Below are 60,863 nucleotides of genomic sequence, written 5' to 3' on the forward strand. Positions count from 1 at the left end.
AAGTATAAACTCATAAAAAAAAGGACTGTGTCAAGTGAAAACATTTCCACTTATAGTGAAGTGAAAATGATTTCAAAGGGGGGAATGATAGTAAAAGGTTTGAAAATCATAGAAACTTTGGGGACTTAGAAAGAAAGTTAAGCTTGGCAAACCCTGGGAAAAGTAGGCCCTGAGACATGTTAGGCCTTGTGCTTGCTAAAGGTCATGGGAAACTGCACTTGTGCAATCAATAGATGATAAATGATACAATTGTTGATGTGATTATTGTTTAAAGAAGATGAGAAACAATGTTAGGGGCTTGAGAGGGGATCACAAGAAATCCATGCTTGGGTAAAAACAATGCATACAATAGAACAATGGAAGTTGAATAATTAATATGTAAGTTACAGAACGATAGAGTATAAAACCATGTTCAACTCCAAACCATGTCAGGTCAAATTTGGGTATGTGTACCACTGACAGCCAGAGCTCTTCAATAAAGCACCTTCATAGAATCATTCTGTGATTATGTGTGTTCCTGAACACCAACATCATGATTTCAGTGCTCAGAAGATGGAGAGAGGAGCAGGTTGTGCACACACCCAAAGAAAGCAAGTTTCTTGGAGAATAAGTGGGATGTTAACAAACTGCTGCATTTAGAGTTGCAAGGTTTCATTCGAGTTCAAATCTGGAGGCTTTTGAAGGAATGTGTGTTTGAATGGATGAAGTTGGTTCCTGACTTGGAGCTGTTAGCAGCATAATGTGTTGTACCAACATTTCCTTCAATTACAGCAGTTTAATCCAAAGTTATATTGAAGAGAAATGCAATTGTCCAGAGATCTAATAATTGGACATAAGAGAGGAGAGAAAATGACTTCTGTTATATAAAAGTAAAAAAGAGGCAAAGGCAGATCTCAGGTCAACAATGCAACAGGAAATTCGTTGTGCCATGAAACAGAAAACACAGATGACCAAACTGAGCTAAGTCCTCTAGGTGTTAAAATTTGGTTATCTGTGTGGACATGCGTCCTTAATTTGGGTTTTTCATTTTTGTCTTGATTGTGTGATTTACCTGCATCCTCCGTCATACTTCAAGATGTCTTAGTATTGCCATATTTAGGCAGAGGTAGTAATAAACAAGGTTCATTGTAGCCGCTAATTATGATTTGGTTTGATCTTCATAAAAAAACCTAAAACATTAGTATTAGCCTGATAAAGTGATCTTTTGATTTTTCCTATTCATGAAAACTACTTGAGTTGTCAAAAGTACTCCAAGATAACACTTCCACAGACACACATCAAATGATGTACTTATAGGGTGGCCATAAAGTTTAGACCAATGTTTTCTATTTCTCATTATTGCCAGACTTTGAACTTCTTGGTGGATGCAATGACAGTAAGCAGAAATGTCTTTTTAAATAGCTATATTCGTAGGTGACATGCTATGCTAGGAATTTACACTGAAAAGAGCATTTAAAGAAAGCATTTATGGTCAAGTAAATTTGATCTTAATTAACCTGCAATGAAATGGCACTCAGTTGATTTTGTAAGAAGTTGAAACCAATGTTGGTTTGGCTCAACAGCATCAGCTGAGGCAATGTTCTTTTAAAATTTTGTTGTTTTCAAATTTGTTTTTGATCTTGGTGCATAGTTGTCAGCAGAAGGAAAAGCACATTTTCAGCTCATTCCATCATTGATCTGGAGGCATAGAAAAATTGAGGTTTTTTGAGTTTCAGAAGCCCAGAACAGAGAGACAGCATATTTGCACTGCCCATTTCTCATATTCAGTGCTTTGGGACCCATCCAAGTAGCTTAATTATTCATATATTAAATGTATAGTTGGAATTGCTTTAGCATCTTAGTATTTTTATCTAAAACATTGAATCTCCTTTAGGGTTTTTTCAGAAAATGGAAGAGTCATCCCAACCCATTCTCCAACACTTGATACCTAATTACCCACAAAGGATGAATTGTAGTAAGTGAGAAAGTTTTGTAAGAAATGAGGCTCCTCGTGTAGAGCACGAGCTGAACATATCCTTGTGCTCATCTCCACAGCACTGGATCAATTTCCACCGTTCTCCCCACACCAGAGGGCACCCAACCTAAAGGACCAGGGGCTGAGGAGCATTCCTGCATCTGGCAGGGCTCAGAGGGCTTCCCTGGTGCTCTCAGGAGCCCCAGCCCATCCCTCTGAACACAGGTCGCATGGCAGAGTGGCTAGAAGGTAAACTGATTATTAATTCTGCTTTTTTTGTCTGTGGTACCGTGCAGAGCAGAGCAGGGCCTCAGGAGGGAAGGTGCTGAACCCAGGAGCAGAGCAAAGCTCCTCAGCCCTGTTGGGAAATTCTAGTAGAGGAGTAGTTCAACACCTGACAAAGTCAAGATTTCAGAGACTTGAATTCAGGATCTAAATGGTTAGATAGTTGGAACAGGTTGAAAACAAAAAACTCCAGCAAATTTTGATTCTGTTTTAATTGCTATTTATTTGGGTTCAAGTTAAAGCAGTCCCATAAGAGTTAAACCAGCCAGAGACCAATAAAAATGGAGGAGGAGGGTTAAGAAAGGGTTTAAATTTCTTTTTGCTTTGGGCAGGTGTGGTTTGCTGGGAGTTCTTTGGGCACAGGAAGGCTCCAGTGATGCTCAGGTGCTTGAGGCTGAAGGCGGCGGGAGGCGCAGCTGTGCCCGTGAGGCCGCATGTGCGGAGCTGTGTCCAGCTGGGGCCGGCAGGAGCGGGATGTGCCTGTGGAGCAGGGCTGGAGGCGGCCCTGGGGATGTGTGGAGGCCTGGGGCAGCTGTCCCGTGCAGCCAGGCTGGGAGAGCCGGGGCTGTGCAGCCGGGAGAGGAGCAGGGGCCGGGGAGGCCTGACTGTGGCCTTCCAGTGGCCAGAGGGGGCAGAGAGCCATGGGGGAAGGGGAAGGTTGGGATCAGATGTTTGCAAGAGCTAGGAGGGTGCTGAGCCAGTGCAACAGGCTGCCCAGAGAAGCTGTGGATGCCCTGTCCCTGCAAGGTTCCAGGCCAGGCAGGACAGGGCCCTGAGCACCGCGATGGAGCCAGCGGCAGCAGAACCAGGCCATGGCTGCGGTGCCTCCATGGCCTTCTGGAACTCCATGGGTGAGCAAAGCGCAGCCCCGTTACCTGGGCATGGAATGTTGGCACCGGTTGCCAGGGGCACTCCTGCTCCCAAGGTTCTGTTGACACGGAGTCTCTTGAGCCAGTTGACGGATTCTCTGCTGCGCAGCAGACGTGGAGCGTCCGTCTTCTCCATCTCAGCTGCGTACAGAGAGCCGTGTGCTGAATTTGCGAGCCAAACTCTGCAGTGACTGTACAGGTGAGTGCAGACAACTCCTGAAAAGCTGAGTGTCATGCTGAGGGGCTGTTCTGGGCTGCAGCATGGGCTGCAGGTGGGCTCCAGTGCCAGAGTCATGGACTTCCCACCTAGCTTTGAACAGGAACAAAAGACTTGGCAATGGGAGTCTTGGGGCATGTGGGTATTCAAGAAAATTGGCATTCCAAATAGATAATCTCTCCTGTACTTTTCTGACAGGTTTGGAAGAGCAGTTTTCAGTCACGCCAAATAATCGGCAGTGGGCTACCCAAAGGAGCCAAAGGGATTGATCCCATCCCTGAGGTTCCTTTTTTGGTGTTGGTCACACTTTCTTTGCCGGTACTTTTAGATCAAAAAACATCATGAGCTCCGTAAGTACATTGCTACTCAATGCTGATCTGAATCTTGAAACATTTTATGGGGTACTTCTAGGAAGTATTTCAAGAGTTTGTAGCAAAAGGACAAGAATGGAAACCTTTGAAAACTTTATATAACATGGTGTTCTGGAATACTGAAAGTTTTGGATGTCTGTGGGTGTTAGCAGCAATAGTTCACAACTGCTTACAGTGTGAGCAGCAGCCTGCTAGAATTGGGAACTGCTCTCCTCATTTACAAGGGATTGGGACAGGCTCTTTCTTGGTGAGGCACCCTGTCGGAGTTCAGGGGTAATATCTTTGCTCTGAAGAGGTGCACTTAGGTGGGAATGGCCCATAGCACCATTGGATGCATATTGCAGCCTTTGCAGGAGTGTTTTGTGTATCCTTGTGTGCTGTCATTGGGATGGCAAAAACCAAGTGCCATGTTCATATTAGTGCCACAGAAAATGCTAAGGCTTTGTTCTCTCTCAGGGTCAGCGAAAGCGCCCTGGAGAGGCGCTGGATTCTACCCCAGCTCAGAAACGGAGCAGGCTGCTGCCCTCCAGAGCTGGTGGAACCTTGGAGACAGAGCCAAGAGAGGCTGGTAAGAACAGAAACTGCTTCTGGAGGCTTGGAGTTCATTTGAATGGGTGCTTTTGCCAGTTCCTAGGCCCTTTCCTGGGGAGGAAGGGAACCTTGGACTCGAGGAACCACCTGGTATGACATCCCTAAACAACCAGCCCACTGACAGCTGTTTTGGTTTGTTACTGAACTCTGTCCATTGGCCTCTAGTGGGAGAGGAGCTGTGTAACAAAAGCCCCAAGTGCTGCTCAAACACCTGAATGGGTGCCCTGATGAGCTGGCAGTGACTGCAGCTGCCACAGTGGAGGTGGCAGGCTGAGTTTGGCATCTCCCAAGCTGCACAAAGATGAAGAAAAGTTAGTCATTAGCTGGGGCCCATTCTTCAGGGGAGCATGGACAGCATGGTACTGTAAAATTAGCATCCCCCATAGATTTGGTGTTTTTTTTCTCCTGTGTGCTAAACATTCCCCTATGCGAGAGGAATGATCTGTTGGTGTGCACCTCCCGTAAGCTGTTGTCATCCAACAGAACTTGTGAGGAGCTCAGGTGCTCTTCCTCTTGTTTTGCCCCTTCAGGGCACAGGGCAATGCTCAGCAGGACACATGAGGCAATGCACAGAGGACAATGCTCCCTCTGGACTGCTGAGGGCAAAGCTTGAGTGAAATGTTGGACCCATTCCTGAAAAAAAGACACCTTGGGCACAGGGAATCCAAGCACAGTCTGTTCCACAGTGGCAGCCCATTGCATTCCTCTGCAATCTCTGACCTCACTTCTAACCTTCTCTTTTTCAACTGCTGAAGAAGTCATAGATCTCACAGGAGATTCTCCAGAGCCTGAAGTCATCACCATCAGCGACGATGAATCTCCTGTGGTAAGTAGTGAGTGGCACACTCCTCTCCATGTTGCATCCATAGGAATTTTCTTGCCCTCTGCAATCTTACTAAGTCCCCTGGCCTCAAAGGTTGAAAGATGGCTCTGATTTAGCACTTTAGACACAGTTCCCAGTCAACCCCAAACACACTCCCAAACACATCAGCATGCCTGAGAATCAGTTGCAGAGAGTGGATGAACAACCTAAAAGAGGATGTTGCTTCAGTGATTCAAAAGAGAGCAGAGGAAGTCTTTGATTTGAAGAAGTGTTTTAGCTGCAGCATCAGTTTAAGGTCCCCCTGTCACTGAGGTGTCAAAAGCAACTGCAGCTGACTGGGGTACACACTAATTCTCTTTCTTATTCCTCTAAGTCTTTAAAAGGGGCACATTTGGGATTTTTTCTTTTTCCCCTACTATTTTGAAAGACTATGCTTTGATGCAGCCCTCAGAGCACTGTGTCTGCTCAAATTTGGGATGCCTCTACTGCTGTGCAAAGCAGACACATGCAGCAAACATTGCATGGCAGTTATATCCTGACAGGGTTGTTCCTGAACCTGTGCAAAGAAAAGGCCTCAAGTTTCACAACACATTTTGCATGACCCAGCTCCTCTTACACCAAGCACCAGAGCAGGTTTGGGTCTAGGGGTTTTTTTCTCTTCAGTAGCTGTTCCTCTAAAAAGTAGTGCTCAGGCTATCACAGGTGAACTTGCCAGTTGGAGGGAGAAAGAGGCAAAGGAACAGCTCTGGCCCAAATCCAATTAGGGAACTGAAATGGGGGAGCAGGAAGGGTCAAGTTCCACTGCTTCCTAAGTGTGTCCATTTCTACCCCGTTCTACCCCTGCAGCAGAGCCCCCAGCAGCCACGTCTTTCCAGGGCCTCGGAGAATTCACCTGAGCCACTGGAAAGGAACGATGGAGAGGAACCAAGAGAAGATGATGGGTATGTGAGAGAGAAAGTGTCTATTAAAACTCTGATTTCATATATGTGGTAGAAAGAGGTTTTTGCCAAGCCGTAGGGTTCTGCAAAACTCTGTGCAAATACTTCAGACCTGGAATATAGTGGTCTGCCTGGAGGAGAATTAAAAGAAACCCAGCAAAATCCAGCAGAAACCTTCCTTCCCTGTTTGTGAAGCCACAATTGAATTTAAGAGAACTGCTTGACATGCTGAAATGCTTGCAGTACATAAAAATTCTTGCAATGATGGTGTTTCTGGGTGAGAATGCATCTTATTCAGAACAGGGGATGTTTTGAGTACCAACATTTTCTTTGTTGGTAACCCTTGGTGGCCAGTGAAAGAAATGGCTGTGCATTTAAATGACTGTATATTCTTTTGGTTCTCCTCTCTCTAGTGATTGGCTGCTGTTTGAATTTGATCCTCCCTATTGGTCGGATGAGGACTCCCAGGTGAGGATGCACATGTTCTTGTCCTGCTCTGTGGGAGGGAAAGGGGCAGAGGGGGAGCTGCACAACTCACTTGTCTTAGGTGGGTGCCACGGACAGCTGGCTGGAAGCACAGCCCTTGCTGGGAAGCTCCAAGTTGTCCATTCCTGCAAGTCCCTCCTTGCTGGTGTCCATAGAGGGAGGAGCCCTTGCCAGGATGGCACTGGCAGAGCTGTGTGTTCCTTGTAGTTCTTACATTGACTGACTGACTGCACATACTCCAAGTCCTGTTTGCCTGGGGCCAATAGAGCAGCAAACTGGAATTCCTTCCTCCCAATGCCGGGTATGCTTTCCATTCTTCAGCATCTGGTCATGCAGCAGGAAGCATTTAGGACTGTGACTGCAGAAGTTGCCCATTTTGGGGCTAGGGCAAAGAAAAGGTTCTAGCCCAAATCCAATCAGGGAACTGTAAAGGGGAAGTAGGACAGAGTTGATTTGAGTGACTTCTAATTTGCCTCCATTTTTACCCCACTGCAGTACAGAGAGCAGAACCAGCAGCACTCTCAGCTTTCCAGATTAGCTGAGAATTCAGCTGGGCCCCTGACAACTCCTGATGAAGAGGAACCAAGAGTTAATGATGGGTATGTGAGAGTAAAATGTCTCTCTAGATTCTAATTTCTGGTAGATGGTAAGAACAGGTTTTGCCACACTTCCAGCTTCTACTCAAGTCTGTGCAGAAACTTCTGACTTGGAATATAGTGACCTATCTGTGAAAGAAGCAAGTAAAAGAATCAAAAAAACCACATAGCAAAATCCAGATGAAACCTTTCTTTTCCTTCCATTAAGTCATGGTTGAATAGCTATTCCAGTATGGCTCGCTATAAGTTTCAAATGCTTACAGTACATAGCAGCTGGGGGAACAACTGTGGTGCTGGGCTGGGATGTTGCTAGAACAGAATAGGTGTTACCTGTTGGTAAGCCTTGGTGCCCAGGGAAATTCTTGGCTTTGTGTTGAAATGGGTGCATGTTCTTTCTGGTTCTGTTCCCTCTAGGGCACAGCCAGCAGATCCTGCTAGTCCTCTGACTACGGAGGATGACAACTCAGAGGAGCAGGACAGGGAGCTGAGTCAGCTGCACTCACAGGATTCCAGGGAGGCAGAGAATTCAGCTGAGCTCTGGCCAAGAGATGATGAGGAGGAATCAAGAGACAACGATGAGTATGTAACAGATGATGTGTCTCCCCAAAGTGTCATTGCTGACATAGGGCAGACACAGGGTTTTGCCAAGCTTTTGCATTCTGCTTGATTCTGTGGGAAGGAATCTGATTTGAACCATAGTGTCCTGTCTGGAAGGCAACTCATGGAAAAAAATCCCTAAAGCCCAGCAAAATCCAGGAGAAACATTTCTTCTCCATTCAGGAAGTCATTATTGAATGTTTCTTTACATTATGTGTTGTGATACACTGATATGCTTGCAGTCCATTAAAGCTCTTGCACTGACTGTGTTTCTGGCATGGGATGTTGCTAAATCAGAATAAGGGATTGTTTCAATTTCTGCCATTTTCTATCTCTGTGCACTGTGAAATTGATGGCTGCATGTTCTTCTGGTTCTTCTCCCTCTAGTGCATGGACAGCAAGTCTCATCAGTCCTCCAAGTCCTGAGGATGACAACGCAGAGGTGAGGATCCACAGCCCTTGCTGGGAAGCTCCAAGTTGCCCATATCCTGCCAGTCCCTCCTTGCTGGTGTCCATAGAGGGAGGAGCCCCTGCCAGGATGGCACTGGCAGACCCATGTGTTTTTTATAGTTCTAGCACTGACTGACAGACTGCACATACTCCAAGTCCTGTTTGCCTGGGGCCAATAGAGCAGCAAACATTTTGCCCCAAATTCCTGTGCCTGTGCTTTCCGTTTCTCAGCAGCTGCTCATCCAACGACAAGTGTTTAGGGCTAACGAGGGAAAGGAAGGTTCTAGCCCAAATCCTGTTAGGGAACTGAAATGGGGAAGCAGGATGGGGTGGCTTCAAGCGCTTCATAATCTCTCTCCTTTTTTACCCCATTGCAGGACTGGGAGGAGAGCCAGCAGTATCCATCTGATTCCAGATCAGATGAGAATTCAAACCCAGTGCTGGCAGGCAGACTTCAACAGGAGCCAAGAGATCTAGAATTGTATGTGACAGATAAAGGGTCTCTCCAAAGTGTAATTTCTGATGCCATTTCCGTGTAGACACAGGTTTTTGCCAATCTTTTGGCTTCTACTTGATTCTGTTTGGAGAATTCTGACTTGGATCATAGTGGCCTGTCAGGAAGAGAAGGAATGGAAAAAACCCCTAAAACTGGCAAAATGCAGGAGAAATATTTCCTCTCTGTCAGGAAGTCATTATTGTAATGTTTCTTACCTTATGGACTGTGATACACTGAAATGCTTGCAGAACATAAAAACTCTTGCACTTGATTGTGTTTCTCAGCTGGGATGTTGCTAAATTAGAATAAGGGGTTACTTCAAGTTCTGCAATTCTATGTCTTGGTAACCCTCTGTGCTGAGTGAAATTGATGGCTGCATGTTCTTCTGATTCTGCTCCCTCTAGTGCACCGCCAGGAGGTCCCGTTAGTCCCCCAAATTGGGAGGATGACAACGCAGAGGTGAGGACCCACATGTTGTTGTCATTTCTGATTTGTGGGAGGGGAAGGGATAAAGGAGCACTGCACAACTCACTTGTCTTAGGTGGGTGCCACGGGCAGCTGGCTGGAAGCACAGCCCTTGCTGGGAAGCTCCAAGTTGTCCATTCCTGCAAGTCCCTCCTTGCTGGTGTCCATAGAGGGAGAAGCCCTTGCCAGGATGGCACTGGCAGACCCATGTGTTTCTTGGAATTCTAGCACTGACTGATAGAGTTCTTTATTCACAATGCCTGTTGTGGTTTCCTTTCTTCAGCAGCTCTTTCATCTAACATGAAGTGTTTAGAGTTAAAATAGCAGAATTTGCCAGTTTAAAAGAGAACAAGGGAAAGAAACAGCTCCAGCCCAAATAGAATTAGGGCACAGGAAGAGGGGAGGAGGGAGGAGGGTTTTCAGGTGGTTCCTAAGCTATCTCTGTTTGTACCCTGTTGAGAGCAGAATCAGCAGCAGCCACTTGGTTGTTTTCAGGGCAGCAGCTGTTTGTGCTCCTGCTTTGAATGCTCTTAAGCCAACTTGGAGGGTGATAGCCTAGCCTTCCTCACTCCTCTGCTAGAACTGCTTTCTGAGCTGAGGTTTGCATGCAGCACAGGGGGCTCACCCAATCTAATTGTATTTTCTTTTCTTTCCCTTCTCATGTGCATCAATGGAAGTTTCCTGAAGGTGAGTTGATGTTTGACACTTGGTAATGGACTTTGATCTAGAATGTAATCATGACTTTTATTCTTTTCCAAGAACCTGGAGCAACAGGGCTTGAAAGTGCTTTTAGGAAAAGGCAGAGGACAGGCTCAAGCTGCTAGCCAGTGTCTTAGAGAATGGATGCAATGTGTGTGGGCATACATGAGGATGAAATATATCAATACAAAAACATCCTTCCTTAAGAATGAAATATATCGAGAACAAGAACATCCTTTCTTAAGAAATCTTTTACATGTTCTACATTTTGCATCTCATAGAACTCCATCTTCAAATTACCTTAACTCAGGAGGGACCTGATGACAATGTTTAAGGGGACACTACTCCAAGTAATTGTGTAGTTTTCAGGGACTGTCCTTGAGAATCACCTTCTTAGCTGGGTGTAGAGTGAACAAAGCAAAGGTTTTGCGTTGCTCTGTAGCAGAGCAGTTGTCGTAATGTGTTAGGAACAACCAGAAGTGCAATATGACTCTCTTAGTTGCTTTGTCCAAGAGAGCAAAGTTTATTATTCCACATCTTCTTTTATAGATGTGTTCCAGAAGGTCTGAGAGGTAAAACTCTCATTGGTCCTTAAATTTACACATCACTATCATTGCTTAATTGGAACAGCACACCTTGACTGTTTCTTGCAAGGAAACAACAAGGATTCTAAACAGCACCTGCAAAGATTGCTGTCCTTTACCAAGGACTGCTTGGATTTTTCATTATGCTTTCTCAGGCCAGAGTGAGAAGCTTTGTGTGACTTAGTTTCACACAGACTGTGTGTTCCTGCTTGCTTTTTGCACTTAGCATCCACAAGTAGTCCCAATGTCTGGAAAGGTTCAGCCTTACTCTTTGGGAAAGTTGTTTATTTCAGGTTGTTTTTAACCCAGATGAACAGAGTCCATTTAAAACAGGAACCATTACTGACTATTTCTAGAACTCATTTGAAGGGTAGCTCCAGGGAGAGAGAGAAGAATAGATGTAACTTCTGAAAATTCAATTACAGTGCATGGAGAAGAACAGAGAACTGCTGCACTGAACAGCCAGGAACAGGTGGATGGCTCTGCTGATGGCACAGGAGCTAATGACGCACCTGTGGCTGATGCAGCCCCTGCAGAACACGGAGCAGAGGAGCATGCTGGAAGTTCAGCGTACGTATGGCTCATGCCCTACCAAACATGGAACTTTGTGCTTTTCTTTCTTTTCTCTGTAGGAATAAGTTCTACAGCTATGCCTGCTTTATCTCTGAAGCCTTCCCTACTCTACTCATTTCCATACTTGTCCTGTGTTGCATGATGATCAAATGATACCATTTGCATTTTGGGAGAAAAAGGCAGTCCAAGGCAGACACCACAGAACCTTAGAGATGAGAGTGGGGCTATGGCAAGGAAGGGCATTGGTCACAGCCCATAGCTCAGGATTGCATTTGCTTTTTCTGACAAGTTCTAGTAGCCACGTTAGCTATGGAAATACTTCCATTGCTAGCAATGAGGCTTGGCATCATGGGGCCAGCAGGCAGCAGCTGGGCAAATTCCAGCAGAAATTCCCTGCTGGAATGCTGCCAGCTGGCTCCCTTTCTCCTGCAGCTGGAGCCATTCTTCCCAAGGTACACTTGCACACAAGCAGCTGTGCAGGTCCTGCTTTTATGGTCAGTGCTGGATGTCACAAGCCCTGATTTCTTTGCTTCTGGCATGGAGATCTTGCAGTTCAAGTTGGCTGCCTGCACAGTAAAATCCCCGTTCTGCAGAGCAACAGCAAAGTCCTGCTCTAGGAGCGCTCCAGCAGAATAAGAAAGAGGCAATGCATTAGGCTGATTAGATTAAACCAGGTGTCTGTGTCACTAGGGAGGACAAAGCACATGAGAATTATGATGGAAGGTTTTCTAAAGTGGCTTTTTGGGGGTGAAAGGGAAAGGCATAGGTTTTAAAAAAGCTGGTGTGCTTTGAGCCTTTGGGAAAGGCAATGTAGGAGAGAAATGGAGTATGGAACTTTTAGGTGTCAGGTCTTACACATGCCACCTCAAGGGCTTTCACTATTCCTAAGCATAATGCCTTTTGCCAATGACTTTGGACATGTTTAAGTTTTGGTTGTTGGGTCTGCAGGTGAACAAATCCCACCACTTGGTTCATATAGAAAAGGAATACTCTGTCCCTTCAGTTCTCTGTTCCAGAATGGAACTGCTCTGAAAGAACTCAGTGCTGCAGCATTCAACATTGACCAAAGGCTCCTTCCTGGGGCTGGATCTTGCCAGAGCCATGTTACTCTATAGTGTTAGAACTGGCTCCTGCAATGAATATTCCGGGCTGAATAGTTCCCAGAGGACAGCTGGATGCTGTAGTTCCAAAGCTGTTCATGACGAGCCGCTGCAAGTCCAAGTTTCCAAACACCAAGTGGCCAGCACTAAAGACTGCTCTTCAAATGCCAGAGCAGGGTGACTGACTGCACCTTTCTCCTAGTGAAAACCAGGATGCTCTTTCCCTCGAGGCAGGGAGAGCCCAAATCCTCATTAAATGCAGCAAAGAGAGAGTTAAAGACAGCAGGCTTCTTCAAAGGAAATGGGCCAGGGCTAGTCAGTGCACTTGCATGATGAGCTGAGATTTTAGGTATCAATAATCATTGAAGTGAGGTGATATTAACAGCTGCACGTTCTTTCTGCTTCTGTTCCCTCTAGTGCAGAGCCAGGAGTTGTCATTAGCTGTCCAATTTGCATGGACTATTACTCAGAGGTAAGGATGCACCTCTTGTCATCCTTTGTGCTTTGTGGGAGGAGGAAGAAGCCAAAAGGGGAGTTGCCCAAGTCAGCTGGCTGATGTGGGCAGCTGGCTGGAAGCACAGCCCTTGCTGGGAAGCTCCACAAGTCCCTTCTTGCTGGTGAATGGAGAGGGAGAAGCCCTTGCCAGGATGGCACTGGCAGATCTGTGGGTCCCCCCTGGCTTCTAACTGATTCCAGATGCTCTCAGGTCTCATTTGCCTGCTGCCAATAGAGCAGAAAACTCCAATTCTTTCCTCCCAATACATGTGGTTGTTGTTTCCTTTCTTCCAGATCATGCAAAATGGACGACAGCTTGTGACAACCGTGTGTGGCCACGTGTTCTGCAGCGCGTGCCTCCCTGCTGCCCTGGAGAACACCGGCATGTGCCCAATGTGCGGCGTGCAACTCGATCCAGGGTTGTACTTTCCAATTTATTTATGAGCTCTTCTGCTGCTCAGGACAGACTCAGGTGGACCTTGAAGAACAGGCGGTGCAGAGGCTTGCTTCTTTCTGTATATAGTTTTTTCTGTACATAGTTTCATGTTTTCTGCGTTCAGTTATACATAAAGTTTTCATTGATTTAAATCTAGTCTGTCTGCTCTTCTGTGTTGGACTGTGCTGATAAACAGAGATGTTGTTTACCAGGTGGAAATCAGGCTCTTGGTTTGAGCAGTCAGAAGCTCGTTCTTGTCATCACACCATAGTCACTGATTTGGGGGAAATGTGCTCATGCCATGGGCTTTGTAGTTCTTGTGGCCAACAAATAATAATTGAATAGTAATTGTGGCAAATAAAGAGTGTGTTGTACATGGAAAAGAAACAGGTGCTCCTTGGGATGCAAGGCCTTGTACTTGTCAGGCCACAATCTGGTGGATGTTTAGGTGCAAATGTCAGTGATAGTAAAAGGTTTTAAAATCATAGAAACTTTGGGGACTTAGAAAGAAAGTTAAGCTTGGCAAGCCCTGAGAAAAGTAGGCCCTGAGACATGTTAGGCCTTGTGCTTGCTAAAGATCATGGGAAACTGCACTTGTGTTATCAACAGATGATAAATGATACAATTGTTGATGTGATTATTGTTTAAAGAAGATGAGAAACAATGTTAGGGGCTTGAGAGGGGATCATGAGAAATCCATGTTTGGGTAAAAACAATGCTTCAAATAGAACAATGTAAGTTTAATAATTAATATGTAAGATATAGAACGATAGAGTATAAAAACAGATAAAAACTCCAAACCAAGTCAGGTCAGATTTGGGTATGTGTACCCCTGACAGCCAGAGCTCTTCAATAAAGCACCTCCATATAATCATTCTGTGACTATGTCTGTTCCTGAACACTAACATTTTGGCGACCCCAGATGGGATCTCGTGAGTGCTGCTGAGCGAGATCGCGACCCGATCACGCTCCAGCCGGCACCGAGGGATTCTCGGCGATCCCATTGGCCGTGACCGTCTCTGCTGCTCACAACGTCCCCAGGAGAGAAAGCTGAGGTGCTTTACCTGGTTTGGGTGCCTGCCAGTAAGATGCAGCGAAAGCTGTGCTTGGTTGGGCTAAAGGAATTCCTGTCGGCATTGCCCAGGCGCCGTCCGTCGGACGACTGCGAAAGCATGGCAAGTTTGGCATTTGTGGTGTATTGTAGTTGTAATATGGAGAAGCTTAAAGGGGTTTTGGGCAGCAATGCTCCTATTCTGGGTACTTCTCCTTTGGGGTGCTTAATAGCACATTGGAAACAAGGTAACTTTGGGGAAGAATTACATAAGACTAAGTTAATTTCTGTGAGATCTCCCGACAGAAAAAGACCCCAGCGAACCCATCTCGTCTGTTGGTAGCTATAACCCCCTCTTCTCTCTTCCTTTACTTTGTTTTCTTTATCTCTCCCTCTCTCTCCCTCTCCTCTATCGCATAACCCTTGTTGTTGGCATTAAAATAAAGGTGCATTATTGTTGTTGTGATTCAAACTGAAATCCCTTTGTGTCCTTTTTGCACTCTGAGATCAAATGAACCTCTCCCGACTCCTGCTTGCGTTAGCCAATTGTGACATTTAAACTGGAGTCACAGACAGGATTTCTGACAGACAGAAGGGGCTGCAGGTTTTGTTGTGCAGTCTGTATTAGGGGAAGGAGGGCTCCAGCCGCACCCAGCCCGACACTCCCAAAAGAGTGAGCGGGGCCTAGAAAGCAAGGTGGGGGTGACTCGAATTTCCCACAAACTGCACACACCGAGGTGAAAAGCACCCCACACTCACTTGAGGGCTCTCTCTGCAGAATTTCACAGAACATCTCTTAGTGCAAAAAGCGGGGGGACTGTTGTATTTTATTGTTGTGTGTTTGAATTTTGACTGTTTGGTGTAGCGAAGAGACAACCAGAATTGGAAACTGAAGGAGTGCCTCCAAAGCAGATTTGGTCTATTCAGCCATACAGGGAAGCAAAAAGCTGTGTGTGTGTGTGTGTGTGTCATTTAAGTTTATACCTCCCTGTAGTGATTTTCCCTTTGTAAAAATGACTGAAAAATAGCAATGCAGAACTTCTTGCTGCATTTATGCTCTGTTAGCAAAACATAATGCCAGACCTTCTGTGGGAGGGGAAGAATGGGCTCTTAATTGGTTTAATTTGGAAAATGTGATTGATAGAGTATGTTCATTACAACATGAAACAAAATTAAAGAGGGCAAAAATAAAACTATACTCTGCTCAGTTTTTGGAGCTTGTTTTACAGCAGCTATAGAAACTTGCTGTGATAGATTAGCATTTAAGAAAACAAAGAGAAACACCTAAAGAAGTTAAAACTGCTGGAGGCTGGTGGGAGTTTTTGTCCCGGCCAACAACTGGCCATTTCTAAGAATTGACAGCAGTTTTGACCACTGAAACGTGAGATCAACCTGTGAACACCACCTTAAGACCTAAGCCTGGGAATTTCTTTGTCTCTTTGTTTCCTGGCTGTGAAAGGTAACAGAGCTCCAGCTGGCCTCCTGTTCCCCTACCCAGGCCATGTGGCCCGGGCAGGGGCTGGGCTGGGCCTGCCGCGGCTCCTGGCCGGGAGATGGGGCCTGTGGGGCTTCTCCCGGGCTCTGGCCAGGCCAGGCCGGTCCCTTGTTCGGCTGCAGTTTTGTTTTTGCTGTGACTGAATTCATCAGAGACTGACGAGTAAGGAAAGCAAAAAGCTCTTGACCTGCAGGGTGCTGAGACAGTGACCACACTCTCCAGAGCAGCCATGAAGAATCTTCCATTGCAGACAGCTCCAGCTGCTGCTCCAGCAGAGATCACAGAACCATCTACAAAGCCTGGGCAAGATTTTAAGCCTTTCATTACCCAGATGAGACTTGCAGATTAATCCTTTTGTTCCAGAGAACGAAAAAGAGACTCATCAACATGTAAAGAGACTTTATAAACTATCAGAGATAGTGAGGAAAAGAATTAAGCTTCAGAAGAGGTAGAGAATAAGGAGATGCTTTATTAAGCTGAAATATTTTTCTGTTAAAGCTATGGAGATGGACAATAGTGTTCTGAAAAAACTCCTTCAATTCATGACAGAGTATATTGGGAGGAGTAGAGTGTTCAAAGTGTGAATTTTGAACAAAAGGTGGAGTAATTGTGATACAGTGAGGTGCTGGAACAGAGGGGGGAGAAGTAATAGTTGAAGATTTGAGGCCTTGAGAGGCAACGAGAAAACTTCTGTTTCCAGAAAAGCTCACAGAGACAGATGAAGAGAACTTTTGCCTTTGAATAACTCATCCTTAAAAATGACAGCCCTAGACTCATTCGACCCATAACACAACTCAGAGTGATGGGAAATGGGAGGAGAAAATCTGAAGGCAGATTTTTCCGAGCAGCTGGCATCAGAGAAATAGAAACTTATAACAGAAATAGTTTTCTTCTAAGAAACTCCATAGATTAGCAGAAGAAGACTCCTGTTTCTCTACTAAGACCGATAAAAAGGCTCTAGCAAGGATTAGGACTGTTTTAAGCACCAGAGTTCCATAGTTTTTTGTCTCTGTGTTGTCATGTGAACAAGAGAATGGTTGGGTAGTAGGGGAAAAAAGGGGTTTTCTGGAAGTTTTATTCTGGTTTTGTTATTCTTGTAGTTTTGTTAATAAACTTTCTTTATTCCTTTTAAGTTTTAAGCCTGTTTTGCTCTTGTTCTAATCCACATCTCACAGCAAGAAATAAGGAAGTTTTCTAGTGATTTTTTTAGTTGCTGCTTTAAAACCACGACACTCGCTTTAAGCAAAGAAGTGAGGAAAGAACTATAATAGACTCCCTCCAAAACCTAGTTAGAATTTTGCAAAAACAATTAGATGAAGAAAGAAATAAGATCAGTCTGTTGCGAGCAGCCCTCCATGATAAAAATTTAAAAAATGCTGACTTGCTAAAAGAAACAGAAGAGAGGAAAACCCCTCTCATTAATCAAATTTACCCTCAAAAGGAGCTAACGTAGATTAAATTGTGGGGAACACTGGTGTCCTAGTTTGAAACCTCTAATTAAAACAGAATGTAATTATATCAATGATGAAGATCTTGATCCACATATAACCACTAAAAAAAAACAACTCCTGTACTCTGCTGCTGAATTGGCTAAGTTTGAAAAAAAAAAAAAAAGAGTACGGGCGTCTCCCTCACAAGTCAGAGACAGAATCCGTATTCCCAGTGTCTCTCACTGGAGGTGATCAAATTCAACTGGGAGAATGGGAAGCCAGTGGGTACTGGGGACATGAAGTCTTCTTAACAGCAGGAGACAGACATAACCCATGGTCCCTAACTCAGCACACAGCTTATTGGGCAGAGGGGCTGAACCCCTTGGAAAGGGGGGACTCCATTGCTATAGTGAGTACCCCTGACCAACTACTGGAAAACATTCACAATGCTGCCTGCTTGCAAATGATACACAAAAGAAAATTCATTGCTGGTTATGAATCACCAATGTTGTTACCTGTGAAAACTGAAATTATCACCCCTTGAATTCAAGGCCTTCCAGAATCACTTCAACCTACAGCAATTTTCCTCCAAAAAAACAATAGCAGCTATAACCTCTGTGGATAGACTAGAGAGATTTCTTGAGAACTCGACCCATCGACCTGGTTCCACTGTTCCTGGGTTTACTCCCTTCACCACCCCCTCTCAGCCGACACCTTCACAATTGCATTCTCCTGCTAGGAACCATAAAATCTGGACATGGAGCAAAGTTGCAAAAGAGTTAATTAATGACAGTAGAAATTATGGACCTGTAAAAATGCCAGAAGAAAAATCAGAGAAAGCAGAGGGTGTTAGATACATTGGTTCTCTTAAGGAAAAGCCAGCAAAGGGAAAGCAAACCTCTAACCACCGGTATGGGTGGTCTCTAGAGATAAAGAAGGGGGTCCCCAGAAACGTAATGGATGGCTTATCACTTGAAAGTTGAGTCAAGTTGTTTCTAAGTGCCACTGTCCCAAGTTCATTGTATCAAATGCCCCCACTCTACAACCCAGCCCACCTTCACAGGCTCTGGGCTGTGAGCCAAAGCAATCTCCTTCTCAACTTCTGCGAGTGGAGCCCAAACAGCCTCAGAATCAGGGAAACTGGCAACTCTGCCTCTCATGGGTGAGCAGGGAGGCAGAGGTTGATTGTATTTAAAATGATCACTAGAAATAACAGAACTGGAGAAATACTGATTATAGCAACAGTGGGTCCTAAACCTGCACCTGTTACTTCTGTAGTTAACACTAGAGCCCAAATTTCTGTGTTGACCAATACAGACTAGTACAGGATTTGAGAGCAATTAATGGAACAACTAAAGATATTTACCCAGTGGTAGCTAATCCTTGCACATTGTTAACATCCGTAAAAGAGAAATAGAAATGGTTTACTGTCACTGATTTAAAAGATGCCTTTTTCTGCATACTCCCTGACAAAGAAAGTAGGAAACAGTTTGCCTCTGAGTGGGAAAATCCAGAAAACACAAGGAAAACTCAGCTCACCTGAACACAAATCCCACAAGGATACAAGAACAGTCCAACCCTATCTGGAAGCCAGCTGGGGAAGGAGCTGGAGATTTGGATCGAGAACGGGCAAGTACCGAGAAAACAAAACCTGCTGTTACACTATGTTGATAATATACTGATAGCTACAGAAGAGAAGACAACCTGCATAAATGTAACAATTGAAATTTTAAATCAGCTGGGAATGGGAGGATATAAGGTGTCTAGAGAAAAGGCACAAATTGCCTGGCAGACTGTGATTTACCTGGGATATGAAATCTCACAAAGGCAACGTAAGCTGGGTACTAATCGTATTCAAGCTATTTGTGCTATTCCAGAATCCCAGAACCTGCATGAGCTGCAAGTTTTCCTTGGGATGACAGAGTGGTGCTGCCTGTGGATCATGCCCTATGGACTAATTGCAAAACCCCTGTATGAAGCCCAGAAGATGCAGCCATTTACTTGGGGCAAACCACCAAAGGAAGCCTTCCTCAAACTAAAGGAGGCATTGACAACTGCTCCGGTGTTAAGATTGCCTGATTCATCCAAAGATTTTCAGCTTTTCGTGCATGAAAGACTACACCCAGCACTGGGAGTGCTGACCCAACGTTTGAGAAGCTGGAAAAGGCTGCTAGGCTGCTTTTCCAAACAACTTGACAAGGTGAGTGCCGGGTGGCCTTCATGCCTGCGGGCAGTTGCAGCCACCGTGGTGCTGATCCAAGAAGCTATAGGAAACTCACGACGGGTAGACACATGGATGTCTACGTGCCACATATGGTAACCGCTGTTTTAGAACAAAAGGGGGGCCATTGGCTATCTCCAAGCAGGATGGTGAAATTCCAGGTAGTCATGACTGAGCAGGACAATGTCACACTAAAGACAACTAAGCTTTTGAATGCAGCTTTGTTCCTAGGTACCACAACTGAAGAAGGCCCATTAGAGCACGACTGTGTAGAAGTAACAGAGTACACCTATTCGGCAAGAGAAGACCTGAAAGACATCCCACTGGAGCAACCAGAGTGAGAGCTATTCCCAGATGGAAGCAGCTTGGTGCAGAACGGGGCCAGATATGCTGGATATGCGGTAACAACAGTCAGTACGAGAGTGGAGGCAAAAGCATTATCACCAAATCCATCTGCCCAGAGGGCAGAACAGGTTGCCTTAAGCAGAGCACTAGAATTAAGTGAAGGGAAAAGGGTAAACATACGGACTGGCTCAAAGGATGCTTTTGGAGCAGTGCATGTACACGGAGCACTGTGGAAAGGAAGAAGACTACTGTCTTCTCAAGGTACGCACATTAAACATGAAGATGCAGTCCTGCAGTTAATAAAAGCAGTACAAAAACCTGAACCAGTGGCAATCATGCACTGTAGAGCACACCAAGCAGGAAGCTCCAAAACTGACAAGGGGAATCGAAAAGCAGACTGGACAAGCTGACAAGCTGCTTGAAAAGTGCAAACTGCAATGGCACTGATACCTTTAAAGACTAATATATCTCAATTCAATTTGCCTCCAAAGCCAAAATATTCAGTAAAAGACAAGACACTGAGACATTTGCTAAAAGCACAAAAATTCATAAAGGTGGCATGTCACTGCACAAAGACAAATAGTGTTACTCCCTTGATCACGAGAGAAGTTCTACAAATTAAACATAACAAATGTCATTGGGGTGCAGAGGCAGTGGTACAATTGCTAAAGCAAAACTTAATCTTGGTATGGATGCTAACAATGGCAAAATCAGTAATGTCAAAATGTGAGATCTGCTTGAAAAACTACTCAGTGGCTAGACACAGGCATAGCTAGAAAAGATTAGGATAGGAATAGAATCAGGATGACACTTGGAAAGAACCCTCTAGTGAAGTGAAATTTGAGTGAGACCTAGAGTCTTTGCTCGGTCCTGCTGCAAACAATCAGAATAGAGAAACAGGTCAGGGAGATAGAATAGCAAGAGTCACCTGGGAAAGATTTAGAAACTAAACAAGCTATTACAATTTCCTATCCTGAAAGAGCATGGAGTGTGTGAGTTTTTTAAAGGGATGAATTGATCATTGCTGTGTCCACATCCCAAATGTAACTGCATGTGATAGAGTTAAAACTGCTGGAGGCTGGTGGGAGTTTTTCTCCTAGCCAACAACTGGCCATTTCTAAGAATTGACAGCAGTTTTGACCACTGAAAAGTGAGATCAATCTGTGAACATCACCTTAAGACCTAAGCCTGAGAATTTCTTTGTCTCTTTGTTTCCTGGCTGTGAAAGGTAACAGAGCTCCAGCTGGCCTCCTGTTCCCCCACCCAGGCCATGTGGCCCGGGCAGGGGCTTGGCTGGGCCTGCCACGGCTCCTGGCCGGGAGATGGGGCCTGTGGGGCTTGCCCCGGGCTCTGGCCGGGCCAGGCCGGTCTCTGGCTCGGCTGCAGTTTTGTTTTTGCTGGGACTGAATTCATCAGAGACTGACGAGTAAGGCAAAAAAAAAAGGTCTCGACCTGCGGTGGGCTGAGACAGTGACCACACTCGCCCGAGCAGCCATGAAGAATCTTCCATTGCAGACAGCTCCGGCTGCTGCTCCAGCAGAGATCACAGAACCATCTACAAAGCCTGGGTAAGATTTTAAGCCTTTCTTTAACCAAATGAGACTTGCAGATTAATCCTTTTGTTCCAGAGAGAGAAAGAGTAATCAACATGTAAAGAGACTTTATAAGCTATCAGAGACGGTAAAGAAAGGAATTAAGTGTCAGAAGAGGTAGAGAATAAGGAGATGCTTTAATAAGCTGAAATATTTTTCTGTTAAAGCTATGGAGATGGACAATAGTGTTCTGAAAAAACTCCTTTAATTCATGACAGAGTATATTAGGAGGAATAGAGTAGTTCAAAGTGTGAATATTGAGCAAAAAGTAAAGTGATTGTGATACAGTGAGGTGCTGGAACAGAGGGAGAGAAGTAATAGTTCAAGACTGGTCGCTTTGTAGAGGCAACGAGAAAACTTTTGTTTCCAGAGAAGCTCACAGAGACAAATAAAGAGAACTTTTACTTTTGAATAACTCATCCTTCAAAATGACATCCCTAGACTCATTTGACCCATAACACACCTCAGAGTGATGGGAAATGGGAGGAGACAATTGATGGCAGATTTTCCCAGGCATCTGGCATCAGAGAAATAGAAAGCTATAACAGAAATAGTTTTCTTGTGAAAAACTTCATAGATTAGCAGAAGACTCCTGTTTCTCTACGAAGACTGATGGGAAGACTATAGCAAGAAATGGGACTGTTGTAAACACCAAAACTTTTTTTGACTTTATGCTGTCATGTTAACAAGAGAAGTGTTGGGTAGTGGGGGGAAAAAGGGTTTTCTGGAAGATTTATCCTGGTTTTGTTATTCTTGTAGTTTTGTTAATAAACTTTCTTTATTCCTTTTAAGTTTTAAGCCTGTTTTGCTCTTGTTCTAATCCATACCTCACAGCAAGACATAAGTAAGTTTTCTAGTGATTTTTTTAGTTGCTGCTTTTAAACCACAACATTTATTCGGTGAGTTGGGCGGGAAACGAAATTAACAAAACTAAACCACTACACTGCAGATGGAGAATATGACATTAATCAGTTGCAACAAATAGAGCATGGAGCACAGGAAGAGCAAAAGGATTTGACTACAAGTTGGTTGGGCAAAATCTTCAAAGGGTTAGGCTGGAATGTGAGTTCATGGATTAAATCTATCATTGAGAGTGTGATAATCTTACTAATTGCATTCTTAGCAACTTGGTTCATTTACAGCATCTTAAAAGGAGAAATACAGAAGAAAACGCCCTGGAACCAGAAAATAATGAAGGAACTGACACGAGATCCAGAGCCACCATCTTCTGGTTCTCCAGTTTGTGACAACGTTTCCAGGACAACGTTTACATCCATCTAGGATTTGAAGAACATCAAGTATAAACTCAGAAACAAAGGACTGTGTCAAGTGAAAACATTTCCACTTATAGTGAAGTGAAAATGCTTTCAAAGGGGGGAATGATAGTAAAAAGTTGGAAAATCATAGAAACTTTGGGGACTTAGAAAGAAAGGCAAGCTTGGCAAACCCTGGGAAAAGTAGGCCCTGAGACATGTTAGTCCTTGTGCTTGCTAAAGATCATGGGAAACTGCACTTGTGCAATCAATAGATGATAAATGATACAATTGTTGATGTGATTATTGTTTAAAGAAGATGAGAAACAATGTTAGGGGGTTGAGCTGGGATCACAAGAAATCCATGCTTGGGTAAAAACAATGCATACAATAGAACAATGGAAGTTGAATAATAAATATGTAAGTTACAGAACGATAGAGTATAAAACCATGTTCAACTCCAAATGAAGTAGGGTCAGGGTATATGTACCCCTGACAGCCAGAGCTCTTCAATAAAGCACCTTCATAGAATCATTCTGTGATTATGTGTGTTCCTGAACACTAACATCATGATTTCAGTGCTGAGAAGATGGAGAGAGGAGCAGGTTGTGCACACACCAAAGAAAGCAAGTTTTTTGAAGAATAAGTGGGATGTTAACAAACTGCTGCATTTAGCGTTGCAAGGTTTCATTCAGGTTAGAATCTGGAGGCTTTTGAAGGAATGTGCATTTGAATGGATGAAGTTGGTTCCTGACTTGGAGCTGTTAGCAGCACACTGTGTTGTACCAACATTTCCTTCAATTACAGCAGTTTAATCCAAAGTTACATTGAAGAGAAATGCAATTGTCCAGAGATCTAATAATTGGACATAAGAGAGGAGAGAAAATGACTTCTGTTATATAAAAGTAAAAAAGAGGCAAAGGCAGATCTCAGGTCAACAATGCAACAGGAAATTCGTTGTGCCATGAAACAGAAAACTCAGATGACCAAACTGAACTAAGTCCTCTAGGTGTTAAAATCTGGTTATCTGTGTGGACATGCGTCCTTAATTTGGGTTTTTCATTTTTGTCTCGATTGTGTGATTTACCTGCATCCTCAGTCATACTTCAAGATGTCTTACTATTGCCATATTTAGGCAGAGGTAGTAATAAACAAGGTTCATTGTAGCCGCTAATTCTGATTTGGTTTGATCTTCATAAAAGAAACTAAAACATTAGTATTAGCCTGATAAAGTGATCTTTTGATTTTTCCTATTCATGAAAACTACTTGAGTTGTCAAAAGTACTCCAAGATAACACTTCCACAGACACACATCAAATGATGTACTTATAGGGTTGCCATGAAGTTTAGACCAATGTTTTCTGTTTCTCATTATTGCCAGACTTTGAACTTCTTGGTGGATGCAATGACAGTAAGCAGAAATGTCTTTTTAAATAGCTATATTCGTAGGTGACATGCTATGCTAGGAATTTACACTGAAAAGAGCATTTAAAGAAAGCATTTATGGTCAAGTAAATTTGATCTTAATTAACCTGCAATGAAATGGCACTCAGTTGATTTTGTAAGAAGTTGAAACCAATGTTGGTTTGGCTCAACAGCATCAGCTGAGGCAATGTTCTTTTAAAATTTTGTTGTTTTCAAATTTGTTTTTGATCTTGGTGCATAGTTGTCAGCAGAAGGAAAAGCACATTTTCAGCTCATTCCATCATTGATCTGGAGGCATAGAAAAATTGAGGTTTTTTGAGTTTCAGAAGCCCAGAACAGAGAGACAGCATATTTGCACTGCCCATTTCTCATATTCAGTGCTTTGGGACCCATCCAAGGAGCTTAATTATTCATATATTAAATGTATAGTTGGAATTGCTTTAGCATCTTAGTATTTTTATCTAAAGCATTGAATGTCCTTTAGGGTTTTTTCAAACAATGGAAGAGTCATCCCCACCCATTCTCCAACACTTGATACCTAATTACCCAAAAAGGATGAATTTTAGTAAGTGAGAAAGTTTTGTAAGAAATGCGGCTCCTCGTGTAGAGCACGAGCTGAACATATCCTTGTGCTCATCTCCCCAGCACTGGATCAATTTCCACCCTTCTCCCCACACCAGAGGGCACCCAACCAAAGGGACCAGGGGCTGAGGAGCATTCCTGCATCTGGCAGGGCTCAGATGGCTTCCCTGGTGCTCTCAGGAGCACCAGCCCATCCCTCTGAACACAGGTCCCATGGCAGAGTGGCTAGAAGGAAAACTGATTATTAATTCTGCTTTTTTTGCTGTGGCACCTTAGAGAGCAGAGCAGGGCCTCAGGAGGAAGGTGCTGTCCCTGGGAGCAGAACAAAGCTCCTCAGCCCTGTTGGGAAATTCTAGTAGAGGAGTAGTTCAACACCTGACAAAGTCAAGATTTCAGAGACTTGAAATCAGGATCTGAATGATTAGATAGTTGGAACAGTTTGAAAACCAAAAACTCCAGCAAATTTTGATTCTGTGTTAATTGCTATTTATTTGAGTTAAAGCAGTCCCATTAGATATAAAACAGCCAGAGACCAATAAAGCTGGAGGAGGAGGAGGGTTAAGGAAGGGTTTAAATTTCTTTTTGCTTTGGGGAGGTGTGGTTTGCTGGGAGTTCTTTGGGCACAGGAAGGCTCCAGTGATGCTCAGGTGCTTGAGGCTGAAGGTGGCGGGAGGCGCAGCTGTGCCCGTGAGGCCGCGCGTGCGGAGCTGTGTCCAGCTGGGCCCAGCAGGAGCGGGATGTGCCTGTGGAGCAGGGCTGGAGGCGGCCCTGGGGATGTGTGGAGGCCTGGGGCAGCTGTCACGTGCAGCCAGGCTGGGAGAGCCAGGGCTGTGCAGCCAGGAGAGGAGCAGGGGCTGGGGAGGCCTGACTGTGGCCTTCCAGTGGCCAGAGGGGGCAGAGAGCCATGGGGGAAGGGGAAGGTTGGGATCAGATGTTTGCAAGAGCTAGGAGGGTGCTGAGCCAGTGCAACAGGCTGCCCAGAGAAGCTGTGGATGCCCTGTCCCTGCAAGGTTCCAGGCCAGGCAGGACAGGGCCCTGAGCACTGCGATGGAGCCAGCGGCAGCAGAACCAGGCCATGGCTGCGGTGCCTCCATGGCCTTCTGCAACTCCATGGGTGAGCAAAGCGCAGCCCCGTTACCTGGGCATGGAATGTTGGCACCGGTTGCCAGGGGCACTCCTGCTCCCGAGGTTCTGTTGACACGGAGTCTCTTGAGCCAGTTGACGGATTCTCTGCTGCGCAGCAGACGTGGAGAGTCTGTCTTCTCCATCCCGGCTGCGAATAGAGAGCCTTGTGCTGACATTTGCCAGCCAAACTCTGCAGTGACTGTACAGGTGAGTGCAGACAACTCCTGAAAAGCTGAGTGTCATGCTGAGGGGCTGTTCTGGGCTGCAGCATGGGCGGCAGGTGGGCTCCAGTGCCAGAGTCAGGGACTTCCCATCTAGCTTTGAACAGGAACTGAAGACTTGGCAATGGGAGTCTTGGGGCATGGGGGTATTCAGGAAAATTTGCATTCCAAATAGATAATCTCTCCTGTACTTTTCTGACAGGTTTGGAAGAGCAGTTTTCAGTCACGCCAAATAATCGGCAGTGGGCTACCCAAAGGAACCAAAGGGATTGATCCCATCCCTGAGGTTCCTTTTTTGGTGTTGGTCCCACTTCCTTTGCCGGTGCTTTTAGATCCAAAAACACCATGAGCTCTGTAAGTACATTGCTACTCAATGCTGATCTGAATCTTGAAACATTTTATGGGGTACTTCTAGGAAGTATTTCAAGAGCTTGTAGCAAAAGGACAAGAATGGAAACCTTTGAAAACTTTACATAACATGGTGTTCTGGAATACTGAAAGTTTTGGATGTCTGTGGATGTTAGCAGTAATTCAAAATGGCTTACAGTGTGAGCAGCAGCCTGCTAGAATTGGGAACTGTTCTCCTCATTTACAAGGGATTGGGACAGGCTCTTTCTTGGTGAGGCACCCTGTCGGAGTTCAGGGGTAATATCTTTGCTCTGAGGAGATGCACTTAGGTGGGAATGGCCCATAGCACCATTGGATGCATATTGCAGCCTTTGCAGGAGTGTTTTGTGTATCCTTGTGTGCTGTCATTGGGATGGCAAAAACCAAGTGCCATGTTCATATTAGTGCCACAGAAAATGCTAAGGCTTTGTTCTCTCTCAGGGTCAGCGAAAGCGCCCTGGAGAGGCGCTGGATTCTACCCCAGCTCAGAAACGGAGCAGGCTGCTGCCCTCCAGAGCTGGTGGAACCTTGGAGACAGAGCCAAGAGAGGCTGGTAAGAACAGAAACTGCTTCTGGAGACTTGGTGTTCATTTGAATGGGTGCTTTTGCCAGTTCCTAGGCCCTTTCCTGGGGAGGAAGGGAACCTTGGGCTTGAGGAACCACCTGGTATGACATCCCTAAACAACCAGCCCACTGACAGCTGTTTTGGTTTGTTACTGAACTCTGTCCATTGGCCTCTAGTGGGAGAGGAGCTGTTTAGCAAAGGCCCCAAGTGCTGCTCAAACACCTGAATGGGTGCTCTGACGAGCTGGCAGTGACTGCAGCTGCCACAGTGGAGGTGGCAGGCTGAGTTTGGCATCTCCCAAGCTGCACAAAGATGAAGAAAAGTTAGTCATTAGCTGGGGCCCATTCTTCAGGGGAGCATGGACAGCATGGTACTGTAAAATTAGCATCCCCCATAGATTTGGTGGTTTTTTTCTCCTGTGTGCTAAACATTCCCCTATGCGAGAGGAATGATCTGTTGGTGTGCACTTCCCGTAAGCTGTTGTCATCCAACAGAACTTGTGAGGAGCTCAGGTGCTCTTCCTCTTGTTTTGCCCCTTCAGGGCACAGGGCAATGCTCAGCAGGACACATGAGGGAATGCACAGAGGACAATGCTCCCTCTGGACTGCTGAGGGCAAAGCTTGAGTGAAATGTTGGACCCATTCCTGAAAAAAAGACACCTTGGGCACAGGGAATCCAAGCACAGTCTGTTCCACAGTGGCAGCCCATTGCATTCCTCTGCAATCTCTGACCTCACTTCTAACCTTCTCTTTTTCAACTGCTGAAGAAGTCATAGATCTCACAGGAGATTCTCCACAGCCCGAAGTCACCACGATCAGTGATGATGAATCTCCTGTGGTAAGTAGTGAGTGGCACACTCCTCTCCATGTTGCATCCATAGGAATTTTCTTGCCCTCTGCAATCTTACTAAGTCCCCTGGCCTCAAAGGTTGCAAGATGGCTCTGATTTAGCACTTTAGACACAGTTCCCAGTCAACCTCAAACACACTCACAAACACATCAGCATGCCTGAGAATCAGTTGCAGAGAGTGGATGAACAACCTAAAAGAGGATGTTGCTTCAGTGATTCAAAAGAGAGCAGAGGAAGTCTTTGATTTGAAGAAGTGTTTTAGCTGCAGCATCAGTTTAAGGTCCTCCTGTCACTGAGGTGTCAAAAGCAACTGCAGCTGACTGGGGTACACACTAATTCTCTTTCTTATTCCTCTAAGTCTTTAAAAGGGGCACATTTGGGATTTTTTCTTTTTCCCCTACTATTTTGAAAGACTATGCTTTGATGCAGCCCTCAGAGCACTGTGTCTGCTCAAATTTGGGATGCCTCTACTGCTGTGCAAAGCAGACACATGCAGCAAACATTGCATGGCAGTTATATCCTGACAGGGTTGTTCCTGAACCTGTGCAAAGAAAAGGCCTCAAGTTTCACAACACACTTTGCATGAGCCATCTCCTCTTACACCGAACACCAGAGCAGGTTTGGGTCTAGGGGTTTGTTTCTCTTCAGTAGCTGTTCCTCTAAAAAGTAGTGCTCAGGCTATCACAGGTGAACTTGCCAGTTGGAGGGAGAAAGAGGCAAAGAAACAGCTCTGGCCCAAATCCAATTAGGGAACTGAAATGGGGGAGCAGGAAGGGTCAAGTTCTGCTGCTTCCTAAGTGTGTCCATTTCTACCCCGTTCTACCCCTGCAGCAGAGCCCGCAGCAGCCACATCTTTCCAGGGCCTCGGACAATTCACCTGAGCCACTGGAAAGGAACAATGGAGAAGAACCAGGAGAAGATGATGGGTATGTGAGAGAGAAAGTGTCTATTAAAACTCTGATTTCATATATGTGGTAGAAGGAGGTTTTTGCCAAGCCGTAGGGTTCTGCAGAACTCTGTGCAAATACTTCAGACCTGGAATATAGTGGTCTGCCTGGAGGAGAATTAAAAGAAACCCAGCAAAATCCAGCAGAAACCTTCCTTCCCTGTTTGTGAAGCCACAATTGAATTTAAGAAAGCTGGTTGACATGCTGAAATGCTTGCAGTACATAAAAAATTCTTGCAATGATGGTGTTTCTGGGTGAGAATGCATCTTATTCAGAACAGGGGATGTTTTGAGTACCAACGTTTTCTTTGTTGGTAACCCTTGGTGGCCAGAGAAAGAAATGGCTGTGCATTTAAATGACTGTATGTTCTTTTGGTTCTCCTCTCTCTAGTGATTGGCTGCTGTTTGAATTTGATCCTCCCTATTGGTCAGATGAGGACTCCCAGGTGAGGATGCACATGTTCTTGTCCTGCTCTGTGGGAGGGAAAGGGGCAGAGGGGGAGCTGCACAACTCACTTGTCTTAGGTGGGTGCCACGGGCAGCTGGCTGGAAGCACAGCCCTTGCTGGGAAGCTCCAAGTTGTCCATTCCTGCAAGTCCCTCCTTGCTGGTGTCCATAGAGGGAGGAGCCCTTGCCAGGATGGCACTGGCAGAGCTGTGTGTTCCTTGTAGTTCTTACATTGACTGACTGACTGCACATACTCCAAGTCCTGTTTGCCTGGGGCCAATAGAGCAGCAAACTGAAATTCCTTCCTCCCAATGCCTGGTATGCTTTCCATTCTTCAGCAGCTGGTCATGCAGCAGGAAGTATTTAGAGCTGTGACTGCAGAAGTTGCCCATTTTGGGGCTAGGGCAAAGAAAAGGTTCTAGCCCAAATCCAATCAGGGAACTGTAAAGGGGAAGTAGGACAGAGTTGATTTGAGTGACTTCTAATTTGACTCCATTTTTACCCCACTGCAGTACAGAGAGCAGAACCAGCAGCACTCTCAGCTTTCCAGATTAGCTGAGAATTCAGCTGGGCCCCTGACAACTCCTGATGAAGAGGAACCAAGAGTTAATGATGGGTATGTGAGAGTAAAATGTCTCTCTAGATTCTAATTTCTGGTAGATGGTAAGAACAGGTTTTGCCACACTTCCAGCTTCTACTCAAGTCTGTGCAGAAACTTCTGACTTGGAATATAGTGACCTATCTGTCAAAGAAGCAAGTAAAAGAATCAAAAAAACCACATAGCAAAATCCAGATGAAACCTTTCTTTTCCTTCCATTAAGTCATGGTTGAATAGCTATTCCAGTATGGCTTGCTATAAGTTTCAAATGCTTACAGTACATAGCAGCTGGGGGAACAACTGTGGTGCTGGGCTGGGATGTTGCTAGAACAGAATAGGTGTTAACTGTTGGTAAGCCTTGGTGCCCAGGGAAATTCTTGGCTTTGTGTTGAAATGGCTGCATGTTCTTTCTGGTTCTGTTCCCTCTAGGGCACAGCCAGCAGATCCTGCTAGTCCTCTGACTACGGAGGATGACAACTCAGAGGAGCAGGACAGGGAGCTGAGACAGCTGCACTCACAGGATTCCAGGGAGGCAGAGAATTCAGCTGAGCTCTGGCCAAGAGATGATGAGGAGGAATCACGAGACAACGATGAGTATGTAACAGATGATGTGTCTCCCCAAAGTGTCATTGCTGACATAGGGCAGACACAGGGTTTTGCCAAACTGTTGGATTCTGCTTGATTTTGTGGGAAGGAATCTGATTTGAACCATAGTGTCCAGTCTGGAAGGCAACTCATGGGAAAAAACCCCTAAAGCCCAGCAAAATCCAGGAGAAACATTTCTTCTCCATTCAGGAAGTCATTATTGAATGTTTCTTTACATTATGTGTTGTGATACACTGATATGCTTGCAGTCCATTAAAGCTCTTGCACTGACTGTGTTTCTGGCATGGGATGTTGCTAAATCAGAATAAGGGATTGTTTCAATTTCTGCCATTTTCTATCTCTGTGCACTGTGAAATTGATGGCTGCATGTTCTTCTGGTTCTTCTCCCTCTAGTGCATGGACAGCAAGTCTCATCAGTCCTCCAAGTCCTGAGGATGACAACGCAGAGGTGAGGATCCACAGCCCTTGCTGGGAAGCTCCAACTTGCCCATATCCTGCCAGTCCCTCCTTGCTGGTGTCCATAGAGGGAGGAGCCCCTGCCAGGATGGCACTGGCAGACCCATGTGTTTTTTATAGTTCTAGCACTGACTGACAGACTGCACATACTCCAAGTCCTGTTTGCCTGGGGCCAATAGAGCAGCAAACATTTTGCCCCAAATTCCTGTGCCTGTGCTTTCCGTTTCTCAGCAGCTGCTCATCCAACGCCAAGTGTTTAGGGCTAACGAGGGAAAGGAAGTTTCTAGCCCAAATCCTGTTAGGGAACTGAAATGGGGAAGCAGGATGGGGAGCTTCATAATCTCTCTCCTTTTTTACCCCATTGCAGGACTGGGAGGAGAGCCGTCAGTATCCATCTGATTCCAGATCAGATGAGAATTCAAACCAAATGCTGGCAGGCAGACTTCAACAGGAGCCAAGAGATCTAGAATTGTATGTGACAGATAAAGGGTCTCTCCAAAGTGTAATTTCTGATGCCATTTCCGTGTAGACACAGGTTTTTGCCAATCTTTTGGCTTCTACTTGATTCTGTTTGGAGAATTCTGACTTGGATCATAGTGGCCTGTCAGGAAGAGAAGGAATGGAAAAAACCCCTAAAACTGGCAAAATGCAGGAGAAATATTTCCTCTCTGTCAGGAAGTCATTATTGTAATGTTTCTTACCTTATGGACTGTGATACACTGAAATGCTTGCAGAACATAAAAACTCTTGCACTTGATTGTGTTTCTCAGCTGGGATGTTGCTAAATTAGAATAAGGGGTTACTTCAAGTTCTGCAAGTCTATGTCTTGGTAACCCTCTGTGCTGAGTGAAATTGATGGCTGCATGTTCTTCTGATTCTGCTCCCTCTAGTGCACCGCCAGGAGGTCCCGTTAGTCCCCCAAATTGGGAGGATGACAACGCAGAGGTGAGGACCCACATGTTGTTGTCATTTCTGATTTGTGGGAGGGGAAGGGATAAAGAAGTGCTGCACAACTCACTTGTCTTAGGTGGGTGCCACGGGCAGCTGGCTGGAAGCACAGCCCTTGCTGGGAAGCTCCAAGTTGTCCATTCCTGCAAGTCCCTCCTTGCTGGTGTCCATAGAGGGAGGAGCCCTTGCCAGGATGGCACTGGCAGACCCATGTGTTTCTTGGAATTCTAGCACTGACTGATAGAGTTCTTTATTCACAATGCCTGTTGTGGTTTCCTTTCTTCAGCAGCTCTTTCATCTAACATGAAGTGCTTAGAGTTAAAATAGCAGAATTTGCCAGTTTAAAAGAGAACAAGGGAAAGAAACAGCTCCAGCCCAAATTGAATTAGGGCACAGGAAGAGGGGAGGAGGGAGGAGGGTTTTCAGGTGGTTCCTAAGCTATCTCTGTTTGTACCCTGTTGAGAGCAGAATCAGCAGCAGCCACTTGGTTGTTTTCAGGGCAGCAGCTGTTTGTGCTCCTGCTTTGAATGTTCTTAAGCCAACTTGGAGGGTGATAGCCTAGCCTTCCTCACTCCTCTGCTAGAACTGCTTTCTGAGCTGAGGTTTGCATGCAGCACAGGGGGCTCACCCAATCTAATTGTATTTTCTTTTCTTTCCCTTCTCATGTGCATCAATGGAAGTTTCCTGAAGGTGAGTTGATGTTTGACACTTGGTAATGGACTTTGATCTAGAATGTAATCATGACTTTTATTCTTTTCCAAGAACCTGGAGCAGCAGGGCTTGAAAGTGCTTTTAGTAAAAGGCACAGGACAGGCTCAAGCTGCTAGCCAGTGTCTTAGAGAATGGATGCAATGTGTGTGGGCATACATGAGGATGAAATATATCAATACAAAAACATCCTTCCTTAAGAATGAAATATATCGATAACAAGAACATCCTTTTTTAAGAAATCTTTCACATGTTCTACATTTTGCATCTCATAGAACTCCATCTTCAAATTACCTTAACTCAGGAGGGACATGATGACAATGTTTAAGGGGACACTGCTCCAAGTAATTGTGTAGTTTCCAGGGACTGTCCTTGAGAATCACCTTCTTAGCTGGGTGTAGAGTGAACAAAGCAAAAGTTTTGTGTTGCTCCATAGCAGAGCAGTTGTCGTACTGTATTAGGAACAACCAGAAGTGCGATATGACTCTCTTAGTTGCTTTGTCCAAGAGAGCAAAGTTTATTATTCCACATCTTCTTTTATAGATGTGTTCCAGAAGGTCTGAGAGGTAAAACTCTCATTGGTCCTTAAATTTACACATCACTATCATTGCTTAATTGGAACAGCACCCCTTGACTGTTTCTTGCAGGGAAACAACAAGGATTCTAAACAGCACCTGCAAAGATTGCTGTCCTTTACCAAGGACTGCTTGGATTTTTCATTATGCTTTCTCAGGCCAGAGTGAGAAGCTTTGTGTGACTTAGTTTCACACAGACTGTGTGTTCCTGCTTGCTTTTTGCACTTAGCATCCACAAGTAGTCCCAATGTCTGGAAAGGTTCAGCCTTACTCTTTGGGAAAGCTGTTTATTTCAGGTTGTTTTTAACCCAGATGAACAAAGTCCATTTAAAATAGGAACCATTACTGACTATTTCTAGAACTCATTTGAAGGGTAGCTCCAGGGAGAGAGAGAAGAATAGATGTAACTTCTGAAAATTCAATTACAGTGCATGGAGAAGAAAGGAGAACTGCTGCACTGAACAGCCAGGAACAGGTGGATGGCTCTGCTGATGGCACAGGAGCTAATGATGCACCTGTGGCTGATGCAGCCCCTGCAGAACACGGAGCAGAGGAGCATGCTGGAAGTTCAGCGTACGTATGGCTCGTGCCCTACCAAACACGGAACTTTGTGCTTTTCTTTCTTTTCTCTGTAGGAATAAGTTCTACAGCTATGCCTGCTTTATCTCTGAAGCCTTCCCTACTCTACTCATTTCCATACTTCTCCTGTGTTGCATGATGATCAAATGATACCATCTGCATTTCGGGAGAAAAAGGCAGCCCAAGGCAGATGCCACAGAACCTTAGAGATGAGAGTGGGGCTATGGCAAGGAAGGGCATTGGTCACAGCCCATAGCTCAGGATTGCATTTGCTTTTTCTGACAAGTTCTAGTAGCCAGGTTAGCTATGGAAATACTTCCATTGCTAGCAATGAGGCTTGGCATCATGGGGCCAGCAGGCAGCAGCTGGGCAAATTCCAGCAGAAATTCCCTGCTGGAATGCTGCCAGCTGGCTCCCTTTCTCCTGCAGCTGGAGCCATTCTTCCCAAGGTACACTTGCACACAAGCAGCTGTGCAGGTCCTGCTTTTATGGCCAGTGCTGGATGTCACAAGCACTGATTTCTTTGCTTCTGGCATGGAGATCTTGCAGTTCAAGTTGGCTGCCTGCACAGTAAAATCCCCGTTCTGCAGAGCAACAGCAAAGTCCTGCTCTAGGAGCGCTCCAGCAGAATAAGAAAGAGGCAATGCATTAGGCTGATTAGATTAAACCAGGCATCTGTGTCACTAGGGAGGACAAAGCACATGAGAATTATGATGGAAGGTTTTCTAAAGTGGTTGTTTGGGGGTGAAAGGGAAAGGCATAGGTTTAAACAAAGCTGGTGTGCTTTGAGCCTTTGGGAAAGGCAATGTAGGAGAGAAATGGAGTATGGAACTTTTAGGTGTCAGGTCTTACACATGCCACCTCAAGGGCTTTCACTATTCCTAAGCATGATGCCTTTTGCCAATGGCTTTGGACATGTTTAAGTTTTGGTTGTTGGGTCTGCAGGTGAACAAATTCCACCACTTGGTTCATATAGAAAAAGAATACTCTGTCCCTTCAGTTCTCTGTTCCAGAATGGAACTGCTCTGAAAGAACTCAGTGCTGCAGCATTCAACATTGACCAAAGGCTCCTTTCTGGGGCTGGATCTTGCCAGAGCCATGTTACTCTGTAGCGTTAGAACTGGCTCCTGCAATGAATATTCCGGGCTGAATAGTTCCCAGAGGACAGCTGGATGCTGTAGTTCCAAAGCTGTTCATGACGAGCCGCTGCAAGTCCAAGTTTCCAAACACCAAGTGGCCAGTGCTAAAGACTGCTCTTACTTCAAATGCCAGAGCAGGGTGTCTGACTGCACCTTTCTCTTAGTGAAAACCAGGATGCTCTTTCCCTCGAGGCAGGGAGTGCCCAAATCCTCATTAAATGCAGCAAAGAGAGAGTTAAAGACAGCAGGCTTCTTCAAAGGAAATGGGCCAGGGCTAGTCAGTGCACTTGCATGATGAGCTGAGATTTTTAGGTATCAATAACCATTGAAGTGAGGTGATATTAACAGCTGCACGTTCTTTCTGCTTCTGTTCCCTCTAGTGCAGAGCCAGGAGTTGTCATTAGCTGTCCAATTTGCATGGACTATTACTCAGAGGTAAGGATGCACCTCTTGTCATCCTTTGTGCTTTGTGGGAGGAGGAAGAAGCCAAAAGGGGAGTTGCCCAAGTCAGCTGGCTGATGTGGGCAGCTGGCTGGAAGCACAGCCCTTGCTGGGAAGCTCCACAAGTCCCTTCTTGCTGGTGAATGGAGAGGGACAAGCCCTTGCCAGGATGGCACTGGCAGATCTGTGGGTCCCCCCTGGCTTCTAACTGATTCCAGATGCTCTCAAGTCTCATTTGCCTGCTGCCAATAGAGCAGAAAACTCCAATTCTTTCCTCCCAATACATGTGGTTGTTGTTTCCTTTCTTCCAGATCATGCAAAATGGACGACAGCTTGTGACAACTGTGTGTGGCCACGTGTTCTGCAGCGCGTGCCTCCCTGCTGCCCTGGAGAACACCGGCATGTGCCCAATGTGTGGCGTGCAACTCGATCCAGGGTTGTACTTTCCAATTTATTTATGAGCTCTTCTGCTGCTCAGAACACTCTCAGGTGGACCTTGAAGAACAGGCGGTGCAGAGGCTTGCTTCTTTCTGTATATAGTTTTCTCTGTACATAGTTTCATGTTTTCTGCGTTCAGTTATACATAAAGTTTTGATTGATTTAAATCTAGTCTGTCTGCTCTTCTGTGTTGGACTGTGCTGATAAACAGAGATGTTGTTTACCAGGTGGAAATCAGGCTCTTGGTTTGAGCAGTCACAAGCTCGTTCTTTTCATCATACCGTAGTCACTGATTTGGGGGAAATGTGCTAAAGCCATGGGCTTTGTAGTTCTTGTGGCCAACAAATAATAATTGAATAGTAATTGTGGCAAATAAAGTGTGTGTTGTACAGGGAAAAGAAACAGGCGCTCTTTGGGATGCAAGGCCTTGTACTTGTCAGGCCACAATCTGGTGGATGTTTAGGTGCAAATGTCAGTGATAGTAAATGGTTTTAAAATCATAGAAACTTTGGGGACTTAGAAAGAAAGTTAAGCTTGGCAAGCCCTGGGAAAAATAGGCCCTGAGACATGTTAGGCCTTGTGCTTGCTAAAGATCATGGGAAACTGCACTTGTGTAATCAATAGATGATAAATGATACAATTGTTGATGTGATTATTGCTTAAAGAAGATGAGAAACAATGTTAGGGGCTTGAGAGGGGATCATGAGAAATCCATGTTTGGGTAAAAACAATGCTTCAAATAGAACAATGTAAGTTTAATAATTAATATGTAAGATATAGAAAGATAGAGTATAAAAACATATAAAAACTCCAAACCAAGTCAGGTCAGATTTGGGTATGTGTACCCCTGATAGCCAGAGCTCTTCAATAAAGCACCTCCATATAATCATTCTGTGACTATGTCTGTTCCTGAACACTAACATTTTGGCAACCCCAGATGGGATCTCGTGAGTGCTGCTGAGCGAGATCGCGACCCGATCACGCTCCAGCCGGCACCGAGGGATTCTCGGGGAGCCCATCGGCTGTGACCGTCTCTGCTGCTCACAACGTCCCCAGGAGAGAAAGCTGAGGTGCTTTACCTGGTTTGGGTGCCTGCCAGTAAGATGCAGCGAAAGCTGTGCTTGGTTGGGCTAAAGGAAGTCCTGTCGGCATTGCCCAGGCGCCGTCCGTCAGACGACTGCGAAAGCATGGCAAGTTTGGCATTTGTGGTGTATTGTAGTTGTAATATGGAGAAGCTTAAAGGGGTTTTGGGCAGCAATGCTCCTATTCTGGGTACTTCTCCTTTGGGGTGCTTAATAGCACATTGGAAACAAGGTAACTTTGGGGAAGAATTCCATAAGACTAAGTTAATTTCGGTGAGATCTCCCCACAGAAAAAGACCCCAGTGACCCCGTCTCATCTGTTGGTAGCTATAACCCCCTCTTCTCTCTTCCTTTACTTTGTTTTCTTTATCTCTCCCTCTCTCTCCCTCTCCTCTATCGCATAACCCTTGTTGTTGGCACTAAAATAAAGGTGCATTATTGTTGTTGTGATTCAAACTGAAATCCCTTTGTGTCCTTTTTGCACTCTAAGATCAAATGAACCTCTCCCGACTCCCGCTTGCATTAGCCAATTGTGACATTTAAACTGGAGCCACAGACAGGGTTTCTGACAGACAGAAGGGGCTGCAGGTTTTGTTGTGCAGTCTCTGTTAGGGGAAGGACTTCTCACTCCAGCCCCACTTAGCCCAACACTCCCAAAAGAGTGAGCGGGGTCTAGAAAGCAAGGTGGGGGTGACTCAAATTTCCCACAAACTGCACACACCGAGGTGAAAAGCACCCCACACTCACTTGAGGGCTCTATCTGCAGAATTTCACAGAACATCTCTTAGTGCAAAAAGCGGGGGGACTGTTGTATTTTATTGTTGTGTGTTTGAATTTTGACTGTTTGGTGTAGCGAAGAGACAACCAGAATTGGAAACTGAAGGAGTGCCTCCCAAGCAGATTTGGTCTTTTCACCCACACCGGGAAGCAAAAAGCTGTGTGTGTGTGTGTGTGTGTGTGTGTGTGTGTGTATCATTTAAGTTTATACATCCCTGTAGTGATTTTCCCTTTGTAAAAATGACTGAAAAATAGCAATGCAGAACTTCTTGCTGCATTTATGCTCTGTTGGCAAAACATAATGCCAGACCTTCTCTGGGAGGGGAAGAATGGGCACTTAATAATTGGTTTAATTTGGAAAATGTGATTGATAGAGTATGTTCATTACAACATGAAACAAAATTAAAGAGGGCAAAAATAAAATTATACAATGCTCAGTTTTTGGAGCTTGTTTTACAGCAGCTATAGAAACTTGCTGTGATAGATTAGCATTTAAGAAAACGAAGAGAAACACCTAAGAAAGTTAAAACTGCTGGAGGCTGTTGGGAGTTTTTGTCCCGGCCAACAACTGGCCATTTCTAAGAACTGACAGGAGTTTTGACCACTGAAAAGTGAGATCAACCTGTGAACACCACCTTAAGGCCTAAGCCTGAGAATTTCTTTGTCTCTTTGTTTCCTGGCTGTGAAAGGTAACTGAGCTCCAGCTGGCCTCCTGTTCCCCCGCCCAGGCCATGTGGCCCGGGCAGGGGCTGGGCTGGGCCTGCCGCGGCTCCCGGCCGGGAGATGGGGCCTGCGGGGCTTGCCCCGGGCTCTGGCCAGGCCAGGCCGGTCCCTGGCTCGGCTGCAGTTTTGTTTTTGCTGGGACTGAATTCATCAGAGACTGCCGAGTAAGGAAAGCAAAAAGCTCTTGACCTGCAGGGTGCTGAGAAAGTGACCACACTCTCCAGAGCAGCCATGAAGAATCTTCCATTGCAGACAGCTCCAGCTGCTGCTCCAGCAGAGATCACAGAACCATCTACAAAGCCTGGGCAAGATTTTAAGCCTTTCATTACCCAGATGAGACTTGCAGATTAATCCTTTTGTTCCAGAGAACGAAAAAGAGACTAATCAACATGTAAAGAGACTATATAAGCTATCAGAGACAGTGAAGAAAAGAAGCTTCAGAAGAGGTAGAGAATAAGGAGATGCTTTATTAAGCTGAAATATTTTTCTGTTAAAGCTATGGAGATGGACAAGAATGTTCTGAAAAAACTCCTTTAATTCATGACAGAGTATATTGGGAGGAGTAGAGTGTTCAAAGTGTGGATTTTGAACAAAAAGTAAAGTGATTGTGATACAGTGAGGTGCTGGAACAGAGGGGGGAGAAGTAATAGTTGAAGATTTGAGGCCTTGAAAGGCAACGAGAAAACTTCTGTTTCCAGAAAAGCTCACAGAGACAGATGAAGAGAACTTTTGCCTTTGAATAACTCATCCTTAAAAATGACATCCCTAGACTCATTTGACCCATAACACAACTCAGAGTGATGGGAAATGGGAGGAGAAAATCTGAAGGCAGATTTTTCCGAGCAGCTGGCATCAGAGAAATAGAAAGCTATAACAGAAATAGTTTTCTTGTAAGAAACTCCATAGATTAGCAGAAGAAGACTCCTGTTTCTCTACAAAGACCGATAAAAAGTCTCTAGCAAGGATTAGGACTGTTTTAAACACCAGAGTTCCAAAGTTTTTTGTCTCTGTGTTGTCATGTAAACAAGAGAATGGTTGGGTAGTGGGGGAAAAAAGGGGTTTTCTGGAAGTTTTATTCTGGTTTTGTTATTCTTGTAGTTTTGTTAATAAACTTTCTTTATTCCTTTTAAGTTTTAAGCCTGTTTTGCTCTTGTTCTAATCCACATCTCACAGCAAGAAATAAGTAAGTTTTCTAGTGATTTTTTTAGTTGCTGCTTTAAAACCATGACACTCGCTTTAAGCAAAGAAGTGAGGAAAGAACTATAATAGACTCCCTCCAAAACCTAGTTAGAATTTTGCAAAAACAATTAGTTGAAGAAAGAAGTAAGATCAGTCTATTGCGAGCAGCCCTCCATGACAAAAATTCAAAAAATGCTGACTTGCTAAAAGAAACAGAAGAGAGGAAAACCCCTCTCATTAATCAAATTTACCCTCAAAAGGAGCTAACTTAGATTAAATTGTGGGGAACACTGGTGTCCTAGTTTGAAACCTCTAATTAAAACAGAATGTAATTATATCAATGTTGAAGATCTTGATCCACATATAACCACTAAGAAAAAACAACTCCTGTACTCTGCTGCTGAATTGGCTAAGTTTGAAAAAAAAAAAAAAGAGTACGGGCGTCTCCCTCACGACTCAGAGACAGAATCCGTATTCCCAGTGTCTCTCACTGGAGGTGGTCAAATTCAACTGGGAGAATGGGAAGCCAGTGGGTACTGGGGACATGAAGTCTTCTTAACAGCAGGAGACAGACATAACCCATGGTCCCTAACTCAGCACGCAGCTTATTGGGCAGAGGGGCTGAACCCCTTGGAAAGGGGGGACTCCATTGCTATAGTGAGTACCTGTGACCAACTACTGGAAAACATTCACAATGCTGCCTGCTTGCAAATGATACACAAAAGAAAATTCATTGCTGGTTATGAATCACCAATGTTGTTACCTGTGAAAACTGAAATTATCACCCCTTGAATTCAAGGCCTTCCAGAATCACTTCAACCTACAGCAATTTTCCTCCAAAAAAACCATAGCAGCTATAACCTCTGTGGATAGACTAGACAGATTTCTTGAGAACTCGACCCATCGACCTGGTTCCACTGTTCCTGGGTTTACTCCCTTCACCACCCCCTCTCAGCCGACACCTTCACAATTGCATTCTCCTGCTAGGAACCATAAAATATGGACATGGAGCAAAGAGTTGCAAAAGAGTTAATTAATGACAGTAGAAATTATGGACCTGTAAAAATGCCAGAAGAAAAATCAGAGAAAGCAGAGGGTGTTAGATACATTGGTTCTCTTAAGGAAAAGCCAGCAAAGGGAAAGCAAACCTCTAACCACCAGTATGGGTGGTCACTAGAGATAAAGAAGGGGGTCCCCAAAAACGTAATGGATGGCTTATTACTTGAAAGTTGAGTGAAGTTGTTTCTAAGTGCCACTGTCCCAAGTTCATTGTATCAAATGCCCCCACTCTGCAACCCAGACCACCTCCACAGGCTCTGGGCTGTGAGCCAAAGCAATCTCCTTCTCAGCTTCTGCGAGTGGAGCCCAAACAGCCTCAGAATCAGGGAAACTGGCAACTCTGCCTCTCATGGGTGAGCAGAGAGGCGGAGGTTGGTTGTATTTAAAATGATCACTAGAAATAACAGAACTGGAGACATACTGATTATAGCAACAGTGGGTCCTAAACGTGCACCTGTTACTTCTGTAGTTAACACTAGAGCCCAAATTTCTGTGTTGACCAATACAGACTAGTACAGGGTTTGAGAGCAATAAATGCAATAACTAAAGATATTTACCCAGTAGTAGCTAATCCTTGCACATTGTTAACATACGTAAAAGAGAAATAGAAATGGTTTACTGTCATTGATTTAAAAGATGCCTTTTTCTGCATACCCCCTTGACAAAGAAAGTAGGAAACAGTTTGCCTCTGAGTGGGAAAATCCAGAAAACACAAGGAAAACTCAGCTCACCTGAACACAACTCCCACAAGGATACAAGAACAGTCCAACCCTATTTGGAAGCCAGCTGGTGAAGGAGCTGGAGATTTGGACCGAGAACGAGCAAGTACCGAGAAAACAAAACCTGCTGTTACACTATGTTGATAATATACTGATAGCTACAGAAGAGAAGACAACCTGCATAAAGGTAACAATTGAAATTTTAAATCAGCTGGGAATGGGAGGATATAAGGTGTCTAGAGAAAAGGCACAAATTGCCTGGCAGACTGTGATTTACCTGGGATATGAAATCTCACAAAGGCAACGTAAGCTGGGTACTAATCGTATTCAAGCTATTTGTGCTATTCCAGAATCCCAGAACCTGCATGAGCTGCAAGTTTTCCTTGGGATGACAGAGTGGTGCTGCCTGTGGATCATGCACTATGGACTAATTGCAAAACCCCTGTATGAAGCCCAGAAGATGCAGCCATTTACTTGGGGCAAACCACCAAAGGAAGCCTTCCTCAAACTAAAGGAGGCATTGACAACTGCTCCGGCGTTAAGATTGCCTGATTCATCCAAAGATTTTCAGCTTTTCGTGCACGAAAGACTACACCCAGCACTGGGAGTGCTGACCCAACGTTTGAGAAGCTGGAAAAGGCTGCTAGGCTGCTTTTCCAAACAACTTGACAAGGTGAGTGCCGAGTGGCCTTCATGCCTGCGGGCAGTTGCAGCCACCGTGGTGCTGATCCAAGAAGCTATAGGAAACTCACGACGGGTAGACACATGGATGTCTACGTGCCACATATGGTAACCGCTGTTTTAGAACAAAAGGGGGGCCATTGGCTATCTCCAAGCAGGATGGTGAAATTCCAGGTAGTCATGACTGAGCAGGACAATGTCACACTAAAGACAACTAACCTTTTGAATGCAGTTTTGTTCCTAGGTACCACAAGTGAAGAAGGCCCATTAGAGCACGACTGTGTAGAAGAAACAGAGTACACCTATTTGGCAAGAGAAGACCTGAAAGACATACCACTGGAGCAACCAGAGTGAGAGCTATTCACAGATGGAAGCAGCTTGGTGCAGAACGGGACCAGATACGCGGGATATGCGGTAACAACAGTCAGTACGAGAGTGGAGGCAAAAGCATTATCACCAAATCCATCTGCCCAGAGGGCAGAACTGGTTGCCTTAAGCAGAGCACTAGAATTAAGTGAAGGGAAAAGGGTAAACATACGGACTGGCTCAAAGGATGCTTTTGGAGTAGTGCATGTACACGGAGCACTGTGGAAAGGAAGAAGACTACTGTCTTCTCAAGGTGCACACATTAAACATGAAGATGCAGTCCTGCAGTTAATAAAAGCAGTACAAAAACCTGAACCTGTGGCAATCATGCACTGTAGAGCACACCAAGCAGGAAGCTCTAAAATTGACGAGGGGAATCAAAAAGCAGACTGGACAAGCTGACAAGCTGCTTGAAAAGTGCAAACTGCAATGGCACTGATGCTTTTAAAGACTAATATATCTCAATTCAATTTGCCTCCAAAGCCAAAATATTCAGTAAAAGACAAGACACTGAGACGTTTGCTAAAAGCACAAAAATTCAGAAAGGTGGCATGTCACTGCACAAAGACAAATAGTGTTACCCCCTTGATCACGAGAGAAGTTCTAGAAATTAAACATAACAAATGTCATTGGGGTGCAGAGGCAGTGGTACAATTGCTAAAGCAAAACTTAATCTTGATATGGATGCTAACAATGGCAAAATCAGTAATGTCAAAATGTGAGATCTGCTTGAAAAACTACTCAGTGGCTAGACACAGGCATAGCTAGAAAAGATTAGGATAGGAATAGAATCAGGATGACACTTGGAAAGAACCCTCTAGTGAAGTGAAATTTGGGTGAGCCCTAGAGTCTTTGCTCGGTCCTGCTGCAAACTATCAGAATAGAGAAACAGGTCAGGGAGATAGAATAGCAAGAGTCGCTCGTGAAAGATTTAGAAACTAAACAAGCAATTACAATTTATTACTCCTGAAAGAGCATGGAGTGTGTAAGTTTTTTAAAGGGATGAATTGATCATTGCTGTGTCCACATCCCAAATATGACTGCAGATGGAGAATATGACATCAACCAGTTGCAACAAATAGAGCATGGAGCACAGGAAGAGCAAAAGGATTTGACTACAAGTTGGTTGGGCAAAATCTTCAAAGGGTTAGGGTGGAATGTGAGTTCATGGATTAAATCTATCATTGAGAGTGTGATAATCTTACTAATTGTATTCTTAGCAATTTGGTTCATTTACAGCATCTTAAAAGGAGAAAGGAAGAACAAAACATCCTGGAACCAGAAAATAATGAAGGCACTGACACGAGATCCACAGCCACCATCTTCTGGTTCTCCAGTTTGTGACAACATTTCCAGGACAACGTTTACATCCATCAAGGATTTGAAGAACATCAAGTATAAACTCAGAAACAAAGGATTGTATCAAGTGAAAACACTTCCACTTATAGTGAAATAAAAATGCTTTCAAAGGCCGGAATGATAGAAAAAGGTTTTAACATCACAGAAACTTTGTGGACTTAGAAAGTTAATCTTGGCAAGCCCTGGGAAAAGTAGGCCCTGAGACATGTTAGGCCTTGTGCTTGCTAAAGATCATGGGAAACTGCACTTGTGCAATCAATAGATGATAAATGATACAATTGTTAGATGTGATTATTGCTTAAAGAAGATGAGAAACAATGTTAGGGGGTTGAGAGGGGATCACAAGAAATCCATGCTTGGGTAAAAACAATGCATACAATAGAACAATGTAAGTTTAAGAATTAATATATAAGTTATATAATGATAGAGTATAAAAACATGTTCAACTCCAAATGAAGTTGGGTCAGATTTGGGTATGTGTACCCCTGACAGCCAGAGCTCTTCAATAAAACACCTTCATAGAATCATTCTGTGATTATGTGTGTTCCTGAACACCAACATCATGATTTCAGTGCTCAGAAGATGGAGAGAGGAGCAGGTTGTGCACACACCAAAGAAAGCAAGTTTCTTGGAGAATAACTGGGATGTTAACAAACTGCTGCATTTAGTGTTGCAAGGTTTCATTCAGGTTAGAATCTGGAGGTTTTTGAAGGAATGTGTGTTTGAATGGATGAAGTTGGTTCCTGACTTGGAGCTGTTAGCAGCACACTGTGTTGTACCAACATTTCCTTCAATTACAGCAGTTTAATCCAAAGTTACATTGAAGAGAAATGCAATTGTCCAGAGATCTAATAATTGGACATAAGAGAGGAGAGAAAATGACTTCTGTTATATAAAAGTAAAAAAGAGGCAAAGGCAGATCTCAGGTCAACAATGCAACAGGAAATTCGTTGTGCCATGAAACAGAAAACTCAGATGACCAAACTGAACTAAGTCCTCTAGGTGTTAAAATCTGGTTATCTGTGTGGACATGCGTCCTTAATTTGGGTTTTTCATTTTTGTCTCGATTGTGTGATTTACCTGCATCCTCAGTCATACTTCAAGATGTCTTAGTATTGCCATGTTTAGGCAGAGGTAGTAATAAACAAGGTTCATTGTAGCCGCTAATTCTGATTTGGTTTGATCTTCATAAAAGAAACTAAAACATTAGTATTAGCCTGATAAAGTGATCTTTTGATTTTTCCTATTCATGAAAACTACTTGAGTTGTCAAAAGTACTCCAAGATAACACTTCCACAGACACACATCAAATGATGTACTTAAAGGCTGGCCATAAGTTTTAGACGAATGTTTTCTGTTTCTCATTATTGCCAGACTTTGAACTTCCTGGTGGATGCAATGACAGTAAGCAGAAATGTCTTTTTAAATAGCTATATTCGTAGGTGACCTGCTATGCTAGGTATTTACACTGAAAAGAGCATTTAAAGAAAGCATTTATGGTCAAGTAAATTTGATCTTAATTAACCTGCAATGAAATGGCACTCAGTTGATTTTATAAGAAATTGAAACCGATGTTGGTTTGGCTCAACAGCATCAGCTGAGGCAATTTTCTTTTAAAATTTTGTTGTTTTAAAATTTGTTTTTGATCTTGGTGCATAGTTGTCAGCAGAAGGAAAAGCACATTTTCAGCTCATTCCATCATTGATCTGGAGGCATAGAAAAATTGGGGATTTTTTGAGCTTCAGAAGCCCAGAACAGAGACACAGCATATTTGCATTGTCCATTTCTCATATTCAGTGCTTTGGCACCCATCCAAGGAGCTTAATTATTCGTATATTAAATGTATTGTTGGAATTGCTTTAGCATCTTAGTATTTTTATATAAAGCATTGAATCTCCTTTAGGGTTTTTTCAAACAATGGAAGAGTCATCCCCACCCATTCTCCAACACTTGATACCTAATTACCCAAAAGGATGAATTGTAGTAAGTGGGAATGTTTTGTAAGAAATGAGGCTCCTCGTGTAGAGAACGAGCTGAACATATCCTTGTGCTCATCTCCACAGCACAGGATCAATTTCCACCGTTCTCCCCACACCAGAGGGCACCCAACCAAAGCGACCAGGGGCTGAGAAGCATTCCTGCATCTGGCAGGGCTCAGATGGCTTCCCTGGTGCTCTCAGGAGCCCCAGCCCATCACTCTCAACACAGGCCTCATGGCAGAGTGGCTAGAAGGAAAACTGATTATTAATTCTGCTTTTTTTGCTGTGGCACCTTGGAGAGCAGAGCAGGTCCTCAGGAGGGAAGGTGCTGTCCCTGGGAGCAGAACAAACCTCCTCAGCCCTGTTGGGAAATTCTAGTAGAGGAGTAGTTCAACACCTGACAAAGTCAAGATTTCAGAGACTTGAAATAAGGATCTGAATGGTTAGATAGTTGGAACAGTTTGAGAAAAACAAAAACTCCAACAAACTTGGATTCTGTGTTAATTGCTATTTACTCGGGGTCAAGTTAAAGCAGTCCCATTAGATATAAAACAGCCAGAGACCAATAAAGCTGGAGGAGGAAGGTTAAGGAAGGGTTTAAATTTCTTTTTGCTTTGGGGAGGTGTGTTTTGTTGTGGGTTCTTTGGGCACAAGAAGGCTCCAGTGATGCTCAGGTGCCTGAGGGTGAAGGTGGCGGGAGGCGCAGCTGTGCCCGTGAGGCCGCGTGTGCGGAGCTGTGTCCAGCTGGGCCCAGCAGGAGCGGGATGTGCCTGTGGAGCAGGGCTGGAGGCGGCCCTGGGGATGTGTGGAGGCCTGGGGCAGCTGTCCCGTGCAGCCAGGCTGGGAGAGCCGGGGCTGTGCAGCCGGGAGAGAAGCAGGGGCGGGGGAGGCCTGACTGTGGCCTTCCAGTGCCCAGAGGGGGCAGAGAGCCATGGGGGAAGGGGAAGGTTGGGATCAGATGTTTGCAAGAGCTAGGAGGGTGCTGAGCCAGTGCAACAGGCTGCCCAGAGAAGCTGTGGATGCCCTGTCCCTGCAAGGTTCCACGCCAGGCAGGACAGGGCCCTGAGCACCGCGATGGAGCCAGCGGCAGCAGAACCAGGCCATGGCTGCGGTGCCTCCATGGCCTTCTGGAACTCCATGGGTGAGCAAAGCGCAGCCCCATTACCTGGGCATGGAATGTTGGCACCGGTTGCCAGGGGCACTCCTGCTCCCAAGGTTCTGTTGACACGGAGTCTCTTGAGCCAGTTGACGGATTCTCTGCTGCGCAGCAGACGTGGAGTGTCCGTCTTCTCCATGTCAGCTGCGAATAGAGAGCCGTGTGCTGAATTTGCCAGCCAAACTCTGCAGTGACTGTACAGGTGAGTGCAGACAACTCCTGAAAAGCTGAGTGTCATGCTGAGGGGCTGGTCTGGGCTGCAGCATGGGCTGCAGGTGGGCTCAAGTGCCAGAGTCAGGGACTTCCCACCTAGCTTTGAACAGGAACAAAAGACTTGGCAATGGGAGTCTTGGGGCATGCGGGTATTCAAGAAAATTGGCATTCCAAATAGATAATCTCTCCTGTACTTTTCTGACAGGTTTGGAACAGCAGTTTTCAGTCACACCAAATAATCGGCAGTGGGCTACCCAAAGGAGTCAAAGGGATTGATCCCATCCCTGAGGTTCCTTTTTTTGTGTTGGTCCCACTTCCTTTGCCGGTACCTTTAGATCCAAAAACACCATGAGCTCCGTAAGTACATTGCTACTCAATGCTGATCTGAATCTTGAAACATTTTATGGGGTACTTCTAGGAAGTATTTCAAGAGTTTGTAGCAAAAGGACAAGAATGGAAACCTTTGAAAATTTCATGCAACTGGATGTTCTGGAATACTGAAAGTTTTGGATGTCTGTGGGTGTTAGCAGTAATTCAAAATGGCTTACAGTGTGAGCAACAGCCTGCTAGAATTGGGAACTGCTCTCCTCATTTTCAAGGGATTGGGACAGGCTCTTTCTTGGTGAGGCACCCTGTCGGAGTTCAGGGCTGATGTCTTTGCTCTGAGGAGATGCACTTAGGTGGGAATGACCCATAGCACCATTGGATGCATATTGCAGCCTTTGCAGGAGTGTTTTGTGTATCCTTGTGTGCTGTCATTGGGGTGGCAAAAACCAAGTGCCATGTTCATATTAGTGCCACAGAAAATGCTAAGGCTTTGTTCTCTCTCAGGGTCAGCGAAAGCGCCCTGGAGAGGCGCTGGATTCTACCCCAGCTCAGAAACGGAGCAGGCTGCTGCCCTCCAGAGCTGGTGGAACCTTGGAGACAGAGCCAAGAGAGGCTGGTAAGAACAGAAACTGCTTCTGGAGGCTTGGAGTTCATTTGAATGGGTGCTTTTGCCAGTTCCTAGGCCCTTTCCTGGGGAGGAAGGGAAACTTGGGCTTGAGGAACCACCTGGTATGGCATCCCTAAACAACCAGCCCACTGACAGCTGTTTTGGTTTGTTACTGAACTCTGTCCATTGGCCTCTAGTGGGAGAGGAGCTGTGTAGCCAAGGCCCCAAGTGCTGCTCAAACACCTGAATGGGTGCCCTGATGAGCTGGCAGTGACTGCAGCTGCCACAGTGGAGGTGGCAGGCTGAGTTTGGCATCTCCCAAGCTGCACAAAGATGAAGAAAAGTTAGTCACTAGCTGGGGCCCATTCTTCAGGGGAGCACAGACAGCATGGTAATGTAAAATTAGCATCCCCCATAGATTTGGTGGTTTTTTTCTCCTGTGTGCTAAACATTCCCCTATGCGAGAGGAATGATCTGTTGGTGTGCACCTCCCGTAAGCTGTTGTCATCCAACAGAACTTGTGAGGAGTTCAGGTGCTCTTCCTCTTGTTTTGTCCCTTCAGGGCACAGGGCAATGCTCAGCAGGACACATGAGGCAATGCACAGAGGACCATGCTCCCTCTGGACTGCTGAGGGCAAAGCTTGAGTGAAATGTTGGACCCATTCCTGAACAAAAGACACCTTGGGCACAGGGAATCCTAGCACAGTCTGTTCCACAGTGGCAGCCCATTGCATTCCTCTGCAATCTTTGACCTCACTTCTAACCTTCTCTTTTTCAACTGCTGAAGAAGTCATAGATCTCACAGGAGATTCTCCGCAGCCTGAAGTCATCACCATCAGCGATGATGAATCTCCTGTGGTAAGTAGTGACTGGCACACTCCTCTCCATGTTGCATCCATAGGAATTTTCTTGCCCTCTTCAATTTTACTAAGTCCTCTGGCCTCAAAGGTTGAAAGATGGCTCTGATTTAGCACTTTAGACACAGTTCCCAGTCAACCTCAAACACACTCACAAACACATCAGCATGCCTGAGGATCAGTTGCAGGGAGTGGATGAACAACCTAAAAGAGGATGTTGCTTCAGTGATTCAAAAGAGAGCAGAGGAAGTCTTTGATTTGAAGAAGTGTTTTAGCTGCAGCATCAGTTTAAGGTCCCCCTGTCACTGAGGTGTCAAAAGCAACTGCAGCTGACTGGGGTACACACTAATTCTCTTTCTTATTCCCCTAAGTCTTTAAAAGGGGCATATTTGGGATTTTTTCTTTTTACCCTACTATTTTGAAAGACTATGCTTTGATGCAGCCCTCAGAGCACTGTGTCTGCTCAAATCTGGGATGCCTCTACTGCTGTGCAAAGCAGACACATGCAGCAAACATTGCATGGCAGTTATATCCTGACAGGGTTGTTCCTGAACCTATACAAAGAAAAGGCCCCAAATTTCACAACAGACTTTGCATGACCCAGCTCCACTTACACCAAACACCAGAGCAGGTTTGGGTCTAGGGGTTTTTTTCTATTCAGTAGCTGTTCCTATAAAAAGTAGTGCTCAGGCTATCACAGGTGAACTTGCCAGTTGGAGGGAGAAAGAGGCAAAGAAACAGCTCTGGCCCAAATCCAATTAGGGAACTGAAACGGGGGAGCAGGAAGGGTCAAGTTCCACTGCTTCCTAAGTGTGTCCATTTCTACCCCGTTCTACCCCTGCAGCAGAGCCCGCAGCAGCCACGTCTTTCCAGGGCCTCGGAGAATTCACCTGAGCCACTGGAAAGGAACGATGGAGAGGAACCAAGAGAAGATGATGGGTATGTGAGAGAGAAAGTGTCTATTAAAACTCTGATTTCATATATGTGGTAGAAAGAGGTTTTTGCCAAGCCGTAGGGTTCTGCAAAACTCTGTGCAAATACTTCAGACCTGGAATATAGTGGTCTGCCTGGAGGAGAATTAAAAGAAACCCAGCAAAATCCAGCAGAAACCTTCCTTCCCTGTTTGTGAAGCCACAATTGAATTTAAGAAAGCTACTTGACATGCTGAAATGCTTGCAGTACATAAAAATTCTTGCAATGATGGTGTTTCTGGGCGAGAATGCTTCTTATTCAGAACAGGGGATGTTTTGAGTACCAACATTTTCTTTGTTGGTAACCCTTGGTGGCCAGTGAAAGAAATGGCTGTGCATTTAAATGACTGTATGTTCTTTTGGTTCTCCTCTCTCTAGTGATTGGCTGCTGTTTGAATTTGATCCTCCATATTGGTCGGATGAGGACTCCCAGGTGAGGATGCACATGTTCTTGTCCTGCTCTGTGGGAGGGAAAGGGGCAGAGGGGGAGCTGCACAACTCACTTGTCTTAGGTGGGTGCCACGGGCAGCTGGCTGGAAGCACAGCCCTTGCTGGGAAGCTCCAAGTTGTCCATTCCTGCAAGTCCCTCCTTGCTGGTGTCCATAGAGGGAGGAGCCCTTGCCAGGATGGCACTGGCAGAGCTGTGTGTTCCTTGTAGTTCTTACATTGACTGACTGACTGCACATACTCCAAGTCCTGTTTGCCTGGGGCCAATAGAGCAGCAAACTGGAATTCCTTCCTCCCAATGCCTGGTATGCTTTCCATTCTTCAGCATCTGGTCATACAGCAGGAAGTATTTAGAGCTGTGACTGCAGAAGTTGCCCTTTTTGGGGCTAAGGCAAAGAAAAGGTTCTAGCCCAAATCCAATCAGGGAACTGTAAAGGGGAAGTAGGACAGAGTTGATTTGAGTGGCTTCTAATTTGCCTCCGTTTTTACCCCACTGCAGTACAGAGAGCAGAACCAGCAGCACTCTCAGCTTTCCAGATTAGCTGAGAATTCAGCTGGGCCCCTGACAACTCCTGATGAAGAGGAACCAAGAGTTAATGATGGGTATGTGAGAGTAAAATGTCTCTCTAGATTCTAATTTCTGGTAGATGGTAAGAACAGGTTTTTCTACACTTCCGGCTTCTACTCAAGTCTGTGCAGAAACTTCTGACTTGGAATATAGTGACCTATCTGTCAAAGAAGCAAGTAAAAGAATCAAAAAAACCCCATAGCAAAATCCAGATGAAACCTTTCTTTTCCTTTCATTAAGTCATGGTTGAATATTTATTCCAGTATGGCTCGCTATAAGTTTCAAATGCTTACAGTACATAGCAGCTGGGGGAACAACTGTGGTGCTGGGCTGGGATGTTGCTAGAACAGAATAGGTGTTACCTGTTGGTAAGCCTTGGTGCCCAGGGAAATTCTTGGCTTTGTGTTGAAATGGCTGCATGTTCTTTCTGGTTCTGTTCCCTCTAGGGCACAGCCAGCAGATCCTGCTAGTCCTCTGACTACGGAGGATGACAACTCAGAGGAGCAGGACAGGGAGCTGAGTCAGCTGCACTCACAGGATTCCAGGGAGGCAGAGAATTCAGCTGAGCTCTGGCCAAGTGATGATGAGGAGGAATCACGAGACAACGATGAGTATGTAACAGATGATGTGTCTCCCCAAAGTGTCATTGCTGACATAGGGCAGACACAGGGTTTTGCCAAGCTTTTGCATTCTGCTTGATTCTGTGGGAAGGAATCTGATTTGAACCATAGTGTCCAGTCTGGAAGGCAACTAATGGGAAAAAACCCCTAAAGCCCAGCAAAATCCAGGAGAAACATTTCTTCTCCATTCAGGAAGTCATTATTGAATGTTTCTTTACATTATGTGTTGTGATACTCTGATATGCTTGCAGTCCATTAAAGCTCTTGCACTGACTGTGTTTCTGGCATGGGATGTTGCTAAATCAGAATAAGGGATTGTTTCAATTTCTGCCATTTTCTATCTCTATGCACTGTGAAATTGATGGCTGCATGTTCTTCTGGTCCTTCTCCCTCTAGTGCATGGTCAGCAAGTCTCATCAGTCCTCCAAGTCCTGAGGATGACAACGCAGAGGTGAGGATCCACAGCCCTTGCTGGGAAGCTCCAACTTGCCCATATCCTGCCAGTCCCTCCTTGCTGGTGTCCATAGAGGGAGGAGCCCCTGCCAGGATGGCACTGGCAGACCCATGTGTTTTTTATAGTTCTAGCACTGACTGACAGACTGCACATACTCCAAGTCCTGTTTGCCTGGGGCCAATAGAGCAGCAAACATTTTGCCCCAAATTCCTGTGCCTGTGCTTTCCATTTCTCAGCAGCTGCTCATCCAACGCCAAGTGTTTAGGGCTAATGAGGGAAAGGAAGGTTCTAGCCCAAATCCTGTTAGGGAACTGAAATGGGGAAGCAGGATGGGGAGCTTCATAATCTCTCTCCTTTTTTACCCCATTGCAGGACTGGGAGGAGAGCCAGCAGTATCCATCTGATTCCAGATCAGATGAGAATTCAAACCCAGTGCTGGCAGGCAGACTTCAACAGGAGCCAAGAGATCTAGAATTGTATGTGACAGATAAAGGGTCTCTCCAAAGTGTAATTTCTGATGCCATTTCCGTGTAGACACAGGTTTTTGCCAATCTTTTGGCTTCTACTTGATTCTGTTTGGAGAATTCTGACTTGGATCATAGTGGCCTGTCAGGAAGAGAAGGAATGGAAAAAACCCCTAAAACTGGCAAATTGCAGGAGAAATATTTCCTCTCTGTCAGGAAGTCATTATTGTAATGTTTCTTACCTTATGGACTGTGATACACTGAAATGCTTGCCGAACATAAAAGCTCTTGCACTTGATTGTGTTTCTCAGCTGGGATGTTGCTAAATTAGAATATAGGGTTACTTCAAGTTCTGCAATTCTATGTCTTGGTAACCCTCTGTGCTGAGTGAAATTGATGGCTGCATGTTCTTCTGATTCTGCTCCCTCTAGTGCACTGCCAGGAGGTCCCATTAGTCCCATTAATTGGGAGGATGACAACGCAGAGGTGAGGACCCACATGTTGTTGTCATTTCTGATTTGTGGGAGGGGAAGGGATAAAGAAGTGCTGCACAACTCACTTGTCTTAGGTGGGTGCCACGGGCAGCTGGCTGGAAGCACAGCCCTTGCTGGGAAGCTCCAAGTTGTCCATTCCTGCAAGTCCCTCCTTGCTGGTGTCCATAGAGGGAGAAGCCCTTGCCAGGATGGACCTGGCAGATCCATGTGTTTCTTGGAATTCTAGCACTGACTGATAGAGTTCTTTATTCACAATGCCTGTTGTGGTTTCCTTTCTTCAGCAGCTCTTTCATCTAACATGAAGTGCTTAGAGTTAAAATAGCAGAATTTGCCAGTTTAAAAGAGAACAAGGGAAAGAAACAGCTCCAGCCCAAATTGCATTAGGGCACAGGAAGAGGGGAGGAGGGAGGAGGGTTTTCAGGTGGTTCCTAAGCTATCTCTGTTTGTACCCTGTTGAGAGCAGAATCAGCAGCAGCCACTTGGTTGTTTTCAGGGCAGCAGCTGTTTGTGCTCCTGCTTTGAATGTTCTTAAGCCAACTTGGAGGGTGATAGTCTAGCCTTCCTCACTCCTCTACTAGAACTGCTTTCTGAGCTGAGGTTTGCATGCAGCACAGGGGGCTCACCCAATCTAATTGTATTTTCTTTTCTTTCCCTTCTCATGTGCATCAATGGAAGTTTCCTGAAGGTGAGTTGATGTTTGACACTTGGTAATGTACTTTTATCTAGAATGTAATCATGACTTTTATTCTTTTCCAAGAACCTGGAGCAGCAGGGCTTGAAAGTGCTTTTAGGAAAAGGCACAGGACAGGCTCAAGCTGCTAGCCAGTGTCTTAGAGAATGGATGCAATGTGTGTGGGCATACATGAGGATGAAATATATCAATACAAAAACATCCTTCCTTAAGAATGAAATATATCGATAACAAGAACATCCTTTCTTAAGAAATCTTTCACATGTTCTACATTTTGCATCTCATAGAACTTCATCTTCAAATTACCTTAACTCAGGAGGGACATGATGACAATGTTTAAGGGGACAATGCTCCAAGTAATTGTGTAGTTTCCAGGGACTGTCCTTGAGAATCACCTTTTTAGCTGGGTGTAGAGTGAACAAAGCAAAGGTTTTGTGTTGCTCCATAGCAGAGCAGTTGTCGTACTGTGTTAGGAACAACCAGAAGTGCAATATGACTCTCTTAGTTGCTTTGTCCAAGAGAGCAAAGTTTATTATTCCACATCTTCTTTTATAGATGTGTTCCAGAAGGTCTGAGAGGTAAAACTCTCATTGGTCCTTAAACTTACACATCACTATCATTGCTTAATTGGAACAGCACCCCTTGACTGTTTCTTGCAAGGAAACAACAAGGATTCTAAACAACACCTGCACAGATTGCTGTCCTTTACCAAGGACTGCTTGGATTTTTCATTATGCTTTCTCAGGCCAGAGTGAGAAGCTTGTGTCACTTAGTTTCACACAGACTGTGTGTTCCTGCTTGCTTTTTGCGCTTAGCATCCAGAAGTAGTCCCAATGTCTGGAAAGGTTCAGCCTTACTCTTTGGGAAAGTTGTTTATTTCAGGTTGTTTTTATCCCAGATGAACAGAGTCCATTTAAAACAGGAACCATTACTGACTATTTCTAGAACTCATTTGAAGGGTAGCTCCAGGGAGAGAGGGAATAATAGATGTAACTTCTGAAAATTCAATTACAGTGCATGGAGAAGAACAGAGAACTGCTGCACTGAACAGCCAGGAACAGGTGGATGGCTCTGCTGATGGCACAGGAGCTAATGATGCACCTGTGGCTGATGCAGCCCCTGCAGAACACGGAGCAGAGGAGCATGCTGGAAGTTCAGCGTACGTATGGCTCATGCCCTACCAAACACGGAACTTTGTGCTTTTCTTTCTTTTCTCTGTAGGAATAAGTTCTACAGCTATGCCTGCTTTATCTCTGAAGCCTTCCCTACTCTACTCATTTCCATACTTCTCCTGTGTTGCATGATTATCAAATGATACCATCTGCATTTTGGGAGAAAAAGGCAGCCCAAGGCAGAGACCACAGAACCTTAGAGATGAGAGTGGGGCTATGGCAAGGAAGGGCATTGGTCACAGCCCATAGCTCAGGATTGCATTTGCTTTTTCTGACAAGTTCTAGTAGCCACGTTAGCTATGGAAATACTTCCATTGCTAGCAATGAGGCTTGGCATCATGGGGCCAGCAGGCAGCAGCTGGGCAAATTCCAGCAGAAATTCCCTGCTGGAATGCTGCCAGCTGGCTCCCTTTCTCCTGCAGCTGGAGCCATTCTTCCCAAGGTACACTTGCACACAGGCAGCTGTGGAGGTCCTGCTTTTATGGTCAGTGCTGGATGTCACAAGCCCTGATTTCTTTGCTTCTGGCATGGAGATCTTGCAGTTCAAGTTGGCTGCCTGCACAGTAAAATCCACATTCTGCAGAACAACAGCAAAGTCCTGCTCTAGGAGCGCTCCAGCAGAATAAGAAAGAGGCAATGCATTAGGCTGATTAGATTAAACCAGGCATCTGTGTCACTAGGGAGAACAAAGCACATGAGAATTATGATGGAAGGTTTTCTAAAGTGTCTTTTTGGGGGTGAAAGGGAAAGGCATAGGTTTAAACAAAGCTGGTGTGCTTTGAGCTTTTGGGAAAGGCAATGTAGGAGAGAAACTGAGGATGGAACTTTTAGGTGTCAGGTCTTAAACATGCCACCTCAAGGGCTTTCACTATTCCTAAGCATAATGCCTTTTGTCAATGACTTTGGACATGTTTAAGTTTTGGTTGTTGGGTCTGCAGGTGAACAAATCCCACCACTTGGTTCATATAGAAAAGGAATACTCTGTCCCTTCAGTTCTCTGTTCCAGAATGGAACTGCTCTGAAAGAAGTCACTGCTGCAGCATTCAACATTGACCAAAGGCTCCTTCCTGGGGCTGGATCTTGCCAGAGCCATGTTACTCTATAGTGTTAGAACTGGCTCCTGCAATGAATATTCCGGGCTGAATAGTTCCCAGAGGACAGCTGGATGCTGTAGTTCCAAAGCTGTTCCTGATGAGCCGCTGCAAGTCCAAGTTTCCAAACACCAAGTGGCCAGTGCTAAAGACTGCTCTTACTTCAAATGCCAGAGCAGGGTGTCTGACTGCACCTTTCTCCTAGTGAAAACCAGGATGCTCTTTCCCTCGAGGCAGGGAGTGCCCAAATCCTCATTAAATGCAGGAAAGAGAGAGTTAAAGACAGCAGGCTTCTTCAAAGGAAATGGGCCAAGGCTAGTCAGTGCACTTGCATGATGAGCTGAGATTTTTAGGTATCAATAACCATTGAAGTGTGATGATATTAACAGCTGCACGTTCTTTCTGCTTCTGTTCCCTCTAGTGCAGAGCCAGGAGTTGTCATTAGCTGTCCAATTTGCATGGACTATTACTCAGAGGTAAGGATGCACCTCTTGTCATCCTTTGTGCTTTGTGGGAGGAGGAAGAAGCCAAAAGGGGAGTTGCCCAAGTCAGCTGGCTGATGTGGGCAGCTGGCTGGAAGCACAGCCCTTGCTGGGAAGCTCCACAAGTCCCTTCTTGCTGGTGAATGGAGAGGGACAAGCCCTTGCCAGGATGGCACTGGCAGATCTGTGGGTCCCCCCTGGCTTCTAACTGATTCCAGATGCTCTCAAGTCTCATTTGCCTGCTGCCAATAGAGCAGAAAACTCCAATTCTTTTCTCCCAATACATGTGGTTGTTGTTTCCTTTCTTCCAGATCATGCAAAATGGACGACAGCTTGTGACAACTGTGTGTGGCCACGTGTTCTGCAGCGCGTGCCTCCCTGCTGCCCTGGAGAACACCGGCATGTGCCCAATGTGCGGCGTGCAACTCGATCCAGGGTTGTACTTTCCTATTTATTTATGAGTGCTTCTGCTGCTCAGGGCAGTCTCAGGTGGACCTTGAAGAACAGGCGGTGCAGAGGCTTGCTTCTTTCTGTATATAGTTTTTTTCTGTACATAGTTTCATTTTTTCTGCGTTCAGTTATACATAAAGTTTTGATTGATTTAAATCTAGTCTGTCTGCTCTTCTGTGTTGGACTGTGCTGATAAACAGAGCTGTTGTTTACCAGGTGGAAATAAGGCTCTTGGTTTGAGCACTCAGAAGCTCATTCTTTTCATCACACCATAGTCACTGATTTGGGGGAAATGTGCTCATGCCATGGGCTTTGTAGTTCTTGTGGCCAACAAATAATAATTGAATAGTAATTGTGGCAAATAAAGTGTGTGTTGTACAGGGAAAAGAAACAGGTGCTCCTTGGGATGCAAGGCCTTGTACTTGTCAGGCCACAATCTGGTGGATGTTTAGGTGCAAATGTCAGTTATAGTAAAAGGTTTTAAAATCACAGAAACCTTGGGGACTTAGAAAGAAAGTTAAGCTTGGCAAGCCCTGGGAAAAGTAGGCCCTGAGACATGTTAGGCCTTGTGCTTGCTAAAGATCATGGGAAACTGCACTTGTGTAATCAATAGATGATAAATGATACAATTGTTGATGTGATTATTGCTTAAAGAAGATGAGAAACAATGTTAGGGGCTTGAGAGGGGATCATGAGAAATCCATGTTTGGGTAAAAACAATGCTTCAAATAGAACAATGTAAGTTTAATAATTAATATGTAAGATATAGAACAGAGTATAAAAACATATAGAATAGAGTATAAAAACATATAAAAACTCCAAATGAATGCGGGTCAGATTTGGGTATGTGTACCCCTGATAGCCAGAGCTCTTCAATAAAGCACCTCCATATAATCATTCTGTGACTATGTGTGTTCCTGAACACTAACATTTTGGCGACCCCAGATGGGATCTCGTGAGTGCTGCTGAGCTCGCTCACGACCCGATCACGCTCCAGCCGGCACCGAGGGATTCTCGGCGATCCCATCGGCCGTGACCGTCTCTGCTGCTCACAACGTCCCCAGGAGAGAAAGGTGTGGTGCTTTACCTGGTTTGGGTGCCTGCCAGTAAGATGCAGCGAAAGCTGTGCTTGGTTGGGCTAAAGGAATTCCTGTCGGCATTGCCCAGGCGCCGTCCGTCAGACGACTGCGAAAGCATGGCAAGTTTGGCATTTGTGGTGTATTGTAATATGGAGAAGCTTAAAGGGGTTTTGGGCAGCAATGCTCCTATTCTGGGTACTTCTCCTTTGGGGTGCTTAATAGCACATTGGAAACAAGGTAACTTTGGGGAAGAATTCCATAAGACTAAGTTAATTTCCGTGAGATCTCCCCACAGAAAAAGACCCCAGCGAACCCGTCTCGTCTGTTGGTAGCTATAACCCGCTCTTCTCTCTCCCTTTACTTTGTTTTCTTTATCTCTCCCTCTCTCTCCCTCTCCTCTATCGCATAACCCTTGTTGTTGGCACTAAAATAAAGGTGCATTATTGTTGTTGTGATTCAAACTGAAATCCCTTTGTGTCCTTTTTGCACTCTAAGATCAAACGAACCTCTCCCGACTCCCGCTTGCATTAGCCAATTGTGACATTTAAACTGGAGCCACAGACAGGATTTCTGACAGACAGAAGGGGCTGCAGGTTTTGTTGTGCAGTCTGTATTAGGGGAATGACGGCTCCAGCCGCACCCAGCCCGACACTCCCAAAAGAGTGAGCGGGGCCTAGAAAGCAAGGTGGGGGTGACTCAAATTTCCCACAAACTGCACACACCGAGGTGAAAAGCACCCCACACTCACTTCAGGGCTCTCTCTGCAGAATTTCACAGAACATCTCTTAGTGCAAAAAGCGGGGGGACTGTTGTTTTTTATTGTTGTGTGTTTGAATTTTGACTGTTTGGTGTAGCGAAGAGACAACCAGAATTGGAAACTGAAGGAGTGCCTCCCAAGCAGATTTGGTCTATTCAGCCATACAGGGAAGCAAAAAGCTGTGTGTGTGTGTGTGTATCATTTAAGTTTATACATCCCTGTAGTGATTTTCCCTTTGTAAAAATGACTGAAAAATAGCAATGCAGAACTTCTTGCTGCATTTATGCTCTGTTAGCAAAACATAATGCCAGACCTTCTCTGGGAGGGGAAGAATGGGCACTTAATAATTGGTTTAATTTGGAAAATGTGATTGATAGAGTATGTTCATTACAACATGAAACAAAATTAAAGAGGGCAAAAATAAAACTCTGCTCTGCTCAGTTTTGGGAGCTTGTTTTACAGCAGCTATAGAAACTTGCTGTGATAGATTAGCATTTAAGAAAACAAAGAGAAACACCTGAAGAAGTTAAAACTGCTGGAGGCTGGTGGGAGTTTTTCTCCCAGCCAACAACTGGCCATTTCTAAGAATTGACAGCAGTTTTGACCACTGAAAAGTGAGATCAACCTGTGAACACCACCTTGAGACATAAGCCTGAGAATTTCTTTATCAATTTGTTTCCTGGCTGTGAAAGGTAACAGAGCCCCAGCTGGCCTCCTGTTCCCCTACCCAGGCCATGTGGCCCGTGCAGGGGCTGGGCTGGGCCTGCCGCGGCTCCCGGCCGGGAGATGGGGCCTGCGGGGCTTGCCCCGGGCTCTGGCCGGGCCAGGCCGGTCCCTGGCTCGGCTGCAGTTTTGTTTTTGCTGGGACTGAATTCATCAGAGACTGCCGAGTAAGGAAAGCAAAAAGCTCTTGACCTGCAGGGTGCTGAGACAGTGACCACACTCTCCAGAGCAGCCATGAAGAATCTTCCATTGCAGACAGCTCCAGCTGCTGCTCCAGCAGAGATCACAGAACCATCTACAAAGCCTGGGCAAGATTTTAAGCCTTTCATTACCCAGATGAGACTTGCAGATTAATCCTTTTGTTCCAGAGAACGAAAAAGAGACTAATCAACATGTAAAGAGACTTTATAAGCTATCAGAGATAGTGAGGAAAAGAATTAAGCTTTAGAAGAGGTAGAGAATAAGGAGATGCTTTATTAAGCTGAAATATTTTTCTGTTAAAGCTATGGAGATGGACAATAGTGTTCTGAAAAAACTCCTTTAATTCATGACAGAGTATATTGGGAGGAGTAGAGTGTTCAAAGTGTGAATTTTGAACAAAAGGTGGAGTAATTGTGATAGAGTGAGATGCTGGAACAGAGGGGGGAGAAGTAATAGTTGAATATTTGAGGCCTTGAGAGGCAACAAGAAAACTTCTGTTTCCAGAAAAGCTCACAGAGACAGATGAAGAGAACTTTTGCCTTTGAATAACTCATCCTTAAAAATGACAGCCCTAGACTCATTCGACCCATAACACACCTCAGAGTGATGGGAAATGGGAGGAGAAAATCTGAAGGCAGATTTTTCCGAGCAGCTGGCATCAGAGAAATAGAAAGTTATAACAGAAATAGTTTTCTTCTAAGAAACTCCATAGATTAGCAGAAGAAGACTCCTGTTTCTCTACAAAGACCGATAAAAAGGCTCTAGCAAGGATTAGGACTGTTTTAAACACCAGAGTTCCACAGTTTTTTCTCTGTGTTGTCATGTAAACAAGAGAATGGTTGGGTAGTGGGGGAAAAAAGGAGTTTTCTGGAAGTTTTATTCTGGTTTTGTTATTCTTGTAGTTTTGTTAATAAACTTTTTTTATTCCTTTTAAGTTTTAAGCCTGTTTTGCTCTTATTCTAATCCATATCTCACAGCAAGAAATAAGTAAGTTTTCTAGTGATTTTTTTAGTTGCTGCTTTAAAACCACAACACTCGCTTTAAGCAAAGAAGTGACGGAAGAACTATAATAGACTCCCTTCAAAACCTAGATAAAATTTTGCAAAAACAATTAGATGAAGAAAGAAATAAGATCAGTCTGTTGCAAGCAGCCCTCCATGATAAAAATTTTAAAAATGCTGACTTGCTAAAAGAAACAGAAGAGAGGAAAACCCCTCTCATTAATCAAATTTACCCTCAAAAGGAGCTAACTTAGATTAAATTGTGGGGAACACTGGTGTCCTAGTTTGAAAAGAGTACGGGCGTCTCCCTCACGACTCAGAGACAGAATCCGTATTCCCAGTGTCTCTCACTGGAGGTGATCAAATTCGACTGGGAGAATGGGAAGCCAGTGGGTACTGGGGACATGAAGTCTTCTTAACAGCAGGAGACAGACATAACCCATGGTCCCTAACTCAGCACACAGCTTATTGGGCAGAGGGGCTGAACCCCTTGGAAAGGGGGGACTCCATTGCTATAGTGAGTACCCCTGACCAACTACTGGAAAACATTCACAATGCTGCCTGCTTGCAAATGATACACAAAAGAAAATTCATTGCTGGTTGTTACCTGTGAAAACTGAAATTATCACCCCTTGAATTCAAGGCCTTCCAGAATCACTTCAACCTA

The 60,863-nt window shown here is 44.9% G+C and overlaps 3 protein-coding genes across 4 annotated transcripts; all 3 read left to right on the forward strand.

Moving 5' to 3' along the window:
- The first annotated feature begins 2,723 nt into the window (after positions 1-2,723).
- On the forward strand, positions 2,724-13,177 carry LOC111928828 (uncharacterized). Of its 2 annotated transcripts, none has more exons than XM_086889298.1 (14): positions 2,724-3,307; positions 3,524-3,675; positions 4,153-4,264; positions 5,043-5,113; positions 5,957-6,051; positions 6,462-6,516; positions 7,030-7,133; positions 7,545-7,709; positions 8,115-8,169; positions 8,555-8,658; positions 9,078-9,825; positions 10,847-10,991; positions 12,512-12,566; positions 12,884-13,177. In XM_086889298.1, exons 2-11 carry the CDS (start codon positions 3,667-3,669, stop codon positions 9,364-9,366), a joined length of 1,059 nt encoding a protein of 352 aa, XP_086745424.1. In that variant the 5' UTR covers positions 2,724-3,307; positions 3,524-3,666; the 3' UTR covers positions 9,367-9,825; positions 10,847-10,991; positions 12,512-12,566; positions 12,884-13,177. The 2 variants fall into 2 exon arrangements, with proteins under 2 accessions (XP_086745424.1, XP_086745425.1); XM_086889299.1 differs by having other exon boundaries at positions 5,960-6,051.
- Positions 13,178-25,060: 11,883 nt separating this feature from the next.
- On the forward strand, positions 25,061-35,614 carry LOC147653136 (uncharacterized). Its single transcript, XM_086889972.1, has 14 exons — positions 25,061-25,751; positions 25,968-26,119; positions 26,594-26,705; positions 27,484-27,554; positions 28,398-28,492; positions 28,904-28,958; positions 29,472-29,575; positions 29,987-30,151; positions 30,557-30,611; positions 30,987-31,090; positions 31,510-32,257; positions 33,279-33,423; positions 34,949-35,003; positions 35,321-35,614. The coding sequence occupies exons 2-11, from the start codon at positions 26,111-26,113 to the stop codon at positions 31,796-31,798; spliced, it is 1,059 nt and encodes a 352-aa protein (XP_086746098.1). The 5' UTR covers positions 25,061-25,751; positions 25,968-26,110; the 3' UTR covers positions 31,799-32,257; positions 33,279-33,423; positions 34,949-35,003; positions 35,321-35,614.
- A 10,445-nt stretch (positions 35,615-46,059) lies between these two features.
- On the forward strand, positions 46,060-56,591 carry LOC147653137 (uncharacterized). Its single transcript, XM_086889305.1, has 14 exons — positions 46,060-46,729; positions 46,946-47,097; positions 47,572-47,683; positions 48,462-48,532; positions 49,376-49,470; positions 49,881-49,935; positions 50,449-50,552; positions 50,964-51,128; positions 51,534-51,588; positions 51,964-52,067; positions 52,487-53,234; positions 54,255-54,399; positions 55,925-55,979; positions 56,297-56,591. Exons 2-11 carry the CDS (start codon positions 47,089-47,091, stop codon positions 52,773-52,775), a joined length of 1,059 nt encoding a protein of 352 aa, XP_086745431.1. The 5' UTR covers positions 46,060-46,729; positions 46,946-47,088; the 3' UTR covers positions 52,776-53,234; positions 54,255-54,399; positions 55,925-55,979; positions 56,297-56,591.
- Positions 56,592-60,863: the final 4,272 nt, after the last annotated feature.

This window comes from Cyanistes caeruleus, chromosome 5 (assembly GCF_971803275.1).
Source record: "Cyanistes caeruleus chromosome 5, bCyaCae1.hap1.1, whole genome shotgun sequence".
NCBI lineage: Eukaryota > Metazoa > Chordata > Aves > Passeriformes > Paridae > Cyanistes > Cyanistes caeruleus.

Excerpts from the sequence above, each read along its gene's own strand:
- LOC147653136 (XM_086889972.1), top strand. Across the intron at positions 27,555-28,397 it reads GTGATGATGAATCTCCTGTG|CAGAGCCCGCAGCAGCCACA; the intron begins GTAAGTAGTGAG and ends CTACCCCTGCAG. Across the intron at positions 31,091-31,509 it reads GAGCCAAGAGATCTAGAATT|TGCACCGCCAGGAGGTCCCG; the intron begins GTATGTGACAGA and ends TGCTCCCTCTAG.
- LOC111928828 (XM_086889298.1), top strand. Across the intron at positions 6,517-7,029 it reads GGTCGGATGAGGACTCCCAG|TACAGAGAGCAGAACCAGCA; the intron begins GTGAGGATGCAC and ends ACCCCACTGCAG. Across the intron at positions 7,134-7,544 it reads GAACCAAGAGTTAATGATGG|GGCACAGCCAGCAGATCCTG; the intron begins GTATGTGAGAGT and ends TGTTCCCTCTAG.
- LOC147653137 (XM_086889305.1), top strand. Across the intron at positions 49,936-50,448 it reads GGTCGGATGAGGACTCCCAG|TACAGAGAGCAGAACCAGCA; the intron begins GTGAGGATGCAC and ends ACCCCACTGCAG. Across the intron at positions 51,129-51,533 it reads GAATCACGAGACAACGATGA|TGCATGGTCAGCAAGTCTCA; the intron begins GTATGTAACAGA and ends TTCTCCCTCTAG.